The sequence below is a fragment of the Callospermophilus lateralis genome, chromosome 10 (genome assembly GCF_048772815.1).
Source record: "Callospermophilus lateralis isolate mCalLat2 chromosome 10, mCalLat2.hap1, whole genome shotgun sequence".
Classification (NCBI taxonomy): Eukaryota; Metazoa; Chordata; class Mammalia; order Rodentia; family Sciuridae; genus Callospermophilus; species Callospermophilus lateralis.
The window spans coordinates 83,753,648-83,825,736 of record NC_135314.1 but is presented as its reverse complement, the minus strand read 5'-3'; positions in this window follow the sequence as shown (position 1 = coordinate 83,825,736).

The window sequence follows — 72,089 nt, the reverse complement described above, 5'->3', positions numbered from 1 at the left end:
TCTCAATCATCTTGAAGTCGTTTTCACGGACGTTTTCTTTTTCCTGGACTATAACATAAGTTCATTAATATATACATAAAAATATAAAAGAACACTAAAAATATAGCTACTGCATGATAAAGAAATGAATAAAGTCTAATCAAAATAATTTCACTTACCCATCTGAAAAAATGTGAAGCTACTAGAAAAAAAATTTATAAAATACAGCTCAATGAAAAAGAAATATCCAAACACAGCTGGTTAAAAAAAAAAAAAAAAGCAACATAGACAAAAAAGAAGAAGAAAATTGTTTTTTTTTTTTTTCCTTTCTAAACATGCAGACAATTAAAACACCTTTAAAGATGGAAAAGATGGAAAAGGTAGTTGAAAAATGAGTAGGGTCCTTCTTGGACTTCTAGTCTTTATAGTTTAATTTGTTGAGAATTTAAAATTACAGTAATTGCCCTTAAATAACTGACATTATTTGACACTACAACAACAGAGGAGTGGAAATGACTGACAAACACACAAAAGACTTTTGTTATCTTTGTTTGTCTGCCTGAATAAATCTCAACAAGTATTTCAAAGATTTAAATTTATAGCATACTTAATCGCCATTAGATGGCCAATCCTACTGGCTTTCAGCTGAGTTTCACTGACACTCAACATTTTTGGTATCAACTTCTTTAACACATCTAGTTTGTCTCAACAGCTATCTTTAAACTAAATTATTACCTCTACATTAAACATTTTGATAAAATATGTGGAATTAAACAGAATTAACTTGAGTTAAGTAGGGCCCCTTCTTTTTTCTCCCTCTGCACTGAGGAGTGGATTGGTGGAGGAGGGGTATGGGAATGGTGATTTTAAGCAATATCACCGACTGTCTACTCTTCATATAGGATGGCAAGTTAGTTGATATTTGATTTAATGATTTCTTTCTTAGCAAATCAAGTCCACTTAAGGAGCTGATGCCCAAAACCACTTATTCGGACTTAGATGTCAAGCAGAGGTCACCTGAAGAAAATCTGCTGGGCCACATAATTTCGAATTCCTGCAAAGAATTCAGAATCCATCTGACATCCCTGAAAGTTGATTTTTTTCCTTCATTACTTTTATTTAAGTATTTAGTTCTTATTTTCCTCACCTCAAAATACAACTTTCAACTAATGAACGTAAAGTAAGAGCTGCTTCTGGAAGGCTCCATTTTATTTCCTAGTGAAAATAAACATATAAAGCAATTGAATTGAAATAATCCCTTAATTGGCAACACATCTTATATTTTGCTAAGTGTTTTCCCTTGTGTTTATTTAACATTTACCTGGCTTGTGAACATTTAGCTCTCTTTCCTGTTTTAATTTTGTCCTCGGGTTCCATCCATGTTGAAACTGCATGAGGTGGAACCCATTCTATGCATGTTGTGATTTGGTGCTTTCTGATTCATTTAAATAAGAAAATACAGATGATATAAAGGAGAATTTTTTGCTAGGAATATTTATAAGGTAGGAAATGTATTAGGTTTCTTGGAAGTTAGAGGGGTTAGAAAACAAGATGAATGGGGCATAGAAGATTCTGAGCTCAGTAGAATATAGTCCACTTCAGAAGAAAGATTCTCTGTATTTCTTTTATGGATGGACTCCTCTGCCCTTTACTACCATAGGTCCATTATGTTAATGGAATTAAAAGATGCTAGTTTCTTTAGTTATCCGAAAATAAATTTATTGTTTGTACCTGTTACAGAGACTAAGGTCACAAAATCATTAAAATTCTACTTGTCCTTTAGTCTTCTTCTGGTCCCTTCATGAAGACAATGAAGACACACTCTGCTTATCTTGTTTCTAAGGACTTTTTCCTAGAGTTGCTTGCTCCATACTAGCTATTTACACTAGTTGCCAAATTAAACAGCAGAAACTCAGAGTCATTCCTCCAAACAAATAATGGAATTTCCTTCCCTCTGCTCTGGGTGCAGATGAAATGTTCCTGTAGCTTCAGATCTGATGTCGGTACAATGGCACTCCTTCCCTGTCTCCCCTTCCAAACGATAAAACCTGGGAACACCTTTTTCTGAATAGCTAATGAAGATTTCATCCAGTTTTACAGGAAACAAGTCTCTTTTCAAATCTGAAGTCTTTCAACAAGTTCTAAATGTGAAATCACTGAAATTCTTCAGACGATTGCAACCCTATCCCTTGAGATGAGAATCTTCTGAGAATCTTCATCTTCCATGGTGAATTCAAAGACAGAGGCTGGATCTCCTCTCAGAGACCAGGGCAGTTCACCTGGATCCATAGTTACTCTAATATTTGAGTCAGCATTTTGCCCATTGACACAAGGTAGAGATTATTTTAGCAATTTGGGAATGAAATACAATTTGACCTATCAGTTCCCGGGATCCAGTTATTTAATCTCAGTCATACTCCAATGATTCTGATGTCTTCCCTCAGCTTTCAGAAGGGAAACATTGATCCCGGGTACAAGGCCTTCCTGTGAATGTCACTGCTCCTAAGCTGATAGGATCAACAAACTTCCTAAAGCCTTCAGGGGATTGATGTTTTGCAAAGAGTTGTTTAGGAAAACAAGAGAGGCAAACTTCCTAGTCTTTGGGGTAGAAAGGAAGGGTAGGGGGGTGGAATTAGGAAAAAAGAAAGAAAGAAACTGCAGCAAGGGATTATTCTCTTGTTGATTCTGTTCTGACAGGAATGAAGAACATGTTCTTACATTGTTTTTCTCTTTAAAGATTTAGTGGAGGCAAATCTGTGTTCAAATGATGCATAATAGACAGGGAGATATTGGTGGAGGCAATGGCAAACAGATACATCATGTGAGGAATAATAAATTGATCAGATAGATATCAAACTAACCTATACTTGATTTTGAATTCACTTTGGGCAATTATTTGCTTATAACTATAACAGTTAATTTTAATATTAGCGATTGAAGATGTGTAATAGTGATAGACTAGATTTACCACTTCCATTCAGACAGTCTCTGGTAGTAGCATTAATTTGAAAAATGATGTGAAAGTAACTGCTTTTCAGTATTTTTACCTATAAAATCTCCAATCATCTATATTCTGATTACAGGGTTTGGATCCCTTTTTTAGCAATATTTCACTCTGGGTTGAGATTATTTGAGAAAAAACCTTTTACCCAACTGTAACAGATATAATTGAATTACTTTGTCCTTATCAAACTTATGAGAAATAAAATAAACTTTCTTCTATAGCTACTAGTCCAAAGGTTGATCTATAGTCATTAATTATCTTTATGCTATCATAAATTCTTAGGGTAAAAATAGAAGCATCTATTAATCAGTTTGCTTGTTATAAGACCTTCAGTAACTTGATTATTCCTATCTGGTTTAAAACATGTTTTTTAACCACTAAAAAGAAGAAAAAGGCAATTAACACTTTTTTTTTCTTTTTTTTTTTTTTTCCATATTGCAATGCTAGGTGAGTGATAGCTCAAGACTTTTGCACATATTTAGATTAGAAGGGCTCTCATCCATAATAACTCTGAGCAATACAATGTTCTATTTGGAGATATGTTGAAATGTTTTCCAAACCTCCTGTCCACACTGTTCTCTATTGCCACTAAAAAAAAAAAAAAAAAAAAAAAAATTATACTTTTAGAGAATTATGTTAAGGAACGCAACATATCTTTTGTCAGTGAAAACGTTTAACATTCAAGTTAGATTTCCCAAAATATTTTCTGATGAAAATTGAAGAAAAAAACACAAAGAGACACACACACACAAATGAAATATAAATTTAATGAATATTCTGCTGTCACATGCCAGGGAAATAAACATTTTTATTTCTCTTTCTTTTCTCAAGTTTACTTAATAAACGTATAGTTTTCCCCACCTCACTTATGTGGTTTTTTTTTTAATTAATTAATGCTTTTACTTAGGTAGAGGACCACACAAACATCCTTAGCATTTTACGAAGCTGCTCACAGCAACATTAGAGGAAAATCGTAATAGATCTGCAGCTCCTGGATATCTGACTGTTGATCTCAGTCATACACAGAGATTCTCAGTCATACCCAGGAAACAAAAGGTCCAGAACAGTGGGGCTTTCTTTTGAAAGTAGCTGTATGCTGGCTATTAAATGGTAAGGCTGGCTCTATGCAAAGCAATAGTTTTATTTGCTTCTGCAAGAAAACCTCTTGTATTTGTGGTACTCCTACATTGAGAAAGCATTCTGGTGCTTTCTGAGCTAATCATATGCTTCTCAGGGTTTTGTTATGATTTCTCAGTAAACCAAACCACACATAGTGCTTGTGAGGATGTCGCAGAACTGACGGACTCTGTGACCATACATAATAATATCTAAACCCTCTTTAATGTTCTGCTGTAATAATGGAGATGGGAAGTACCACATACTGAAGACCCGCTATGTAAAAGGCACTGTGTCTATTGTAGACACTGCAAATATGTTACAAAAATCACAACACAACCTCATAAATCAAATATCATTATTATGCTTCCCATTTTGCAGATGAAGAAACTGAGGCTCTGGTATAGTCATGTGCCAAAATTTTTAGAATTAAGACATAACACAAATCTGATTAACTTGCCAATCAGTACCTAAAAAGCACAAGCCTCAGTTGGGTGGAACGGCTCTGAAGAGCATATTTGTTCAGGACAGTTCAGCAAACGACTGTAAGCAGAGAATTTTCCAGTTTGAATAAGTCACTTGTTTAAAACATGTGATGATTCCTGACCTTGCTTATAGCACTAATGGAGTGGCTTCCCTGGGTTTCGGCTGCTATACCAGGTGAATGAAGCCACCCCATAGTTTCCTGTGTATCACAGTCTTCTCCCATAGTGGTATTCTTATTTTGATGCTTCTCTAAAAACTGTATTTCAGAATGTGAGCAGGATAAAACTATGCAAACACAAAGATACAAAGGTGCTTTAAGAAGCACACTATTTGTTGAAATGTTAAGAGGTTTTTATTTTTTTGTTTTTGTTTTTGTTTTTTATGGGTAGCAAATATGGCATGTTTTGTTAACTCCTCCAGAAACATTCAAGTGCTGGATTATGAATACATTAAGATTGCACCCAGACAAGCAGATACTTCCTATTTGATTCACCAGCCAATAAAGAAAACACTTTTGTCTTCCACAGAGACAAAATTCTTCTCTGATACAACTCAGGCTAATCATTAGTTTTCTGACTTTAATTTATTTTTCTCTTCCTATTAAAACAAAGTGCAAACAGAATTGGGGAGATGCCATCATCTCCCCCAAAATGCATAATTTGGCATCTTTAAAAAATGGTGCCATAATAATGAAGTAGAGGAAACTGCAGAGTGGTTTTACAAAAGCAGTTTTAATCATTTTATCCCCTTTTTGTTTACCCACAATACCTCTCTGCTCTTTAAAAGATCTTTATAATTATTACCAATGTCATTTAATTGACACAAGTTATTTTTTTTTTAAAAAACAATAATGAGATGGACAAGTTGGCCTCTGACTTTTGGAGAAAGTTATTAATAAGCAATTTCAAGCTAATAGACTGGAAAATAATCTGAGGCCCATTTAACTGACAAATGTCTTCCATCTAAAGATATTATGTACAGCAGATGTTTGGGAGTTGAGAACTCACAGGACTGATTGCTGAAGATATTGCATCCAAATGCAATGTAATAAATAATTCCTAAAGCAGTTCTTATAGTGACACCAGTTCACACTGGCTGGGGGCTTGGTGCAGGTGAAGAAGCACTATGGTTAGCATTTACATTTATTGTCTCATTTAATCTTCACAGTGGTCCTTATGAAGAGATGCTGTTAATGATCCAATTTTACAGTTAGTAAGACTGAGGCTTCCAGAGGTCAGGTCACTTGCTCTGCACAGTGCTACAGTATAAATTGTTAAACTAAAATATAATCCTAAATCTGTTTGAGCCCCAAACCTGTGGGTCTAACCTACAACACAGCCTTGGCCCTTACATTCAGGATGTTCAATCTGAAAACCACTCTTGAGACTGTCATCCAGCCCCTTTCTTTTACAGATGAGGAAACTGTAGTTTCAAAAAACAGCTGTATGATCTTGCCCATCATCCTGGCAACAAATTAGAGAATGAGCAGGCCTAGAACTCAGGTCTCCTGCCTTCGATTCCAGAAAACACCATGTTATCATTTAAGGAAATCAGGAATACTGCAGTTGCAGTTTAACTTGCACATCAGATAAAATACCGAAGAACTAATTCTGTGTTTCTAATTTGCAGCTGCTTCATGGCAGGATCATGCGACACATGATGCGACAGGGACTTAAAACCACACATAAAACATATTAAATGTAGTCAGCAGTGATGAGATTTGGTACCAAATAAGAAGCTTTAATTAATTTTAAATGGTGCTTTTCATAGTGTCAAAAGCTCAGTCCACTGAAGTGGAAAAGGGGGTTGGAATGGCCAGATCCTAGCAACCCGGCTAATCTGGGCCCTTCTGAGCAAGCTCATTTGGAATTCTTACATCAGTGCATCGGTATGCCGAGGTGGGGCTCATGGGGACAAACAAAATAGCAACCCCAACTCCAGCACGACTCAGAATCCCGCATCCCGGGGAGGCCTGAGAGCTCAGCTGTATTAAGGGGCCGTTGGAGTTTCCCTGTTATTTGTCTACTTTTTGAGGATTAGAACTTCCGCTGGGGCTGTGTTCATCTGTGCTGAGAATTTAAACTCACTGCATGCAACAACAGGAACTGTGAGATCTACTAGAAATGTTTAGAAAGAAGGCTGTTTTGACTTTTAAAAGCTTTTAGATGCACAAAGAGCAATAAATTGAGGGGTTTCCGATTTCTTCTGGGAGTCCACATTGGGTAGTGGTTTCTTTTTCTATTTCTTTTCCCTCTTCATGAGCCTTTGTTTTTAAAGTTGTGATCATATAGATATTCATCATGTAGAACCACTGGTGTAGTATCATGTTAGCAAGGCTGAGATATCCATGTGGTTGTGGTTGTTATACACACAGCGCAGGGTGCACACACACACACAGAAGCTCTGGAACCTTCTTTTTCTCTCTATGACATATGAATAGGAACTATCATTAAGGTCTAGAGCTCACAGAACCATAGATTAAGAGCCAGATCGTAAGGACTGCTTGAGGTGTTCTATGTGACCCAGATCCCTGGCTTTTAAGGAAACTGAGGTTCAAAATACCATGAGTAGAATGAGGATGTGACTCCATTTCTCCTAGTCTCTCTCCCTGTATGACACAGAGCATCATCTAGAGATGCATTATATCTTCATAAGAATAATATAAAAATCATAGCTAGGTTCTACTTGGGAATGTGGCATATTTACTATTTTTCATGTAGGAGCCATTCTATACATATATGTTAATTATAATAAAAATTGTGATTAGTTAAGAAAGGTAGCAGTCTTTGGAGTCAACCATCATGAATCAAAAAAATATTTTACTTCTCCCTGTTACCTTATCTTACACAATGCACACTTCGCCACCATAACTATCAGAAAATAATTTTAAATTTATGATGGCCATCCACTTACTAATGAGAGCAATAAACCTTTACTTTTTCAAACTCAGACTTGACTGTTTTGTCCTCCAGGCAAGGAAAGAGTGACACACTCATTTCTTACTCTTAAACTCTGTCCCTGTTGTTCAAACTGGAGTCTAGAGCCAGGAAAGCCCAGTAGCCTGTGTGATTCACTGCTGGTGGGGGAAATGTGCATAGAACAGCTTAGTCAAGCTTCCAGAAGCACCTATCTACCCAGTCTCTGCCCACTGAGAATCAACTAGACACGATCAGGTTTCTGTCACAGGATTTTTAGAAACTTGATATAAACCAAATTGAAAATGTTTAAAAGCAATCTTTCTTGAGGCGTTCCTGAGTTTTTTGTTTGTTTTTTAGTTCCTAGTCCAGATCAAATAAGAGCGAGGAGGTAAGGGAAGGGTGAACAGAATAACAGTTAACACTTTGCATTAAGTTGAAGAATGACCACAACACCTATTTACTAGTATTCATTTTTAACATCTTACTAATGAAAAGTCTCAAATCTACTTTTTATTTGTGATTCCAAGTTTTCGGGGGTCAGGGTGGAGTTAAGATATCTGAAGCATCCTCAGTTGTTTAAGTCATTCCACTGACTCTACATTGAGTATCCAGATGGTTTTCCCACCCCCCCAAAAAGAACTGCCATTCTCTATTTGACTTATTCCTATGCCTCCCTAAACACAGCCCCAAAACGGGGTGATGGCATTAGTGTGGCTAGACTGGATTTTTAAAAGTATCTTTTTGGTCTTACCTACCAATCATTCCATTCAGAAGAAAGAAAAGAAAAGAAAAAAAAAAGGAAGCACACCTACTTGTCTTGTTTAATTAGTAGTTCTTATCACAGAAATATTTTATACAGTATACATTCAGCATCCACTGGGATATCTATATCTATATTCGAATCCATGTATGGAATTTTCAAAAACCAGAATGTTCTTGGCATACATGAAGTATGCAACTACCAAATGTTAAAATAACTGAATCAATAGAATTTATAAATAGATATCTGCTTTGCCCATCTGCACAGCTAAAATGCAAATAATGTACTAATTAAAACTTTGAACAGAAAGAAAAATGAAGTTTAAATACTAATCCGAAAACAATTCTTTGCTGGCACATAGAAATGTACAGTAGGAAACTGACTTCCTCAACTGCACATGACTGAGTGTCAACAGAACAGGTAACAGATACTGTGAATACAGCAAATGGAGGAAGGTCGGGGGTGAGCCTGTGGGGAGAAGCCCCAAAAGGGTTAGTGGAAAAGGAGCAACTTTGTACACTCTTTTAATCATTGCTGAGAAAGGGGCGAAAAACTTTTGTTAGCCTGATATAAGTTCAACAACGAGAGAGTAAAGGTTAAGAATCCTACTTTCATTTCTAGTGTGGAATTAGAAGTTCATTCTCCTATCAATACACAGAGGATTTGCACATGAGAATGGGATTGTATGAGCAAATCCTTCAGGGATCTGGGAGAAAATAAACTCTACCAAGAATATTTGAACTACATTTATATAATAGACTGATCATCAAAAAAGATATAAATATGAAAATGTTGATGTTTCAAGAACAACCTACAAATACATGCATGGACATGCATTTATATACATTCATAAACCATAAACATATTATTATGTATTTGAAATCTATATTATAAATGTGACTACGCACTTGAATCAGTAAGACAACTTGCTCAGAGCTTCAACTCTGTATGCGCGCACGCGAGTGTGTGTGTGAGTGTGTGTGTGTGAGTGTGTGTGTGTCTGTGGTGTTTGGAGGACATGATTACTGCACACACAATTTAATTTAAACAATTTCAATAGTGCTAGGGCAAAACACATTTCATTTTTAATTTTTTTTTATTTTTTTAGATGTTGATGAACCTTTATTTTATTCAATTATTCATATGTGAGGCTGAGAATTGAACCCAGTTCCTCATACATACTAGGCAAGCACTCTGCCACTGAGTTACAACCCCAGCCCTGAATTTTCTTTTTACTTTATTTTTGTACATTTCTTTAGTGCCCGCAGCCATAAAACACACACACACAAAAATATGTTCATTACATCTTTCCTTACTTGAGCTTTTCAACAATAGGTAAAGCATCTCTACTTTTCTTTAAAAAAAAAAAAAAAAAAACAAGAGGCAAATTTTCACATGTTGTGACATAGGATTTTCACATGCAGATTTTACATCCAGCATTTCCTCCTTGTGGGGAAAACGTGCCTTCTTGTCAAAATCAAGATAGGTGAGTCTTATCCTAACGTATGTTCTATGAAAATCTAGCAAAACCCGAAAGCAAGCCTAGTGTTTATTAGATTATTTCAGTTCTTCATAATCTGCTTGCTTCCTCCAATAGCAACTTGTTGATAATAGGAAGTCTTTTGTGAGAAACACCATGAAAAACAATGAAAAGCATCAGATTTAATAAAGTATCTAAGCAAAGTCTTAAAATGACACCCACACTATGAAGGGAAAGCCAAATTTGCTTTTTCTGAGGGGAATTTGTGTTCGTCAGGAAGGGTTCCTGGAGGCTTTGTTTTGAGGCCTTGATGTGTGACCATTGCGCTATAGGCCGCCCTTCACCCTTGCCCTCCTTCTACCACTGCTCTGCCCACCCATACTGACACCGCAGGGGGAAGGGTTTCAGAGCAGAAAGAATCAAAAGCTGAGGGACGGGGGAAAAAAAGTGCTTTTCAGGGTCTGATGTGTGGGAATCAAATGAGAGGCCTAGCTCAAATCCGGTCGCCAGGCAACCAAAGTGATATGCTGAGGGAATATCATTAAAGTTGGATAGTAAGCAGTCTCTCTGAATTAGTAAACCAACCACAGGATCGACCATGCGCCCCAACTCTTACCAGGGAAGCTGCAGTGCAGTTTCTTCAGGGAGGACAAGTGGGGGGCTTTGCTAAGTTAAAGAAGGAAAGGAGAAGGAGAGAGAGGGAGAGAGGGAACACAGCTGATTTGTAGAGTTTTTTCAAAAAAAAAAAAAAAAAAAAAGACAATGGCTGTCCAGACATGGAGTTGGTGGTGAAATATGGTAACTGCCACGGCTGCAGCTGGCTCTCTGACACAAGATTAATAAGTTGCCGTTTCCTAGCCGACCAGAACCTAGTGGGAACTATCCAGTATTTTATCTTGAATTGTGGGTAACAGCCTTACTGCAAGCTGGCCTAGTTTACTGCTCTGTTTTTTCCACATCTCCCAAAGTGCAGCAAACATCTGTGACTCTAATGAGGTCATCATTGAGGGTGTCCAGAGAGCCGGGCCCTGAGAACTGGCCTCACCTCTGCCTGAACACAGAGTACAAGGGCTGTGGGGAAGGAGGACAAATTAAATGGGGGAGCTGGCACTTGGCTGTAAGTTAAGCTCTTAAGAAACTTTTTGCTGTGATTAAAAAAAAAAGAGAGAGAAGGGGAAAGAGAGAGAGAGAGACAGAGACAGAGAGAGACAGAGAGGGAGAGAGAGAGAGAGACAGAGAGGGAGAGGAGATTGAGGTTCAGAAATGACAGTATAACAAAGCAAGAGCAAGCCTACAGAATTAGATTTAGGCCTCACTGATGAATATTATCACTGACACGAACAAGCAAAGCTTATCTGGGCCTTCCTTCTTGAAAGGCTGAATGAAATTGAATTGCCAACTTCTGCGTTTTACCACATTTTGGTGGAAATGACTCAGAGACCTACATAATTTAAAATGAAACCTGGGTAAATTCAACCACAAAGTGTGTGTGTGTGTGTGTGTGTGTGTGTGTGTGTTTCTGACAAGCAATATTTCAAACATTATGCAACATGTCATATCATTGATAAAGTCATTTCATTATAGATACAGAAAATGTTGAATTTCCCCAGATGAGTCTTTTTCTCCCTCCGTTATTCCAACAGAGTCATGTTTTAGGGTTTTTGTTTTGGTTTGTTGTTTTTTTGCTTTTTGTAAATGATATCACTAAACAACATGCAAAGACAACCTGTAACTACATTCAAATCAACGAACTGTAATAATTTTTGTTTAGTCACCTAACGAAAGGATATCAAAGGGATAATTCCACTCACTGCTTGATTTCTTAAAACACCACATTCCAATGGGATGAGAAATATAAGCTTTAAAATAATTTTTTAATGTGGGGGGGGAAATCATTTCTAAAAATTAGCCCTATCATTTAATGTGTCAGTATACCGCCACATGCTGATTGCTTATTGTCCATTTGGGCCACATCTGCTCACAGTTAGCACGAGCAAGTTAGTGGTGTCATCTTTGGTGCTGAAGGAAATGGCTGTGTGGATAGTTGGGGCAGGGTGTCGAGACCATCTTCAAAACTCATCTAGGAACATTATTTATATGTGGTAACTCAGTCGACATGCAGATCTATTTTTCCGGGAGGGCAAATCAAGAAAGCCCAGAATGTCATGTCATGGTATTTTTGAAATTAGTTTGATTTTGGAAAAGAGGGCCTATGGTGATGACATTAAATTTGCAAAGTTTGTATTTTATTATTTTCATGACATTATCATTTTTTTAGACCAGGTCTAACGCAAGAGATACAGATAACTGGCAATAAAGAAGCAAACTTCTTCTTCTTTTTTTTCCAAAAGTCGATAGATATAACCCAGAACTCTCACTTAACTAGACATGCTTGACTAGATATTCCTAGGTGAAGGTGGCCTGGGAAAGAGAAGGCAATAGCAGACGGGCTAGATGGGAGAAAGCGCCAGCCATTTCTATAAGCCCCTTCACTGTGATATCAAGAGGGAAATCAAGTCACGGTCCTAGTCTTAATTTATAAATGACAGACATTATAGATTGGAAATGATTCTGAACATGAGCTTAATGTAGAATGTTCAAGATGAAGTAATGCCAGAGAAATGGTCTAGGATCACCTGCAAGACCCTCAATAAAGACAATTTGACTTTGAAGGAAAAAAAAGATGCAGCTCATCATTCAAAGCCTTGAGCTACAGTTTAATGGAAAAGAGAGTTTTACAAAATAGAAAAACTCTCTGCATGTGAATTGGGGAAAGGAGCATTTGGGGAGCAGACTTCTATCCCATTACACTCTCAGTTTTCAGGAAGGGCTTGCCTAATGCCCATTTCAAGGCTGAGTTTATTTTTTAAATGCAAATGAAGGAAGTGTTGCGTTCAGCTTTGCAAACAGTTTTCAGAAATCCTGTTGGCCTACATTTAGCTGGGAAGTAGCACTCCGTACCCAGTGTAGGGGCTCAAACAATCAAGTAGTTGTTTTCCTCACTCACATTCCTGAGGCAATCTGGTTCCAGCTGAACTCCTTGGGAACAGTCTGGGCTATGTACCCCTGGGGAATCTGCCCCAATTAGCACTGACCCTTGGGGGCCTCCTTGCTGGCCCTAGGTCATTGCCAACCTCTTAAACTCCAGTAAACCAGATTGCTTCAGGTGCCTCTGAGCTTTCCATAGCCCCAAGATGAACTGGACATCCAGGCTCATCAACAGGAATTCAGTCACCCTACAGAGCCCAGACCAAAATGTCCTCCTGGTTCTCTGATCCAGAGGAAAGACATGAGGTGGAACCTTTGCTCTAATCAAGGAACAATAGGAAATATGTCTCAAGAGAGTGCTTATCCAGGCTAAATTCTGAAATGTGTGTAGTCTCTCAGAATTGGGTTTGGCTTTGGGTCTTCTCTCACTAGCTGGGTGGCCTTGGCAAGTCACCAAACCCTACCCAACTTTAATTTCCTCATGTGTAAAATAGAGACAAAGGTATCTGTCCTGCAGTGTATTCATGAAAATCAAATGGTTTAATGTATATATCATGTTCAAGAAAGTGTCTGGCTTATAGAAGGCCCTCAGTAAATGAAAGTTAATTACAAAAACAAAAACCCATCATGTTTGACCAGGGCAATACCACTTCTGAGAAAATTAGGAACTGTGTAATTCTCCAAATCCCTCCATTTTGCTGTGGTTCATGATGAGTTTTTCACCACCTCTTCCTTTCTAAGAAAACAAAGAATCTCCAACTACTTTTTGTACCTCTCTCCTCACAGCACTATAGGGGTGACTAAAGGAATATATGGCATATCTTCAGCCTTGAACAAGCCAGTTCTGCAAGACCAGAACTGGCAGAGCATGGGTCATTTCAAGAGCATCAAATTGTATAAGACGGAACATGTGCAGTGGGAGTTGAAAGAAGGGAGAAATCTGTATGGGCTGTATGGTCAAGTGAAGTGCCAAGCAAGTGTTGGGTTTGGACAGCATTTACTGAGCATCTACTATGATCTTGGCCTTGGCAAGTCACCAAACCCTACCAACTTTAATTTCCTCATGTGTAAAATAGAGACAAAGGTATCTGTCCTGCAGTGTATTCATGAAAATCAAATGGTTTAATGTATATATCATGAGACAGCAACAAATAAGGTGCAGCCTTTGCTCTGAGGAGCTTGGAGGCCGATGGAGAGAGACGCATTGACGTATGATTTAAAAAGGTGCAGTGAATGCTAAGAACGCATTTTGGGAAAGGAAGTATTATAAAGAGCATGAAAGAAAAAGGACATAAATTGGCTTGGAAGGGTGAATTTGCTCAAGATAAATCCTAGGCAGGTGAATCAGCACGAACAAAGGTGTAACTGTTGGCGATACGGAAGATCCTCCTGGTTGTGTGTGTCAGAGACAGGAGAGAGAGAACAAGCTATGTAAGTGGGGAAAAAAAAAGATCTAAAATTAGACCCGAGCTCTAAATAGGAAATATTCTAAGTTATTATCTATATCTTTTTACAGGTATGGCAGTTGAACATACTAACTAAAATGCTGGCATGATCCATGATTCATAGGGTAGGAAGGCAAAGGATTATTGGGTGTTGGCTTCAGTGAGTGACCTGACAAGACAGAGGTCAGTTAAAAGTTTATTCATGTTCAAAGCCACTCCTACTTGTCATAGGAAACTTCACAGGCTGGTGGAATCAACCAGAGTGGGGCTGGAACCAAGGGGGATTTGTGAGTTGGTTTTCTGATCAAGGGCTCTTGTTAACCAGGAAAGTAGAGATTTGGGCCTAAGGTCTCCCAGGAGAATCATCTGGCTAGGTGTTAGGCCTGGGGTGGCATGAAGGGACCATGGGAATTGAGACACAGACAGCATTCTTGGAATTGGCTAAGAGAAAGAAACCAGTAGTATACACAGCTTTGGGATTCTCTGAAAACCCTGAAGTTCCCGTCCAGTTCCCAGTAAGTCCTTTTGGGAGCAAAGCATTAGAAAACCTTAAGAGGTGGAGATAGATCAGGAAGCTACTTCAAGTCTGTGAGGCAGATAAAATATTACCAGTAACTATTACACATGATAAAATTGAGATTTTTGTTAGTTTACTTGATTGAATTTTCATGGTTCCCCAATGGAATTTCTTTCTTTCTTTTCTTTTCTTTTTTTTCTTTTCTTTCTTTTTTTTTTTTTTTTTTGGTACTGGGATTTGAAACTGAACCCAAGGGCATTCAACCATGAAGCCACATCTCCAGCCCGTTTATTTTTTAATTAAGACAGAGTCTCACTAAGTTGCTGAGGACCTTCCTAAATTGCTGAGGCTGGCTTTGAACCCACAATTCTGCCTCAGCCTCCTGAGCCATTGGGATTACAGGTAAGCACCACTGTACCCACCCCATCCATACCCACCCCAGTGTTTCTTAAGGACAGGGACCCATGTTTCATATTTTGGTATGTTTTCCTTTCTCCAGACAACAACCTGATCCAAACACAGTAGCTTACAAAAATTCAGGGAAACCAAAAGATACTTTCAAAAGGTCTGGTGGCAAATCTAGGGCAAGAAACCAGGTTTTCTGCACTCTTAACGGGAACTATTTTTGCAATCCCAGAGTAATTCCCTGAGGTAGTTTGACTGCAGGAATGACTGAAGGCAGGGTTAGCAGTTCTGCTTGGTAGACCCAGGCTCCCTCAGACCCTTTGTGAATGCTGAGCTGAGCAGATCATATGGAAAGTGTGGAATGTGAATACCTGCATCTCTAGGGGGCTGTCGGAATGTGTGGCACTTTCACGGGAGGTACAATCACTAGATTTCTAAAGGTGCAAACTTTGGGCAACCCAGAATCAAAAAGAGGTTATTAAAACTGTTGTGGTGGGAGAGGGGAGAAGGACACAGAGAAATGGCTAGAAGGTAGGAGAACTCACGAAGGAGATGGAAGGAATCCTGCTTTGACGGTTTATTGGTGGTCTGACCTTTCCCCATAGCACTCCACCCCAAAGACAAAGAAGAGCTTTGGACCAGTGGATCATGTCTGACCTCAGACTCCTACCAGATCCTGCCTACCCAGTAAGGTGGGAGCAGGTGGGTACAGGTCATGCATCGCAGTGGCTGCGTGGGCTGTGTGATTTGACTTCTGGGATCTGTTGGCCTCAGTTTCTTCATGTATAAAGTGAAAATTATAATAGTAATAATTTCAAAAATTTGTTCTGAGGATTTATGGATGATGTTTGTAAAGAGTTCAGTACAAATATCTGACACAAAGTAGCATAACAAAAAGAAGAGATTCACACTGATTATTTTCAGGAGCCGGAGAGGTGGGGAAAGACATGGAGCCAGTAACTGGTGGTCCCAAACTCACTGACTATGTTAAACTTTATAATTGGCCACCAGTGCCTCTAGAGATGCTTCCTCATGTCCACATCTGTTCCCCAGGGGCTGGAGGGATCTGGCTTCACTGCAACTAGTACACATCCTTGAAGCAGTGGCAGGTGGAAGGCCCTGGCTACTCAGAGGAACCTGGGAGAGCCACCCATAAAAGCAAGGGCCAGAGGTTGAGGGAGGGAGTGCCTAGAAATTGTCAACATAATCACTTTTTGAAACATACCAAACTAGCTAAAATTGAGAAGAAAAGGAAATGTGGTCATGTCCTCAAATGCAGCCTATCCAGAGCACCAGCCCTGACTGTGACTCAGGACAATATGAGGAGCTGAAATACAAAGGGGACTGTTTTTCTTTCAGACATTCTATTTATCATGTGTATAATGTATAAATGCAAATAAAGCATTAGAAAAATCTGAAAGAAAATAGATCCACAGGGCTGGGGTCATAGCTCAGTGGTAGAGCGCTTGCCTAGCATGTGTGAGACACTGGGTTTGATTCTCAGCTCTGCATATAAATAAATAAAGTAAAGGTCCAAAAATTTTTTAAAAAAGAAAACTGATTAATTTAATAACTCTTCATAACCCAAAGAGTCTGTATTCAAAAGAAAGCATATATTACATGTAATTATTCCAGAAAAAAATTCTGAAACATTAGCATTTTCAGTTTTCCAGTTACCTTGTGATTTTCCCACAGTCACTAAATCAGCAGGGAGATCAGAAGAGACTATATATAATAAAGTATGAGATGGTATTTAATTATACCTGCAAATAACAAAAACAGTCACAATTCATAGATTCTTCAAAAAAAATTTTTTTTAATTTGATTTCTACTTTTAGGAATCTAACTAGACTAAGCAAGTGGACAGAAATTAAGACAGTTAGTTATGTACCAAGATATTTATTTCAAAATTATTCTGATGGCAATAACTGAAATAAAGTTCTATATCCAACAACAGGAGACCTGTTAAATCAGTAAAATAGAATATTATGCAGCTATTAGAAGGGATATGTTAGTGATTTTAACAATATAAGAAAATTGCTCAAGATATAAAAGCAAATAAAAAAGGATATGTAGTTGCGTATGTTTGTGATAACAAATCTATATATGTATGTAGGTATGTGTATGTATGTATGTATGTATCTATCTATCTATCTACATATATATATTTTTTTTTCTTCCAGTCAAATATAAATATAAATATAAGAAAATTATTAAAATGCTTAGCAATGGTTATCTCTACAGTAAGATTATGGGTGATTTTTATTTTTTTCTCTATTATAGTTAAAAAAATCCAATTATTATATCCACATAGTTATACGCAACTATGTGGATATAATAATTTTGTAATTGATTTTACAAACACTATAATTACCCTACACAGTTACAGTTGTTGCAAACCTTATAAAAGGAACTAATTATTTCTGCCCATAACAAATCCTACTTAACTTTATTGTGGAAAGATTTAAAACATGAGTTTTGAACCCTTTTCACTCCCACCCAGATCTTCTCATTCCCAAGCACGGCTCACACTACACCAATTCCTTTTCCTTTTTCATCCACTGGTGAATTTCCATACCCACATACCTACCTTATCCTTTGTCTCTCAAATTAATGAGGGAGAAAAAAAGTAAGATGATAAACAGTCACACTGAGTGAAAAGGTGATGCTGTCTTGAGTAAAATTAGTAAAGAAAAACAAATATATAATGAAACAAATATATGATGACTTTTGCTTTCTAAATTACTCATAAGGTCAGCTTCAGAAGCTACTATAAAACCTTCAAAAGGTGTGAGTTTCCTCCGCTTTCCAGGACCTGTGGGTCTCCCCATCTCTGTCAGTCTCCAGGTTCGCCTCATGTGTTAAACTACTTCCACCCTGAAGAAGCCCAATCAAGAGGTTGTTCTTGAGGACAGGATCAGCACTAGTTTGAGCACAAAATTTAAGGGGCAAGGGGATAAAGGGGGACCCATAACAGATATTCAAGATCAATACTACCTTAATGTTTTAAAAATCAAACTTAATGCAGAAATAAAGTCCAGGATCACCAAATATCAAGATTTGGAATAAGATCAGCACCATCCCATCCACAGGGTAAAAAGAAAAAGATCTCCATTCTTATAAATATGTTTTTATGTATCTTCAATGGTTCTTTTTTCTCACAATGTGAAAGTAGTTTAAAATATTGAAAATTTATGTATTTTCATTCATAATGGAGTTAAATCATGTAAGAATTTGATCATTTCAAGGATTTGGTCATTTCCTTGAAATCCGCCATGATAAAAAGGCCCAGAGCTTTGGGCCAAACATTTAACAAAGTCTAGGAACAGGACTTGGTTTCTCGGAGACAACATTCTACACCTCTGCCCCTCTACCATTCGGTTCACAAGTGTTCACTGAACACCTACTACACGCTACCATAGTGCATGAGGTAGACAAGCACCCGATGTCCTGGGACTCACCTTTTGCAGCCCCCACCTTTTAATTTTTGCTTGCTTGCTTGTTTTGAATAAATGTTGATTTCTCACCAACCTTCTTTTCAAGTTGCTATAAATCTACTTCCCACTCATCTCTTCTGTTCTTTGGGTTACTGATCTGTGCTGCTTGCTCCAACTCTTGGATTTCTCTGTACATCCGGTGATGGTTTATTTTCACATGTGTCTTTCCTTTCATGCTACCTTTGTTTTTACCCATTTCTTGCTTTGATGAGATGTCCACCAAATGTTTTGGAATCACTGACCTGTTGAATGAAAGAATTGGTGGAAGAATCAACAAATGAATGAATGTACCTGCTCCCTGGAGAGGTGGAGGGAGGGAGGAAGTTGGCACCACCATGTTGTTATTGGTACGGCCAATACATGGCTGTATGATTGTGTATGGCCAGTAGTTGAGGTGCCTTCACAAGTGAGAGAGAAGCAATAGGATAAACCCTTCCCAGGTGTGGTGTTTCAGAAAGGACTGGAGCCTGGGGGATCTGAGGTGTGCTGGGCAATCCACTGTTCTTCATTGATGGGGTCTCAGTTTCCTCATCTGTACAGTGAGGAAACTGAATTGTGAAAGGACCTTGCAGCTCTAGACTAGGTTGAATTCACTGCACCTAATGCTGTGATACCAGTCAGCTTCGGTGCCAGTGACCACTCCGTTGGATTCTTTTGTGTTTGGGGTTTTCTTGGAAAAGGAATGCCTCCAACTCTACCATATGAACATGAGTCAGGAGAAGGGGACCCTTGTGGCATTTCTTCTGGATAAGAATTCCAGGATATAGTTGTGTGATTCTAAGATGTTCCTCTGGTCTTCAGTTATTTTGATATTAAAATAAAGAAATCTCAAATAATCACCTTGGGTTTCTTTGAGGACATGTTTTATATGTTCTACTTTGAGAATGTTGGTGCTCATTTAACCCATGCAAGGGACAGCGAATCAAATTCCCGCTTCTTTATTCTAAACAGTAGCTAACATTGGTGGAGTGTTCACCGTTTACACGAAAGTTTTCAATTTGCAATTCTATTTACTCCTCAGGACACTCCGTGGGATGGGAATTTCTTATTATAATTCCCTTTTTATATGTGAGAGAAGTGAGCTGAACCTGAGACAGCCACCTTAGGATGCAGAACTTCTTTTGAGGAGGGAGAGGCATCTGGCACAGCCTGTGTCATTTTGTCTCAGAAATTAGGAAAAAGCTTTCTGCTTTGGAGGATAGGGTAGGAAAAAAAAATCAGTGGTTCCCCCAAACCTGGCCTCACTAGAATTTCTAGGGAGTGACTGAAATTCCGGTTTTGAAAAAAAATTGAGAATTTAAAAACTTTTTTTCTATTACAAATATTTCTCATAAGAAATTTTAATAATCATCTATTCAGTGATATTATGTGTTTGTTTATATGTCTCCAGAGGACAAGAGAGTCGTGACAGTATATTTGTTTCTCCCAATTTTTAGTTGTGTGTGTGTGTGTGTGTGTGTGTGTACGCGCGCAGTTGCCTAGAAATGTCTCAAAAGCTTTTTAGTAAAAATCAAACGTCTAGAAAACCATAATGTACACCCGTAGCTTTCATCAGAGGACTTCCCTCCACACAGAAGTTTCCAATAGTTCTTCATTACTACCAGAAGGAGTATTAATTCCGCAGTCTAACTTGATTACAAATTGTCTGTTTGATCTCAACTGCTCTGGGTTTTCAATGTGAAGCTGTAAAATGAGGTGTTTTGACTAAGTTGTCTTTAAAATAATTATTGGCTCTTAGATTTATAAGTGTTATAAATACGACTACCATGGCATTCAGAGAAATAAACAAACAAGCCTCTTCCTGTGGGAGGTTTCCCCAGAGGACAGCAGTGAGGCAAACTCAGGGAAACAGCACCATTTCTGAGTGTTTCTGGCCCAGCTGAATATGGTTGGGGTGGTCAACATGCAACACGGACACCTCTGATGAGGAAATCTTCTACCAACTTGAACCCTTAAACTCATTAATTAAGAAGAATATAGTGAAAAGAAGGGTAGAAATCAACCATTCGACACGAAACACCCAAATGATAACATGATGTTAAACTGTCCCTAGTCTATCATATTTAAATCTCAGGATTTTTGTTTTATTTAATGTTAAAGGTCTATTTCAATTTTTTGAGTGAATTAATTAATTTCTCTTTCTTTTCCTCCTTTCTTTCCTTCTCCCTTCTTTCCTTCCTTCCTTCCCCGTATTCTTTCTAATTCCATTGGTACCTCTGAAGGAGCGCAAATGACTCTTATTTTAATCTATCCCATCGTATTCATGGAAAGGAGCAAATCAGAGCAATGATCATGTGTTGTGAAATGGATAATAAAGTGGTGATAGATGACTGTTATTGTGATTGTTATGATATTGTCAAACCAAATTCACGTACAATGTGTCCATTCAGAAATCCAGCAACACACAAAAACTATTCCCCCCCCCCTTTTTTTAAAGCTTTGTTTTAAGAAGACACCTTCCTGTCACTGGTACTTATAAGTGAATAAAATGAAATTGATGCCTTGCAGGGGGAAAAAAGGAAAATACTTCTTTACTTTGTATTAAGAATACGTGACATCTTTGCTGTCAGCGATAGTGAAGTGAAATACATACCAAATATGTCTTGACATAACTTGACAGAAATGTATGTCTTCTTTTCTCTCATTTATTTTTGTGATAAGAATATGTGATTTTGCTGCCAAGGAAGCTTGTAATGTTGTAGAGAAATGGAAATGAAATTGTGTTGGGGATGTCCAATTTCACCTGACAGAGCGCCATGAGCCGTAGCACACAGGCAGCCTTGGGAAGTTAACAACAGGCCTCAGCCAGCAAGACCCAGGCGTTGACATTTGTCAAAACAACTTTCCTCCACACATCAAAATGCTCTTTTCTCTTTTGTGTTATTCAGATGTGTTCGTGTAAGTACGTTTTAGCAAACGGTGACTGTAAGAGAATCACTGCCATCCACGTGTGAACGATACCCCGAGAAAAAGCTTCTTTCCTACTGGAGTACAGGCCTATTCTGTTTGGGCTGCTATTAATCTGCAAGGGTCTCTTAAAACATATACCAAAGCTGATGTAACTAGATGTATTCTCTTTGCATTTTGTGGTTTTTTTCTCCCTTAGACAAAAGGAATTGCACGGTTCATTTCTTCTTACTTTCTTTCAAAGATATATATATATATATATGAATGATGTTTGTTGGTGTGAGTTTGGTCTATGCTTGAGTTCATTGCTTTTTATAATCATTATCTTACTCAGAAGAATTCAAATCATTTTGGTGCCACTGGCCCTTAAGAAAGCACTCTATTCTTAATTTCTTACTTCATTGCTATAGAGCAATGGATGTGAGATAAAGTGGCTATTAAGTGCAACTAAATGGCATTTTCTGTGAACTTCCAATTCTGTCTTTTTTTGGGACTCTTTTTAAGGACACACACACAATTTCTAGAACCCTAGCAACAATTTCTACAATAAATGGTGTTTGAAGCAAGAATCCCTTACCTAGGGCAGACAGAAAGAGAATCGGCCCAGCAGTGTAATCATTGCTCTGCTGTTTGAAGGAATATTGAGCTCAGATGCCTCCAGAAAGCCCACCAGGCCCAGAGGCCCTGGACAATGAAAGGGGAAAAATAATAGACGCCATGCTTTATTAAGTATATTTTTTCTCACTTAGGTGCCCATTCCCTGGTCAGACAATTAGTTGAGGCTCTTTCCAGAGAAAGTGTTACCCACCAAGAAAAACTCTTTTAACCTTTCAAAATAACAAATATCTTTAATGACTTTTATCCTCTTTCCATTGACATCACAGATACAATGTGGCCTGTCTTGAAGTCAAGCCCAAATTGAAATCACTGCTGGCAGGGACAGGAAAAATAGAACATTTGACAATAAGAGTGACAGATGAAGCATTGGGGACCTTGAAAGGAAGAATCACTCAAGCTATGACCTGGGACAGAAATACTGTACCTTAGTAAAATACCTGCCCCATCTGTAAGTTAATAGGCAGGTACATTTGCACATGATAATGGGCTAAATCCAACATATGATAGAAGTTGGTATTATTTTCCATGTACATGTTTAAATGAAAAGCCAGACATGCTTTCTAGCAAGAACCTTTTGATTACAGAACAACTGTTCATCATCACACTCCCTGGGGAAAACATTCTTATTTGGTTGTATGTAGGGATAACATTGATTAGAAATATTTCTGAACATGAGACTTCCTACATTTGCCCAATCCTGCAACCAAAGATTATTCAGCACTTAACTTATAAAGGTATGTATGTATGCATATACATATGTGTGTGTTTATGCATTTGTCAATATATGTTCCACAGATAAAGTCAACTTCCTATAATATTCTTCAACCAATTTGCAGGAGAGAGAAACATTACATTTCATGACTTTAAAATCCATTAGCTGCATCCCAACTTCCATTTTATTATTATTTTTCATTTGCTTCATTTCTAAGTGATCACGTGAATTAGGTGGAAAAACTCAGTGGGATCTATCAATTTTCAATGATTTCTATCATTGATTCCCAATTGCCTTTGATCCCTTTGCTGTTCACCTTACATTCCCTAAAACATGATTGGTTTAAGCCTATTCCCTCTGTTGGTTTGGTGATGGGTACTAAGGTCATTTTGGCGTCCGTCACTGCAGTGAAAAATTTCCCCACATGATGGCCATTGTAGGTCCTTTGTAGAGGGTATATTTTACTTGTAGAGCTGAAAAAAAAAAAAAGAACTTAATTTCAATAATTAGCTGTCTGACCTAAGTTTCCCAAGAACTTCTCAGCCTTGACTACTTAGAGGCACTGCTTTCTATTCAAACAATATGAAACATTTTAGGTCATAGGAATGATTAAGTTTTGCATCATCGAAAACTTACCATGTAAGCTTACATTTCCACTGATGTTTGTAACTCGTTGGTTGAGAAGCAAATGTGGGTTTCCTCTCTCTGGATAATAATGGCAGAAAGCAATATGGTTTATTTTGCCTCCGACATAAATTTAAGTCAAATGTGGATGATTCAAGTTGACACAAGGAAAGTCTAGTTGCTTCCCTGGATACATCCGCATCTTAACCCACAAAAGTTTGGGGGCTTTACAAAGCCTGAAACATATTTTAGCATGCCCCCTTTCCCTTCTTTTATAAACCAATTTAATTTTAAAGAAAAATCTAATCCATATGTTTCTGATTAATCTTTACTAAACTCATCAAAATGGTGTTTTGTAAGAGTGACTTGGTGTCCAAGAAGTCTTCTGAGTTTCTCCGTAACAGACCTTCTTAATGCCATTTCTCTTTGAAGCAGCAACTTGTGTTTTGCCAACACTAAAGAAATCCAAACCCCCAAAGGATTGAGATCAGTTTGAAACCTCAGGCCCGAGGGCTCTGTGGGCCTTCACGCTTGGCAAACAGGCTTCTCCCTCTGACTTATAATACCTTATTTTCTTCCCACAAGAACTGCTCCACTTATTGTTTTGCTAAAATATGTGTTTAAAACTATCTTCAGATTTTTTGGTAAAGAAAACTTGTGGTCCACAAACTAAAAGGAGGGCTTAATGTGTAATTTGCTCTTATGCAATTTCATTTGATTGTCCATTTGGATTTTTCTTTAATTACTCTGTTTTCTGACTCTATACATCTTTGTAACTTGGGTTTACCCAAAGATTTACCAGAAAAGGTGACCATAAAGATCCTGCAAGCTAGAAATAAGTGTTGAACGGCCCTTAGCCTCCCTCCCTCAGCTTCTCCGGTAAAGACTTATTTCTTGAGATACTAAGGTAACACCTCACACGATATTTTATATTCTTATTTTGGTTGACAACCAAAAAATTCGAGGCAGAAGATTTTAAATAATATGCTTTATGTCACAAGGTGAACCATAATTCCCAGTCCTAGATGTTTGCTGGGTTTTCAGTGTAGTTCATTTCTATTCATGTGTTTAAAGAAAAACCTAAATAATTTCTTTTTTTTTTTTTTTTTTAATGCAACAGTGAGAAAGAGGAGGAGAAAGAGGGAGAAAGAGAAAACAAAACAGTAGGTACAGCAAGTTAAGAATCCAGACCACTCAGGTCCTTTGTTCTTACTGTCTCCTGGCCATGAAGTGGGAGTGCCCTCTAGTGAAACTTTAAAATCATTGGAAGATACTGGGTGTAGCATGGTTGAGGTCTCCTCTTAAACTTTTGTTTCAGAAATCTGTGGACATTAACAATTCGAGCATGTCTTGAATGAGACTTAAAGAAAAAAAAAAAAGATGCAAAGTACTGTCGTGTAAAATTATTTCTTTCGGAAGCAAACAGAAATGAATATATTGTTGTCAATACCAAAAGGTATATCTTTATCTCTCTATTTGTCATCTATCTATCTACCTATCTATCAAGCCATCCCAAGGATACATAAGTGGTATGTAACTCACACTAGGGCTATGGTTATCTAAATGAAAACTTATATAAAAACATAATTACCTACCTCTCAAGAAGATGGATAGTAAACAAACCACTTTGAAATGTGAAAGGGAAAAAGTAGTACCAATACACACAAGTAAATAAGAACTGAATTACACACTTTTTTTTAATCTATCTTATTCCAGATCTCTTTGTAGAAAGCAGCACATGTTCATTGTGATAAAATCTGCTGTGTTCTGGAAAAGTACACTACCAGGAGCCAGAGTTCTTGGCCTGGACTCACCAGCTGTGCAAGCTTGGATGCAGCAGTCAACCTCTCTGAGCCTCAGGATCCTGGTCAGCAAAATGGGATTTAAGAATCCCAGCCCGGTTACCTCGTAGGGTAGAGTTAGAGGACATAAGTCAAGGAGAAAAGCTTTGAAATACTACCTGCATCAAGTACTATACTGTGCAGGTATTATTTTTCAGACTCTTCTATCTTCTTACTGGGGAGATTTCAAGCTAAGTCCCCTTTCAGGAAGAAGAGAGAAAGAAAGAAGACCCTACTAAAGTCCTCTGGAGTTAGGAATGGATGATGAAACTGCTTTTTTTTTTTTTTTTTTCCATTTGCAAAGGGTCACAGAGAAAGAAACAGGTGGTGCCCGAGGAAAGACGCAGGGTTAGACTTGACCCCAGCGGAGAGGCTCTCCTGTCTCCTGGGCGTGGAGAGGGCCCTGGGCCAGCAAGGCGGCCGGCCGGCTGGGCAGCAGCTGGCGGAGGAGTCAGCGTGTCTTCCTGCGTTTACAGCAGCAAGAGTTTCCGCGAGGCTAATCTCCACCTTACACTCAGAGAGAAACCAACGGCTCCGCTCGGGGCGCAGGGCCTCTGTGCTTCTCGTCCTACCTCTTGATTACCATCCACACCAAACGGTTCCCACTTTCTGTTGTCTTTTTGAAAATGGAAAACATTTAGCCCTGTTTATGTCAGCAGTAATAAACTCGTCATTGGAAAGATCTGGTTTTCCCTTTTAGCAGCAGTTAGTTTAATTTTAGATTTGCACTGTTAAAATTCTTTACTTTCCTCCATAGAAAGCCTGTTTTTAGTGGGACATGGTTTCTCACTAGTTAAGTCTGCATTGAAGAGGGCTTTATGGGTTTATTTTCAAAATCAACTTGCATAGGCACTTTAAAACTATATAGTTCAATTCCAGATCCTTCAGAAAAGAAAAAAAAATTTTTAATTAAATTAAAAACAACACAGTTACCTTCTATGTCCTTATTGCCTAAAATTTTCACATTTATCTTCTGGGTGCATGTCTTCCTTCTTTTGTCCAGAGTGAGAAACTGTTGTTACTTTCTTTACTCAGAGGTACTTCACATTGTCAGACGTGCATAATCAATCTTGTACTTAAACCTTTGTGAGGAAACACAACAGATGGATAATGGGAACATGGTTGCCATTTGGGCTCTGGTCGATTCATGAACTCCACAACCGCGACTCTGGTGGGGCTAATAGTGGAAAACCGTAAAGTTCATCTCTGAGGCTCTCTGACGGGTTCCATGCCTGCTGTTTATGTCTTCCCTCCCCACTTGATCTGAACAGTTGGTGTGGGACACTGGGGGGCGGAGGACACTCAACGGGTCTTCCACTGTGCAGGGGTTTATCTGGAATAAATTACCAGTTCCAGTGGAATGACTGAGGTGTCCATGTCATCAAGCTGCTCTTGGCTACACCCAGAGTTCACTTTGTCTACACTAGGTACTCGTGTATCCGTGGAACACCACAACCGCTCATTGAAACTTTGGGTTCCTTCTGTATTAGAACCCTCCCTGACCTTGACTGAAAACCACAAAGAAACCAAATGCTAACCTCTGTTTGTCTCAAATTTTCCCCTATTAATCCTTGGTCCAAGTCTACATTTCTAGTCAGTCTTTCATTTAAAAACACAATCTCATTCAAAACCTGCCTGGTAACTTTATCACGGGGGTAACTGTTACCTATGATGCAGGGCTGACCTGGGTCCTTGTAGCACTTGACATCATCTTTTGGACGGGTTACAGAGCCTTTTGAGGGAGTTGTTAGAAGCAGGCTCACCCTGCAATGCAGAACCGGTCACAGAAGAAAATTAGTGCATTTATCTGTCAGCATTAGACTAGATTTTCAATCCAGTTCACTAGTCACAGGGTCTGGTTTTCTCTTCCTCTGGGAGATGAAACCGATATGCTGGTAGGTAGTAAAGGTGTCAGTTATAAATTGGACCGTTGGAGCACGCACACACGAAAAATAGACGGGGGAGACTTGAAGGCCATAAATTTAGTTCAAGGCAAAGAATTTCCCTAAAAATAGTCCGGCTTGTTAAAACACTATAGGAAGAATGTATGTCAGGTAACCGTTGGTGATATCAGAACCAGTTCACATTTCTTTTATGGGAACCAGTGTTCGCAATTCTCTCTCCAATGTGCTGTTCATTTTAACTGCTTCAGGGCAAAAAGGATCTTGCTGACTCTGGTGCTGGGTATGTAAATACTGTGACAGGCTCCGTCTTCACTGTTCCACACAGGAGCGAAGTCGCAGCAGATCTGAGTTGCAAACGAAAGGGGCAAGTTTGGCAGCCACCCTCCAGCTTCTGACTATTTTCCACTCATTGTTTACCTACCATTTAACTCAAGGGAACTTCAGTACCAACTTAAAAGGAGCATGTGGCCTTTTCTCAACTCAGTGAGTGACCCTGTCCTAAATTGGTTGTTTCCTATTCCTCATCCTATAAAATGATCCAGGTGGAAACCATGAAAACCCACCTACCGTTAATGACCCGTTACCTAGACACAGCACAAACTTGGGGAGAAGTCAAGATGTTCAGCGTCGGGTGACTCCCAGGATTCCTACCAACAGGGCCCATGTGCCACTCAGTTCAATAAATATTGAATGTCTGTTGACCCTGAGGCACTGCACTGAACTCTGTGGATTTATAGATTAAATCCCTTGATTGAGAGAGTTACTAATATAGATGGAGAGATGATATTCAACCACGCACCATAGAATAAACCAGAGTCAAGCAAGAATTCAATGGGAGCAAACATCAATTGTATACATAGGAAGAAATCAATAAAACACCACAACGACAATACTTTAATTCATTTATTATTTAAGCCTCTGTATATATCACCTACTATATATCAGGTACATAGGAGATTTTTTTTAAAAAATCCTGCCTTCATGGAGCTATCTACTCTCTAGCATGACCGAAATAAATAACTATAATCCATCTTCAAATCTGACCTCTTGTTTTCTTATTATATCATGCCTTCTGACAGAATGGCCTCATCTTTTTCATCTGTGTCCCCACAGGAGCACCTGGCACAGAGCAGAGGCTCAATACATGGCTTTTAAAGGAAGGAAGGAATGTTGAAGTGTGATGTGTGTCATAGTTTTCCAAAGGCTTTGTTTTTCCTGAATGATGGGACAGAATGTTGGAAATGGAGAGGTGGAAAATGACTTGGGTTTCTCATTGGGTGCGTGGTGGATAGAGATGCTATAAGCAGAGACAGAGAGCAGAGGAGAATAAGATGAAGATGCTGAGCTGATTTGGGAGAAGTTGCAGTGGAGGCAGCTGAGATGGAACATTCAGTTGGAAATGTCTAGAAGGCAGTTTAAAGAATTGGTTGAGAGCTCACCAAGAACTGGGGCTAGTTCATCAGTTTGTAGAGAACATGTCAATTATTAAGACTAGTAGGACTTCTATAATCTGAATGCTTGTGCCCCACCCCTCTGAAAAACCTAATGTAGAAATCCTAGCCCAAAGGTGATGGTACAAGAAAATGGGACTTTGAGAGAGGTGATTAGATTGTAAGGGCAGAGCCCTTAGAAATGGAATTATCGCTCATTCACCCCTTCTGCCATATGAAAAAGCGCCACCAGTGAGCCAGGAAATAGGTCTCAACCTGCTTGCATCTTGATCTTGAACTTCCTAGCTCCCAGAACTGTACGAAATAAATGTCAGATGTTTATAAGCCATTCTGTTCATGGCATTTGGTTTCAGTAATCAGAACAGACTAAGACAAGGACTAAATTCAGCCTAATAACATGAACCTTAGAAAATTTGAAATACTATGGAGATTACATATTTGACTAAGGAAATAATCCTTAAACTGAGAATATTTAATGTCTAGTAAAAGGGACGGATATATTCACGCTTAATTCTTTGTAGAAGATGCCAGTGTAATGGGTGGGTGGTGAAGGAAGGGCCAGCACAAAGCTGTGGGATAGGAGAACACTAAACATGGGGACTCTGGGCTCAGATTGTCTGGGCTTATTTCCTGGATTTGTCACTTGTGATCTGTGTGGACTTAGGTAAATTGCTTAATTTCTTTGGATTACTTGTTAAATGCAAAGTAATAATATCTCTTCTTAGGATTCCTTTGAGTATTAAATAAAATAACATGAAAAGCAGTTACTTAGTAGGGATTAAGTGCTCAAATATTACCCTTGGGGGGAGCAACACTGTTGGCTAGTAAGTTTTCAATCCTCCAGCTTCACAGCTCCTCAACTAAAAGTAAGACTCACCTTACACATTATTCAGAGAGACGAAGGATTAGTGACGTCCTGAACTGAAGATGTGAAAATACCACCCATGTCAGAGAAATATTTATCAGTCTTATTTCTCTAAATTGGTTCTGATTTCTGAGTAAAAAAAATAGGGAACAAAAACATCCAGTGTAATTTAAAAGTTGGTGGATGCACAAAATTCCTAAACCACTGGCAATTGAAAAGATGAAAAATAGCACAAGCTGTCTCCATAGCTATGATAGGCGTGTACACACACACATACACACACCCCAAACACCACAAAGTAAATATAAAAGTTAGATCCAGAGTTTTAACGGTAAGAATGTACAATTACCCATAACCTTTGTGCTTTATGTGACTTTCTGCATTGAACTTTGGTTGTCTACCTGTCCTGAACTCATTCCCCTATTATGTGTAAATTTAATGTTTATTAAACAATCCAAATAGAGAAAGAGAGAAAATAGTAAATTTTTTCTTGAAAAGTATTTCTTCTGCTTGGAGGAGCACTGAGAGGTCCTTAGCACAAAGGCATCAAGGACTGCTATGCTTGCGAGGGTATGTGTAGGTGTAAAACAATGAACTTGTCAAATTATCCTCATTTCAATGGAAGCACCGTATTCAGGGAAGGGAAAATACTCGTGTTGGTTATCAAGTACATTCTTCCTTGCTACAGAGAACTTCTATGTATGAGCAAAAGAAATGTAGTTCTGCTCAACCTTTCTGGGAATTCTAGTTCTACCCAAACAGTACTTAAACAACCCCAACTCTCACCAGGCACCATCAAGCCCCAGGGACCCCTTCCTGTTGTGTATGGGCTGACTAGCTAACTGAAGGGACTCTGCCGGGTAACCAAGTCAGCCATCTTGGCCAAACGAGTTTCCAGTGTGGATACAGCTAAGACATGACATCCAAAGAAAATATGTGAAATACAGACATTTTTTGAAGAAAAGGAGAATATGGTTTCTTTGGAGTGAATCAAAAATCTCTGAAAGAGATAAGGAATAATGAACCCTGGGCTTCTGGTAGCATGGAGGAACCCTTGAGACTTAGATTAAGGTGACTTCTGAGGAGAGATTGCTTTGGTTTATTTCATGTAAAGTTTTCATCGGAACAGCCTTCTAAGCCAGGAGATAGAGTTAAGTGAGATGGACAATCTTGGCATGAGAAATTGTGGCTTTCTTTTCCAAAGATTAGTCTACAGTAATCTCTTCCTCTCCCTGATCAAGGCCAAAGTATTAACTTGTTGGAAATTAATCTACAAACTGAACATTTTGCCATGTGCTGGGCTAGATATAACAAAATTAAGTGAGCTTTTCACATCTCATTTCACTAAATAATGGTAATAACCCTAATTGAAAAGAAAATTTGATTAATTTCAGTACCAATTTTTCAAAAAAACATATATATATTGGTTTTGTTTTTTTGTTTTTGCAAATGAGTATTAGGGACATTCTTACTTTTACCTATCCACCAATTTCATTAGATTATGTGGCAAGATTTTCATAAAGGCTCACTTGGAGTTATATAATAGTCAAGATCCTTTGTTTAATACAGCTACCTCTGCCAATAAAGCCATTTGGGATGTTTTAGAAAACTTTCTTCCACTGGATAGTACCAAATGATTGTACCTATGCTTTAATCTAATCTAGTTTATCCAGTTTCACTTACCTATCACCTACCAAATGATTTCTAAGTGATAGCTCTAATACAATTACTTGAAGTACAAGGCAAGGGAAGAATCCAGACTAGCCCACAAGATGCTGAAAAAGTCGTCTCTACAGCATTTGCTGCTGTTCCTCCCAATTCAGAAAGTCAAATTTGGCCTGAAAAATAAGGTACCTAACAGAGTTGCAGAGGTTCTCATTTGGGCGTACCTCTCTTAGTGATGACTCACTGGACTTAATGGGATCTTGTTTGTATATTTATGTATTTTTAAGGAATTGTATTAGATCATTAACTTGCAAGGGCAAAAATTAGTTCCAAGAGATGTTCAGGGTCTAGAACATCTAGACAGTTTTTTTAGTGTGCCCCTACATACAACTTGTTCTTTCATAAATAATTCATGATGATAATGATGATGATGCCGATGAGAGGCTGCTCCTTGGGAAGACCCTGGTATGATACCATAGCTTATATTTTTGGGGTAGAATTTAAAAGCAAAACTACTCGTGAGGAATAAATCCTATTGCAGAATGGGGAGTGTATTTTTCCAAATCATTTCTAATTAAATTCCTACAGGTCCAAGATCATTGGCTTTGGGAGGTCAACAAAAGGATGTTACTTGGCTTCTTCTGATAATGTACTACAGCATAGTACATTAGAAATAATGTACTATTTTTTTGCTCTGAAAACTCTATTATTTTGTTCTTTCCATTTTGTATTTCCTTTACGAATATAAAAGGCACTATTTGGACAGAGAAATATTGAGATTAAGGATCAGTCACGTCACATACCAGCTACGTGCTGGTATGAAGCCATTTACCATTCTGAGACTCAGTTTCCCCACCTGTGAAATGAGGATAGCATCTTATTGTGTACAGCATTCTGTGACTATCTTTCTCTCACTCCTAAACTGAACACAACACAGCTGAACTCTAAATATGAGCGTATTTCCATCTGGAGGACAACACCCAGGGGACCCTTTGCTTTCTTAGAACCAAGACAGCTTCCCATCTAACTGCACTCAACCTGCCCCCGCCCCACACTTTCCTTCAGCATCCAGGACTCCTCTGAGTCTCCTTGCTTCTGCCTGGGATTAAGACTCAGCCCTGAGTTCAGACCAGCACTAATGAGCCCACAAACATCCTCAGAGCGGAACGAAGGAAGACACAGGTGAAACAAATCAAACAGAACAATCAGGGGTGAATTTTCAGCATGGCCCAGCATGGAGATTTCCTGGCAGGATTTCCATTAACGCGAATGGGAGTTGTACCACTAAGTCCCTGCACACTGTGCGGAAAATGTGCCTCTAAGTGCCCCGGCAGCATTATGCCTGATGGAACAAAAACACAAACTACCTAAGCCAGGAGAAGTGCTCCTGGGGCTGAGGTTCCAAGATTCCCTACCGAAGGTGTCTCAAGTCATAACCATCCTGGCTGAGACAAAATGGACCCCCGCTCAGCTCAACACAGTGCGCTGGAACTAGGAGGGCTCTGCACGACCTGATGCCTCTTCTCTCCTTGACACAGACTTTGATTGTGAGTTGATCTGGTGTTCTACACAAATGGCCTGTGTTTGCTAAAATGATTTCCCTCCTGCTCTGATTACCTGAAATTTCAGTAAACCTGAGCATTGCATCAGGCCCACTGGAACCAGAAACTTAGAGGATGATAGGGCATGATTCGTTTTGATGTGGTTTTATGGCCTCTGCAAAGTAAATGTTGCAAAGGACTCTTACCCTGGGATCAAAGAAAATAGTCAAGAAATCACTTAGGCTGCCTGCTTTCACAGAGCAATTTGCTTTCCGTCGCATCCATAGGGCGGTTCTGAAACACAAGTCTGATCACGTCGCTTGCCTCCTCTAAAATCTTCCCTGATTCCTTTCTTTCTCTAAACAAAGTTGAAGGCTCCCCGTAAATTATTTTATCTCATCTTCCACTATGTCTGTCCACGTATTCTTGGCTTCTCGTGTATTTTTTTGTCATCCCTCTAAATGAAGTCACCTTCTGGTTGACCTTCCTCGTACTGATCCTTCTGTCAGAATATTCCCCTCCCAGGGATCCCTGTCCTCTGCCTACTTATCCTTCAAATCCAAGGTGGTATGTATCATCTTCCCCATTAAACGTTTCCCATATTCACTTAACCAGCTACTCCACCATGTGACTTTGGAATCTGTCTGGTAGAACTCATTGAATTCTTCTCTTTGGTGCCATAATTTCTGACACCATTTGTTCTTTACCTTTCTATTTCCTCAACTACATTGCAAGCTCCACAAGAGTTTTCCAAATCCTTATATGTCCCACCATGCCTTGCACATAATAGACTCTTAATATGTACTAATGAATAAAGAATTTAATGAATAAATTCTCACTATTTCTTTCTTCAACACCAAGTTTTCCATTTCCTCTAGACCACCATGAGCTCATGGTCTAGGTGGCCGTGGAACGACAGCAAAGCATCATCCCATTGCAAGCACTGCAAGACGGTTTGTTGTGATCGTGTCTGCACAGGAAGGCCAAGGCTCTAGTCAGGGAAATGTGACATTCAGGACCTTTTCTCTTGAACAGGTGGCTGCCTACAAAGCTGATCTTCAGCTTAGACAATGGAATTCTCTCCTAGAAGTAAACGTCACAGGGGCCAGGCTGGATTATAAATGAGGCAGAGTTCACCTACAACATGAAGCCACCTCAGCCCCCTAAACCCACCACCTGCCTCTTTCTGTCTTGTTTTCTCCCCAGTTTGCAAGATGGTTTACTAGTCCAATAATCTCTGACAACTCACCAAATAATGCTACCCTGGCTTAAATTTTTTCTGGAAAAAGTTAAAGAAAGGAGAGTGACTCCATAGAAAGAGTGCAGTTTAGAAAATGTCATGTCCTTCAATTGGGGCTTTAGCACTTCTTACCTGTGAGAACTAGAAAAAGTTACTTTAACTCTCAGAGTCTTCCTCCTGAGGCACTCTCCTTGAAATTTACAGTTCTTAGTTTCTTTTTCTAGAAAATTAAGTTATTAACTCTTACCTAGCAGGGCTATTTTAAGGGTTAAGAATATTGCATATGAAGTACTTAGACCATACATAGTAGACTCTCAAGCCATTAATAGGCTCTTTGAAAGAGGTTCTTGTAGAAATAGCATATGTTGTTCGAACACTTGTCTGGCTAGTAGTGGAAACTCAAGGCATGATAACAAACAAACCATGGAATGTTCAAGGACTGAAAGCCACTAGCTCTGAGTGTCCTGAAAGTGCCCATGTGGTAGTGTCCATGCAACCCAGGGGTCATGGGATAAGTGGGGTGTTGTGAGTTCCCAGCTCAGCCAAGGGTATTAGCATGGGAATCTGGGTAAGTTGCTAATCTTCTTGCCTCAATTTCCTCCTGCTTAATATGTATCTCGAGATCACCTCCCCTGACAGCGATTTTAATGAGTGGTACAATCAAGCTTCGAGCTGCTTGGCTACAGTGGGGCCATAAAAGCCATAGGTATTAGGATTCGTCTCAAGGCTCCTGTATCTGCCGTGGGACTCAAAGCAGTGGAGCTCCTTCCCTGCCCTCCTTGTAATATTTAGTTTCCTTGCACTGCTTCATCAGAAGAAATGCCGAGTTCTCCATTTCCCTGGCTCACTTTCCCACTGACGAGGGTGATGTTAACATCGGCTCCTGAATCATGGCTAGATCAATATTATAACAGCTGAGAGAGAAGGGTGCTGGCCCTAGAACACAAACACACTTTCTTTTCCAAGAAAGACTGTAGTTCCCTCAGTGTTCGCTTCCCCCTGTTCCCCCTCCATGCCTCCCCCAGCCTCCCCTCCCCTCCTGCCACCAGCGCGACCCAGATCACATTAGAGTCCCAAAGCACAGGGAACAGTTCTCGTCTATCCGTCACCAAGGAGGCAGACGGGACAGGGGGAACAACAAGTCATTTGTCCCTGATGAGGAGGACACTCCTGGGAAACAAACAGATGAGCCACCCCATGAATCTGAGCCATTCTCCGAGGTAAACAGAACTGCATGAGAAACCACCAGCTATCTCCAGCATCGCCCTTACCGCTCACACCGCCCTCTGGCAGCCGGTGGGGGACGTGAAACTGTAGCTTGGACCAATATCTGATTCTGAGAAAGTTAACCCTAGCAAAGGTGATATTCTCCTCGCTCCGTCTCCTGCAGTTGAACAACCATCTATTTCTATGACCTTTTGATAAGTTCTATTCTCATTCAAGAAATGTATTTCTATAGCAAAGTGACAAAGCTAACTTGGAGAGTTTGACCTAGGGTTTGGAAAGGGAGTGCCAACTTTTAAATAACCAAATTAGTGCCTAGTCAAGAGGAAGAACTTTGAAAGGTTTTTAAGGTACTTTTCTTAAAACACACACATGTAACAAAGTAAAACTAAGAAAACAGCAGCCTTCATGAACTCTGACAAGGCAGTTGGAATAAGGACTGGATTCTACAAAAGCGTTCCAGGACACCCAGTGGGGAGTCAGAGTGTATTCCCTGATTCTGTGGTTTGAAACGGTGAATGTTAATAGTGATGATGGCTGAACAATTGGGTTTGCAGGTCAGACAGCCTGCATTGGTGGATATAAAGTCACTCTACATAATGTCACTTTATAACAACATGGTGTCTATGACCGGTAAAAGAAAGTGTCAGAAAGTGAGGGGAGTGGTAGGTGAGGAGTCTTTCAGGAAAGGTAAATCTGACACTTCAAAGGAACATAAAGCCCAATTTCTACATTTGAAAATATGTCTTCTTTTAAAAGAAATATGAAACTCACTTTCAAACTTTGTAGAATTTGACCAACATAAGAAATCTCAAGGGATTATTTTTATCCTATATTTTTCTGGTGCTCATCACTCTTACCAATGAAAATCAAGTGATAAACTTTCTTATATTCAATATGCATCCATGCAAATCCCAAGTGCAGTGGCATGTACCTGTAATCCCAGCTACTCAGGAGGAAAGAGGATTGCAAGTTCGAGGCCAACCTTCCAAATATTGTCTCACATAATCTTCCCTCTTAACTCTCTGATGTAGATATCATATCTCTATTTTATGAGTTAGAAAATTGAGGTTTAGAGAAACTGAGTCACTTTTCCAAGTTCATATAACAGTTTAGTGGTCGAACCATGGTTTGAAACTTAGTGAGACCCTGCCTCAAAATAAAAGCTAAGGGTATAGTGGTAAAGTGCCCCTAGGTTCAATCCCCAGTTACTAACACACACATGCGTGTACACGCACACACAAATCAGTATGTACTTGAGGTACTTACCTAAAAATTATTGATCTACTCCCAAGAGCATAACAAGAACTAGTTCCTTGACACTCCCCTGAAATCAATCAGGAAAGCTTTGAGGTAGAGGACCTGTCCTTTCATATCACCTGTCCCATGAGGGAAAGCAATGAAGGAAAGCTTAGTCAGTCTGAATCCAAAGAACTCAAAACATAGCACATAGGACAACCACCAGAAAAAAATCAGAGATGTCAGCTAGCCACTTCTTATAGGACAATGAGCTTTTCCTCTTAGCTTTCAAAAAGTCATTAACAATTCCATTGTATCTTCCTTCACCTAATCAGATATGAACACCAACAAGACCAGGAAAGATGGAGAGAGAATGAACTAAGAGTTATTAGGTATCTATTTTATGTGAAGCACCAGGCTTTATAGATATCATTTTACTTAATTTGCATAATGTTTTTTTTTTTTTAAGGGACCTGTTATTTTAGGCGAGGAAACTGAAGCACAGGAATGTTAAGTAACTTGTCTCCTTGGGTTTATATGTGCTTAAAATTTTGGAAAAACTCAGAAAGCTAGAAATCCGAAAAGATAACATTTGGGATTTTGGCATTCTCTGATGATCCTTGTAACTAATGATTTGAGTTATTCTGCAGTTTTTCAGAGAATAGAATGTGAGCCTTTCTACAAGCTTTCAAAAATCACATGTTAATATTTCTGAGGAGTAATCACTGGCTTGGTGCAGTTTCCATTTATACAGAACAGGATTCCATGAAGGTCTGAACCCCCCTGCCACAGAACCTGCTTGCTCACTTGCCTTCTGAGGTGGATGCAATGTGAACAGGAGAAAGACTCCAGCTAGCAACTGAACCATCACCCAGGTAAGGTGTATCCTGGGAAGACACTACAGAAAAGATTGAGAGGAACATTGCCCCTGAAGAAGAACAACTTTCAGAGGCCAAAGAAAACAACCCACAGACCAGGAGCTGGGAAAAAGCAGGTTCAAGCCCATTTTGTCCATTAACTTGCTTTGTGCTCTCAGGCAAATTGCTCTACTTCCCTGAGCTTCAGTTTTCACATTGAAGGGAATTTGGGCCCAACATAGAGTACATTGCCAAAGCCCTTCCAATCCAACACATGGTTACTTCTTGAAATGCAATAGCTACGTCCTACTGCAGCTCTTGATGCCACAATGACTTGCAGAAGAACTTCTGAAACTTCAGGGCACAGTGGTATCACCTAGGGACATGTTGAAACTGAGATTGCTGGGTCTCTGCTCCTGAATTTCCAAAACAGTAAGTCTGAAGCAAGGTCCCTGAATTTAAGTCTGTAACCAATTCTTGGCTGATATTGATGCTACTGGTCCAGAGACCTCATTTGAGAAACATTGGTTTAGGACTTGAAGACTTTTCCATGTTCTAAAGGTAAATAGAAACACCTCTTAAGGTCAGTTCACTTTAGCAAGCTACTAATTGCATTTTTAGGATGACCTAACATACTCTAAAACTAGATGATGGAACTGGGGGTGACTTCTCTGATTGGGAAAGAATGAATTTTCCTACACTCTAGAAAGGTATCCTGTACAAGGTGGGCAGCTATCTTTTCCTTGTGTATATTGTTCTGGACCTTTTCTACTAGACATTTTTGAGGCTGTTAATAAACAGACACATTCACAAAAGCCAAGAAGTGGAAACAAACTAGTGTCTGTCAGCTGATGAATGGCTATAGAAATTGCAGTACATATGCACTGTAGTTGACTATTCAATCATAAAAGAAAACAAACTCCTGTCATTTGTGACAACATGGATGGAACTGAAAGTCATTATGCTACATGAAATAAACCAGGCACAGAAAGATGAGTACTGCATGATCTCACTCTATGAGGAATCTAAAAAGATCTCATAAAAGTCGAGGGTAGAATGGAGGCTTCCAGGTGGGACTGGGTTGTTGGGGGGGATGCATAAAGAACAGAAATGGGGAAACATTGACCAATGGGTACTGAATTACAGTTAGATAGGAGCAAGAAGTTCCTGTGTGCTGATGTATAGTAGGATGACTATGGAAAGCGATTATGTACTGTATGTTTTTCAAAAGCCAGAAGAAAGGATTTTAATGTTTTTAATCATAAAGATATTAAGAACTGTAATGCAAAACAAAAAAAAATAATTTAAAAAAGAAAATAAATAAATAAATAATGGCCCATGGATGTAAAAAAAAATCATAAAGAAATGAATTATGTTTGAGATAAATACATCTTCCTTGACTTGTAACATTACACAATGTTCATCTGTATCAAAACATCACATAGCAACCCCATAATTATGTACACTTTTTTATGTTTTTACGTATCAGCTGAACAATTAATTTTTTTAAAAAAATGGCAAAATCATTTTGGTAGAAGTAGGATAGGTGTATTCAGACACTGACCCTGGTCCAACTCTGTAGTTTGATGAGATGTAAGTCAAACCTTTCCAGCTCTAGGCTCTGCTCTACACCAACAACTGACCAGAGACACATTCCTGAAGTCAGTTCAACACAGTGGTATCGGACTGCCTAGATTTCATTCCTTAATACCTAACAACAAATTGATCTTGAACTTCCCATACATCTTCATCTACTCTCATCGGTAGCAAAGAAAGTGACAGCTTCCTGGGGTTGCCATGAGAATTCAATAAGATAACACAGGTCAATTGCTTAGACTATCTGGCACATAGGAAGTACTCAACAAAAGATGAGCTATTAAGCTATTATTTTACTTCTTGCCAGAGAATATAACCTTAAACTCTCCACTCTCCATCTCTTAACAAATATACAAGCATATTCAAGGAAAAATTGGGAATACCTTGATAAAGCGGCTACCAATCTACTTCACCAAATCAAGTCATCACAGAGGACACTTGCTTGGGCCACACTTGGTTTGGGGATATAGGAGTTCTTTGTTGTTTTTACCAAATCCAACTATGATCTTAGCTACATGCCAAGGGATATCAGAAGTGGTTAAATTAAACTCACTAGGAAGGGGGAGAAAACATATTTTCCATTGTACCTTGTCTTCTTTATAAAGACTCACTAAGTGACTATCTCTTATACAACATTTGGTTATTTTACCCTGGGCATTTTGATATGTTTATGTATTGGTTTTGCATTTATTTATTTATTTATTTATTTATTTATTTTTTGGGATCAGTAAGCTGGGGTTAAATCTGTTCCTGCCTCTAGTCCCTTAGAGGTACAGGACAACGTGGCATGTGTTTGCCTTGCTCTGGTTCGGTTTTCATGTCCATGTCTTTGTTCTATCTCAACTTGCCCATCTCTTTATTTTTTTCTTTGGAATTCCATGTATTTTTTTCAGCCTCTTTGAATATATTTTGGGTAGAGTCAGAGTATAGTGAGTAAACAAGTAGATTCAATGATTCAAATAATATGAAGCAACAGAGAATTATCATCTTTTAATAATTTAGTTTTCGGTAAGACAATATCCTTTTAATTTGATTTATAGTTTAACATTTGGGTAGAGCATGTTTTCATTCAATGAATGTTTTAATAATCACTCTTCCTTATCTTTCTGTAAGGAGAGCTTTTGGAAGATTATAGCTTTAAGACACTGGAATACTTAATAAGAAGTCTTCCTAAAGTAGTGCATGTCACAAAGAGAACATAAATCCCAACCAGACTTTGGAAATGAGCATGTGCCTCGGTGGTGTAGGGCCTATGCTTTGCTGACTGGGGCTGGGAGAGAATGAAAGGCCTGGTAGCCTCTGGGCAGAGGGGGGATTTCAGGAAGCCTGTGGGAAACCATTTTTATTAAGTAAAATTACCTTCAGCAACCTGAATGTGACCTTGCCTCCCACCAGCTCATCCCAACCAACCATGGGAAGACAGGTTTTCAAGTCTAGGATTTTGCAACTCAAACTTTCTCAAAGAAAGACCCACCATTATAAATAAGCCAGGTTCAGAAGCCTCATCCCTCTAGACGATGCCCGCGTTTCTCTCTGTGTGGACGTTGCTTCATTCCATGGTATGATTAAACCACCATTAATGAAACAGTAATCCCTCTGGGAATTATGAAGACAAAACATTTTAGTGAGCCTTCAGATTCACACATCCAGCAGAGAGGTATGATCCTGAGGAGTCTTGAGTGTTGGCCATCTGTAAGAACTTGCCCTTGCTGCAGGTCTTCAACGCCCTTCCTCAGGTTCGGTTCCCCACCCAGAGTCAGGCTGTGATGGGTGTGGTTGGCCCCAGCTGGAGGCTGCAGAGGGGCCTCACTGCAAAAGCTCCCTGTCAGGGCCTACCCAGAAAGGCACTTCTTGTTGGGTATTCCAAAATCAAGGAGAACCTCAGCCTCCCCGCACCGGGCAGAGTGCATTTTGTAATTTGTGGTGGGAGGGTCCCCCTGACCTTTCCCATTCTTTCCTGAGTTTCTCATCATTTTGGATCAGCACCTCTTTACAACAGATGACTACATGACATTTTCTTTTCTGTTCAGGAATCCCCACAGTATTGCCCCTCTTTCTCGAAAAAGAGAAAAACAAACTTGGTATTTTTCAGAGAGATAAGTTTAATTATGAATTAAAAAAAAAAAATTCGACTGTTTTCAAAGGGTGTCTATGATCTTAGAATTCTCATGTGCTTTAACCCAGAAAATCTTTTGATTTTCTTAGAATCAAAAGATATGAATTTACAACTTTTGTGTTTTCCCAATAATCTATTTTACTGATGTTAATAGTAGGATAATTCAATACCATGAGCCTCCTGAGAAATGTAATGTGAAGTATATAGCTTCACCCATTTTTTTCTTTTATCAAAGTATTGCTTACAAATAATAAAAGCAGTTCAAATAATTTTTCAAAGTCTGTGTACCCATGTTGTCATCCCAAATCAAGACATAGAACTTTTCCATCACCCCAGAAAGTTCCCTTATGACCCTCCACAGTCAAGGCCCAAAGTCATTCATGTGTGTTTCTGATTTCTGACATCATAAATTAATTTTCAGGTTCTCAAACTTCCAACAAATGAGACCTTATGTCAGATACATTTTGGCGGGGGGAATGACTTCTTTCTTTACGTATGATACTTCAAAGATTTATTCCTAATGATATGTTTATCACACTTAGTTTCTTTTTAATGTGAAGTAGCATACCATTGTATGAATATTTTAGATTTTGTTTATCCATTGTCTCGTTGATAGATATTTGGGGGTGTTTCCAGTTTGGAATAATTGTACATTTGGAGTGAGTGTAGTTAAAACTATTATGAAGTTCTTGTAACAGGACATTTTATGGCCATGTGCTCTCATTTTTCACAGGCACATATAATAATTGGAGTCATTGGCTCTTCTCTGAAATACTGCTAATCTGATCAATAGAACCATCTTCCAGTTTACAGGAAACATGGGAATAGAAGAAAAAGTTAAATCACCACTACAAATCAAGGTGGCATTATACAGAACCACTGACCTGCTTCTTCTCTACGGGTGAGCATGTCATGTGAAGAAAAGATGTGGGGTCAGAGAGAAGGGTGGTGTTGGTTTGAATTGCAAAAAAAAAAAAAAAAAAAATAAGAGTCATAACAGAGAAATGTAACATGTGGCCTTAATTGAATCTTGGTTTCAACAAACCCAGTTATAAAATACATATTGGCCAAATTGAGTATGAATTAGGTTTAGGGCAATATTAGGAAATATGTGTTAATTATATTAGCTGTGATATTGGATTGTTAGATAGAAAGTATTCTTATTAAACACTTAGCATTAAGCATGTTCAGAAGTGAAATACCATGATGTCTGCAATTCACGTTTAAAAACTTCAGCAGAAAAAAAATGAATATAAATCAAATATGGCAAATGTTTAAAAATTTTAAATCTGAGTGGCTGGGTTTCTGGGTGTTAATTATCCAACTTTGTCTTATTTTACTATATGTTTCAAAATCACAATTAAAGTACAAAAAATGATTTTAGATGTGCTAAAGTAATTAAGTTTTTACCCTGTTTTACTCCATAGAAAGTAGGGCCATTCACTATATTTTTTATTCATTCACTATATTTTTCACTCAGTGGATAGCAAAATAGAGAGCCCATGGGGCTGCCATGACTTCTCAAAATAAGTTTGCATTTAATGAATGTCCAATTTATAATATTATCCACATAACTAGCAATTTCTTAGACACGTTCATTATCCAGTAAGTATAGCACATTTGGAAGCAGAGACAGAATGATAGATTCATATTTCAACCCATAAGGCTTTTTTAAAAAGCTGTGGGAACTTAAACCATTAAGAATTTTCAAGCCACCTCTACCTCTCTCTCTATAACAGGTTGCAACAGTACAGAAAGTTTATTTTGCACAAGCAAAAATCTCTGTTCACGATTTTCTAATTATGGGTATCAAACGGAGTTTCACCTTCACCACCCCAGTGATTCATAGCGTTCCTGTCTGCTAAGTTAAACTCTGTTTTGTCTAGCTAAAATGGTTTGGTATTTTGCACAAACAGATCACAACTCCTTTTCTCCCCATTCATAAAGGAAGTCTCTCACTCCCCTCCGAGTGGTATTAATGCAGGTCAGCCCTTCTGCTCCGTAGCCAGCTGGTTTGCCCTCTTTTCCTTAAATGTATTATCACTCTTTCACTGCATTCTGCTATTTTAAATTGGGAGATCCCCATTGTCAAAGACAGTATTATTCTATTCCATCTAGTGCTTTCCTAATGTTTGTTGAAGAAAGACACCAGTGATTCAAATGGTAGAGATAGTCCATATGAAGAACACAGGTTTCAGAGAAACATTTGTTCAGGGACATTTCTTATGGCTCAGAGCTTGTGTGTAGGTCTCTGGTGGGGGTTGCAGGGTATTGAACAGAGAGTGTAGTGGAAAGGAAGGTTTGAGATTCAAAGAACATGAATTATCGTGTAAGCTTTTTCATTAGGGGTTGTAAGAACTTGAACAAGCCATTTCACATTTCTGAGCCTCATTTTCCTCAACTGCTCAATGGGGAGTTTAGAGCAAATGATCTCCAAAATTGTGTAAGTTCTAATATCCAACAACTCAAATAGAAGCAAAAAATACCTGCATTAAAGACTCTTTCAATCCTGTTAGAGATGATAAGACTATAAGTACTACATGAATAACTTATATGACAGGAAAACAAAGCCCTCAATCATTATGAACATATTTGATTTAAAACCATTAAAATTCCTTCCAAAAAAGGGTTGGAGAAAACTATTTTTTTCAAGAGATGTAACATAGTCAATAAAAAAAAAATTCCAAAAAATATAACTTGTTTTTACTGATGAGAAAATAAGGAGGGAGCCCGGATGAAATATAATGAACAGGTTTGTTGGATTTCTCTGAACAACAAAGGTACCTTCACTATTTGGGGAATTTAGTTACCACACAAGACCATTTCAAGTCTAGTGTATTTTTCTGAAGCAAGAGGGATAAAAATGAGATTGACCAAATTCACATTTACATGTACCCTTGTAACTTCGGTCTCTTTCCCTCTGTAGGACTGATTCATCTCTCATCTATTTGTATTCCTAATACTCTCTCATTGTCCTTAATTTTCCCCAATTATTTTTTTTAATTAAAAACAGACACAACAGATTAAGGATGTAAAGTTGAATAGCGCAGTACATTAGTCAAAAGAGACTTTTGAACCAGTGCACAATAGTCCCCCAAGGTGGTTTGTTTTGTCCCCTTTCAGAGCGGGGTTCTCTCTCACTCCACCTTTCCTGTCTTAGTCAGGCTTTGTACCAACCACCTCCCCTCCGCTTGGCCCAGGGAAGGTCAGCTGGAGGTGAAGCCCTAGGGAGGTGATGGGAAAGGGTGCAGCCCCAACAGGGAGGGCCTCCTATGGTATCATTTAGAGGTCATGGTTTTCACCCCAGCAGATTTTCATAGGTTCCTTCATTAAAAATTAAGATTCCACTACACTACAAAACAGATTGGCAGGCTGCTCGAAATTCCTATAAATAATTTATCAGCCCATCCATTCTGATTTCTTCCAAATACTATCTTTGTTATTTTTAGCACAAAAGAAATCATATCTAACTATTGAGCTCAGTGGAGATAGAAGACAAATGCCACCAAGTGTACACTTACCCAAGTTAAGGAAAATCATGTTAATCATCCTCATCTTGTTATATCAATGAATGATAGACAATATATGACTGAATTTAGTGGTAGAAGCCATGTACATTATAGGAACATATCTTTTCAATTAAACAAAGACTACTTTTGAAGTCAAGGCTATACTGGCTAAATAGATGATCCCTGCATTATACAACTTAATTCAATCAACGCAAATTGTGCCCTTCTTTTGGAATATAAAGTAAGTTACTCAAGTTCTTCTCCATAGATCCCTCTCAGTCTAAAAGATATTGCTGAATAAATTGGTTGATTAGAAGCAACTGCGTAGTCCCATGAGAATGATATAAACTATGTAAAAAAAAAAAAAAAAAAAAGTTAGCCCCAGCACAGCTCAGGTAAAAAGAATCTCTAGTTGTCTGGAAACTGAATATCATGAACAACTTTGGTTCCAGGGGAAAAGTGACAGAAGGATACTTTCTCTCCGGCTCTTTCCACCTCCTTTCTTGTTCTTTCCTGAAAAGTTGAGGCTTGAGCTAAGGAGGAGGGAGAGCAATGAGATGGCTCTGGAGCCAGCAAGCATTCATGGTGATCCTAGTGGCAAAGGTGAGTGGCATGGGCAACTGCAGATCACGGAGCTGATCAGTATAGAGTTGATCAGTATGATTAATTATGTAGTAGAAATAACCCATGCCACCCCAGGCCGTGGTCTAGAAGAGGATTGGAGAGGGCTACACTAATTGAAACCTAACATTGTTTGTCTGGCAGAGTAGTGGTAACTCTGCTCTTTCCCTGATTCAGGGTGTCTTGAGGGTAGGTCTCCAGCATACTCTAGAATGCAGCTCCCTGAGCCACCATAAGCGGTCTGCCTGGTCTGAACTCTGACAATATACACCCATGAGACCAGGTCAATCCCTCTGCCCTTACAGTTCACTTTTTCTTCTAACACTGGCCATATGGGTCCTAGGTTACACCAGGGTGACCATAAGCTCCTTCAGGTATGCAGCAAAATCTCGAATCTTTGGCTTCCAGTAGTCTGAACCAGAGAGGAAAGGATACAAAACCACCTCCATTACTTTCTACCAGTGGGTTTACAAAGCAGCCCTGGCTTACACTTATTAGCATTTGTCTTCAGTAATTCAATGAGTTTAATGTTTTCATTATCAATATGGAGCCTCAGCTAGGGAACTGTCTAAATAAGACACAGAGTGACGTACTATGGCTGCTGGAGTCCTTTGAACTCATTCTCTTGGCTTGAGAAGTTTTACCCCACAAAATTCTTCATTGTCCCCTCCTAAGGGATCTCCAACAGCCTTCTCCAGCACCTTCTAGACCATGTCTGAATTTGTCACAGTATGTTCCAGAACCCTTGTTGAAAATGAAATATTTATGCGGTAGCATTCATAAACCAGAGAATTCCTACAAGCATTTTGTACAAGGACAACAATGTTCAGAAAATATACCAAATTGAACATGTTTTGACTATTAATATAAATTCATGTTTTAAACTTCCTGGAACATAACTTTATGAAGGTGCTTCATTTTTCTGTTTGAACTATTTTTAACTCTTATCGGAAAGGATAGAGTAGGTCATTCCGGGAACTGTTGGGAGGAATGGAAAGAGAAAGAGTGCTTATAGGATGTCATAAAGAATGACAAGGAGATAGAAAGAGGTGTCAAACCAGGGCTGCCTTAGAATTACACCACCTACAACTTACTGGCACCAAGACCAACTCCAAAGGTGAAGTGTAGAATTGCTTTACACAGATCTTAATAATAACTAAACTGGCATAGTGCTGACACTTAATGAAATACTAGCACATTCATTATCTCATTTAATTCTCACAATAACCCAGTGAAGTAACTTATTATTCCCTGTTGACAGATGAAAAATTGAGGCTTAGAAATACTAAATGATTCGCCTCATATTTTCCCAAGTAGGAAGAAAAGAAAAGACCCAAATCCAGGGTGTGAATCCCATTCTCCACCCTACAGGCACTGCTTCTATATTTATACATGGACATTCATTCCACTGTCCCTCACCAAGGGTCTACTACTTAGGGACAGTAGTAGACCCTTAGGGAAAGGGTATAAAAAACTGAATAAATACTCTCAGGGATTTTTCTTTTCAATTCAATGTTTCGTTGGGTATTTTTTAAACATAACTCTTTATTTTGAAATAATTACAGATTCATGGGAAATTACAAAAAAAGTAAAGGAACTTTTGATCAAAATACGAAAACAATGCTTATCTATAGGTGCCTACAAAGCAAGGAAGAATGTGTTCATGTGCTATGTTAATTGAGGGACACTGAGAGATTTGGACAGGGGGGTGAAGACATTTGGGTAACCATGCATGGGTTCCTGCAAGAAATGGCATTTGGATGGACCTGGGAGGTGGGAGTGTGATTTCTATAAGCAGATGGAAGGCAGGAGGAAATAGTATTCTGGGACAGACAAAATTCACTTGGGCAAAGATGCAGAGATGGGAAAGTACAGAGCAGGTTTGGGAAAACAGCAAATGTCCAAGGAGGAGAAAAAAAGACTATTTTTAATAAGTGCAAGTTCCAAGCTTTTCTCCACGGTGTGGTGTGTATAAAGGTCGACATGAATCGAGAGAGAAGGACTTAGCCCCTTTTCTTGAGCATCCGCAGGGGTGGGCTCAGAACTCTCAGGGTTAAGAAAGCCACAGCTTTGTGTTTCTCTGGTACAGAAATCCAAAAAGACTTTTTTTTTTTTTTTAAAGAGTGAAGAAGCTTTTCTCAAAGTATCTATTTTAAAAAGTAACACTGTGAGAGTAAGCTGATATTTAGCAAACCAAGTAAAAATGGGTCTCCAAGAAGCTGTTTCTCCATTTACTTATTGTGATAGGCCATATTTTCTCTTTCTCCACATACTTACTTTGCCCCCCAAATGGATTCAATGTTCACGAAAACACAAACAATTCATCAAAATAGTTTAAATTTAAAATAAGAGGATGAAGCTGGGTGTGCTGGTGCACACCTGTAATTCCAGCCACTTGGGAAGCTGAGGTAGGAGGCTTGCAAGTTCAAAGCCAGCCTCGGCCACTTATCGAGCTCCTAAGCAATTTATGGAGAGACCATCTTAAAAAATTAAAATTAAAAAAGGGTTAGGGATGTGGTTCAGTGGTTAAGTGCCTCTGCTTCAGTCCCTGGTACCAATAAATAAATAAGAGAATGGGGCAGTGGCATTTATCACAAGGGAGCTATGTAGATATTATGTGTTCCATTAAAATTCTAAAAGCAGCTGTGGGAGATATCTCCCTTGTCTCAGTAACCACATTTTGGCTCTGTATTTGAGAAGCCAGTTTGCTTTTGCTTTCATGTATATATGAATCTTGTAACTGGCTTGATTTCCCTCTTCGTTGCCTTCCCAAAATGGAGGAGCCAAACTCATGCTCCACTTTTGGAAATACATTAAAGATTTCATGGCTTGAATTTTGTGCATCTACCTCATTTCTGGCTCAGTAGCCATGAAAAACATTTCACCCTCTGATCCACGTAAATTTAAGAACTATAGAAATGATTCTAACTTACTTTTAAGGGTTTTTTCCTTAAGCAAATTTGCAAGAGTGTTTTCAAGCAGGACAAATATAATTTCACTAGGAAAATAGAATTTCGATACTTCCATGATGAAGAGCTATAGATGAGTCAGAAAGTGGCAAATTCATTGTGTTCCCTTTTAGAAAGAATCAATCTTTTTGAATATTCCCCAACAATTTCCCACCCACACCTCCACCCCACCCTCAGCACTCTTCAGATGAGCATCTGGGGGAAGCAAATGTTAATCAAACCAGTCTTTAGAGGCACTTCGCACACAGCATCACTGTCAGGTTGTGTGTCTTTGATAGATTTAATACATATATTTTATGGTGCTGGTTCCACAGAGGGCCAAATCACAATACCTTGCTTGGAGTAGGTACTCAATAAATAATCATTAATTTCATTTAATATACAGGTGTCCACTTACATTTAAGCCCCCAAGGAAAGGATTTTTTATTGCGAACATATTACAAATACTTATTTTTCACTCTGTCATCCTAACCACTGATGTGGCGATAGTTTAACCTTGTTTCACAGCAAGTGAGAGTTTTTTGATTCTATGAATATTAAAGTTTAAGTCCCTCCTTCAGATGCTTCATTTAGATGTAACCACTGCCCTGTATCTGGACTCTTGATAACAAAATATTTGTGGATCTCCCATTAGGGAAAAAGCCAGACTTTCTGGGTTGGTTCACCACCCCCACCTGTTTCAGGGTGTAGAGGAGAGGGAACTGGAACCCACAAAAAACTTTAGCTCAGGCTGCCTCCCTTCACCTGTTCTGCAGGTGGGCCCCAGGTGAACGCCAGACTCCAGACTCGTCCATAGAATCACTCTGCTCCTTTGTTTGATCACCAGTTGTTTTCTCTGCCTGTTTGTTTTTCTGGTTTGGTTTCCTGTCCTGTTCATTAGTCATTTAGTTCTTCCTTGTTTGTTCTGTCTCCTGTGAGTTTCTGCAGGTTACCTCGCTCCTCAGCACCGGAAGGCTAATGTCCTTTGTTCCTCGTATAATCTGCTTTATGGTGGTGGCAGGGAGTTGTTAGACCCCTGTGTACATGTTTGGTGTACAAGGAAGAAGGTTAAAGAGTTACCTGGTAGGGATGATGAGTTTGTAGGAATGGCCAGTTCCTTGGTAAGATCATCCTCCTTGAACCTTTAAGTATCCAGAAGGATTTCTAAAACAAGACATCTGGGGCGTGGAGCACCAACACTCTCAAGTGATAGTGTGTTTGCATTTTGTTTTGTTTTTTAACTTGTGAATGAAGTGTACTTTTTATCAAGTAAATATATACCTGCAGTGTTCAGAAAGTCACTCACAGCAACTATATAGCATACAAAACTGTTCTCTGAAAAACAATTCCTGTAACCAACTACAGAGGAGCGAGGGAGATTTACGTGGTCTCAGCTGACACACGGCATCATCTGTCCCTAGTGAAGATCACATTTAATGTGTGGTCTTAACTGTTCTGGCACAAAAGCTTAGGACGGGATGCTCTTTAAATTTCACTGCCTGCTTTTGAGCTTGTGTTTAGATTTCATTTGAACAGATCGAGGCTGCTCAAATCAGAAAATTGGGCTCACAAAAGAATCTTGATTATTATGGACTGCCACTAATTTGGAATTTTTCATTATTTCGAATTATTTGAATGGACTGAGCTACAATGTACTTTGTATGATCTGAGGAAAAGAGAAAATTCATAATTTTGATCGTGAAATGTGGTAATAAAAGTGCTTAGAGAAACTGTTTTCAAGTTATATGAATAGCATCTCAATCCTTCCTGGTCACAGGGAAATCAGTTGAGAAAAATGCAGCAATCCCTATTCCTGGAGATCCTGGGGTGGTAGGTCCAGGGAAGGAACAGAAGAGCTAGCTTCTCAGCAAAGGCTGCTCAGATGATTCTCACTATCAGACAAGTTTTAGAAACCCTGCTTTAGAAGCATCCACCAAAAATTTACGCAAAAATAACAAATAAATATCCTCTATTGAGAAAACCGATTTCTCCATGTCTCCAGTTTTCTAGTTAAGAAGTATCCAGGGCCTTATTATAATTATTGATTATTCCTGAAAGTGACAATTCTATGTCTGCAGCAAGCTTTTCTGCCCACACCTCAGTGTACAGAAGATTGCCAAGTATGAAGGAGGATTAATAAGCAAGTCTTTTTTATGTAGGTCTTGCTTTTGAGGAGTTCACGATCTAATGATAAGACTGGGTTTATTTATTCAATATTCCCAAAGAATCTTGAATTAAATTTTACTGACTTATTCTATTCATTAAATCAACACATATAGAGCTTCTTCCCAATCAAAAATATCTCCCCTGTCTTCAAGAGGCAAATGTGGAAAAAATCAAGTAAGTTGACAAATGACACTAGAGGCTTGACCTGCTATGACATGCTATGACAGCCTACAGAGAATATTGTGAAAGGATCCCTGACTTATCCAAGGGACGTGTGTGTGTGTGAGTGTGTGTGTGTGTGTGTGTGTGTGTGTGTAAACAGAAGCTACTAAGGTGACAGGGTGTCACAAACAGTATAGCCTGCGCATTGGGTGCCCTCAGGTAGTTGAGTAAGACCAGAGTCACAACTTTTCCTACTTATACAACTTAATCCTAGTGTTTGGGTATTAGCTAATTGGGAAGGGGATCAAAACAAACCAGACTTAATTCATCCAAAAAATTTAAAATGACCTTTACACTCTTGTATGGCAGAATTTAATTCCATATTGAAATTTGCTGTAAATCTGTTGTTTTGAATAACAAAGTACCTCTAATCTAATCAGGTAAAATTTGGGAATGAAAAGGAGGAAGGGAAGAAGAGAGAGTACCCATCTCCAGAACTCAAATTCTTTACTATTTCTATGATTCAAATGTGATATACTAGGAATAACTTGTCCTCATAGTCATGAATAATATTATAAATTTACATTTATGTTAGGGTGTGGTGGTACGCTCCTGTAATTCCAGCTTCTGGGGAGGCTGAGACAGGAGGACCTCAAGTTCAAGGCCAAACTGAATAATTGGGTGAAACCATATCTCAAAATAAGAAGGACTGGAAACATTGCTCAACGCTTACTTAGCATGTGTAAGGCCCTGGGCTTAATCCCCAGTACCTCAAAAAAAAGAAAAAAATCTACTTTTCTGCACCTGTCTATTAGTTGTTGCTAAACAAAGTTGTTTTCTTTTATATTTAGCAATTCTTATGTCAACTTCTTCTGCTAATAAAATTAATATTTGCTTTAAAAGAGTGGACACCCTTTTTCAATTTTTCTCCTTTAAATCATTTATGGTTTTAGTTAGGACAAAAGCAAATGAATAAATATTTAAGTTGGAAATGATTCTAATATAATTTTAATTCATCCCAAAAATTGTTTTAAAAATTCAATTTTATTATAATTATTTTATTGTGTTACAACATACTGAGGTAATATAATTTATTTAAACTGGGGTAAAAGTGTTTATGAGTCAAATTTTCTAACACATTAAGGGTTTGAATTTTCAAATTTGTGATTATTAAGCAAACTTTTAGCTATAAAATATATCTACGGATATCTCCCTAGAGTTGCCCTGTTCTTGTTAGATATACTTAATATGCTATAAATCACCCTTCAAAAATTGTCATCAGATTTCTGGTTTCTCCTGGAAAGCTACTTCTGGAAAGCTGGTAGGAGAATGATTTACTTTTATTTCAATGCCAATTAATCACTGTTGCAGACAACATCATGTTATACAAATCAGAATTCTTGCTGCAATTAATTTCTTTTTTTTTTTAAAGAGAGAGTGAGAGAGGGAGAGAGAGAAATAATTTTAATATTTATTTTTTTTTAGTTATCGGCAGACACAACATCTTTGTTTGTATGTGGTGCTGAGAATTGAACCTGGGCCGCACGCATACCAGGTGAGCACGCTACCACCTGAGCCACATCCCCAGCCCCTGCAATTAATTTCTAACAGAAATATTAGCATTTTAGCACTTGGGTTTTTGTGTGTTTTTTTGTACCAGGAATTGAACTGAGGGTTGCCTAACCACTGAGCCACATCCCCAGCCCTTTTTAATGTTTTATTTAGAGAAAGGGTCTCTCTGGGTTGCTTAGGGCCTCACTAAATTGCTGAGGCTGGCTTTGAACTCACGATCCTCCTGCCTCGGCCTCCCAGACTGCTGGGATTAGAGGCATGTGCCACCCGAACCCGGCTTGGTTCTTTTTAATCAGGGAGTCAATCAAAATTTTATTGAAATACTGTAATCAACAAACAAGATCAATGGATATTTATTGAGTCCACTGACTGTTAAGAAGGCTGTATCTTCAAGGATTGTTCCATTTTGTGCCCACTTAAGCAGTAGAATCAACACACTGTGCAGTTTAGAAGATGTAGAAAATTGACCCTATTTTTAAAATGCAAATAACCTGGTTGGAAAGATGAAGACAACATACATAAAACTATGGAGAAAAATAAGCTGGACGCAGTGTGACTTTTGGGTACTCTGCAGTGGACTATTGCTATTGGTGAGTTATCAAAAATGAGGCTATCAACATGGGGTGAGGCAAAACTCAAAGAGGTGCTTATTTACAGTAGGGAGTCCCTGTGGGCTCCTGAGTAGAGAGTGACACGGTGCAATTGCACTTTATGAAGATTTTTTTTAGGTCTCTACTTCTTCCACTTTTCACTCATTCAAGAGCTAAGTAATAGTATCAATTATGTATCTCGAAAGTTGTCATCTGATCTAACTAATGGACTGTGAAACGGAAAACACAGTCCCAGCTCCTTGCCTTCAAGTAGTACAGGATTTTATATTGTAGGCTCATTTTCAGAGGGCATAGCCAATGGCTCGTGGGATTAAAGTAAAAATAAAATAGGCTTAAGGTGATTTTAGACCTCAGACAGATAAGCTTTAATCTATGAAGATGGCTGCAATTAGCAAGAGTCTCAAAACAAGAAATCTGCTTGTTTCTGTAATCAACTTGTCCTTGAGAAAAGGTAAATAAATGTATAAACTGTGCAGCCAATTCTCCCTAATGCCTGCCCATGGCAGACATTACTAGCCGATGGCTGAGTTCTTTCTTGTTGCATTCTGATTTGCATTCCATCCTTCCAAAAAGCTCTAGGAATTTTCTACCAATTGGTTAGATAAAACTGTTTTTCACCCTGAACTAGCAGGCAGCTTTGCCTAAAATTGTGTGTGTGCGTGTTTTCTTTGTTTTAATGGCCCTGGGGATTGAACCCAGAGTTTACACATGCTAAGCAAGTGCTCTACCACTTTTTTTGATTTTTGTTTTGTTTTGTTTTGAGACAGTCTTGATGAATTTCCCAGGCTGGCCTCAAACTTGCAATCCTCCTGCCTCAGCCTCCCAAGTTCCTAAAATAATGTTAAATATCTCACTCAATTAAGGACACCCATTTATTTCAATATATATTTTTGAAACCACAATATCTTTATGTCCCTCAGTTAATCATTTAACACTAAAGAAAAGAGTTAATTGGTTCTCAAAATTCTCTCGTGCTTATCGAAGAATAATGTATTGAAAGAGTGATTGTTGATTCTTTTGCAGTTCACATTTCAAGTAAACAGACACAAGACATTCAAAAGCACCTCACCAGGAACTCTCTGAAATATACTCTGAATGACAAGGGGATGACAGCAAAGGCCCATCTTCTCCTGACCTTCCTTCCAGGGTCTTTGAGCTGCAATTAGAGAAGCATAACCCACTCTCATGAGCACCAGGGCACTCACTGCTGAAGATGAGAAGACAGCCCAGACCCTACTACTTCTCTCACACTCTTAAATTGCTGATGTAGCTGTCATATCCCTATTTTACGAATTAGGAAATTGAGGTTTGGAGACACTGAGTCACTTTTTCAAGTTCATACAACTATGAAGTGGAGGAACCCTGGTTGGAAACTGTTTTATTCCACCAGCACTGTTCAATGGAATTTTCTATGATGATGGAAATATTATATATCTGTGCTAAGACAACTACTACCAACTACATGAGGGTGTTGACCACCTGAAATGTGGCTAGTGCAACCAAGCAATTGAATTTTAATTTTGTTGAACTTCAATGTAAAGAGCTATTGATGACTACTGGTTACAGTATTGAACAGCACAGTACCAGATGGTGATCTCCCTGAGGGCAGGTGCAATGTATGTTTTGTTGATGGCTGTATCTTCAGTATTTAGCAGAGTCTAGTATAGATTGCACACACAATGCAATAAAAAACTTTAAAATCTGTGCACGTAATTCACATGGAAATCTTGTCCCTAAAGCACCACCTCGTTAGAACTCACTCAGGACCTTCATGCTTGGAGAGTCACCATTATCACTGGGATTAGAGTAAAGATAATGTTATTTATCTACTCAGCATATGAAACAACATTAACCCAAATAAAATCTCATGGATCAGAGGACAAAATTTAATTTTTTCACCTTTCTCAGCAGAATAAAATGAATTTTTACTTGATATAAAGACACCAAATGAATTTCAAGTTATTTGCCAGTTTTCCAAGTGTAGTGGGGAATCATTTCTCTCAGTAAATGATTATAAATATGGTAATTACCCACTATTGGCAACAGAAGGAAGTTAAGATATGGTTTATGTGGATAATTCCAAAAACATCTCTTCAAAAGAGAAAAATGTAGTGCATGATTTTTTTTTTTTTGAGCTGCATGATACTAAAGAGCTAGTTCTTTCCCTTTTTTTGTGAAAATAAACTACACAAATCATTTTGCAAATAGTTTTAATAAAAGATTTGCATTTTAGTAATAAAAATAAGGTTCATATTAATGTGAGATATTTCCGGGGTGTGACTTTTGATGGTTATTTGGTACATGACAGTTCGCAAATGTACTATAAGAAACTCTCAAATTCTTTTTTAATTAGGTGAAAAAAATACCTTTACCTTTGGGCAAGTTTCTAGGAAGTCAGTGATCTATGACTTTCATGAAAGTCACCCAGGGAACTTGTTGAAAATGCAAACTGACAGCTGCCAATCAGAGAGAGTCTGATTCACAAGGTGATGGGAAAGGCTTGGGAATTTGCTTTTAAGAAACCCTTATAATTTTGGTCCATGAACTACACTTTCAGAAATCCTACAAATCCAGAATAACTGTTATGGATTAGGGAAAACAATTATTTGATGGAATGTCTCCTTTCTCAGGAAGCACACAGAAAAGATTCGCTCAGGTCAGGCAAACATTGTAGACAGCCTTGCTATATCAGCTCCATTATTTTTACTCCCACACCACCATTTTGTACTTTGGAGTGGGGGGGTCATTAACCCTTTATTCCTAGTTCTAGAATTAGGAATATTGTTAGTTAGTTCAAGCCCACATCCATTGACAACTTAAACCAAACTGATCCTATCAGAGTGAAATTCCTGACTTTTGTTTGGTTAGAAGAAAGATACACTCTCTTTCTACCCAAATATGAGAAAGAATGTGGTCACAGAAGCTGTTGGCACCCTTCTTTCAAGCATGAGAAAAATAAGGTTTGGAATAAAATTTACTTCGTGAACAAAAGACAGAGCAAAGAGTTAGAAAGTGTTCTTAGGGGCATTGTTGAGCTAGATCAAGCCAAACTTGAAGCCAGCCCTAATCTGTAGATTTCTCGGTTATGCAAGTCAATATATTCTTCCATTCTTTTGAACAGTTTTTCTCTTATTTGGAACATAGCAAGACCTAATTGATACAGGTGCTGTTTCATATTTTATCCACCCATTTTTCTCTCTTAGCTTTGATCTTTGTGTCTTCAACACGTTGTTTCACCCTTCTTTCTCAAAACCCTGTTAAGCATTCTGAAAGAGTCTAGGTTCTCATCACCCCTCCACCTCTACCTTAAAAGTGCTAGCAAACCCCTTAATGTTTTTCTTCACCTGCCACTTTCTCTGCTCACTAGAACTATCATCAGGTATATAAGTAGTTTTAACTCCTTGCTAAAGAGAGCTATTAAAGAACCTTTGAGTGATTTAACGAAGTCCAGAGCTGTATGAAAAACTGCCTTTCCAAAGGTTTGACACATATACTGGCTCTCTGTCAGAACCTCCACACAGTTTTGTTCTTGCTATCCTAGGATTTTAGGTGTACTTCAAAAGCACTGAGATAGTCTTCTCCATTTCCTTCTCTCATGCAATATCTTTTCATATTTTGTCTCATCACATTAGAAAAAGATGCAGATGCAGAGGAAACCATGTAGACATCCAACAGAAGTCACACACCCCTTTGCAAGGGCCCGAGGAGCAGTTGAATAGATGAGTCCACCAAAGAAACCCCCTGGGCTGCCAATCTTCTGTACAAGAAGCAACAATGCTGGGGTTCAGTGCTCTGGAAACTGAAAAGCAGAAAATCCCTTTTTTCTTCCCTTCACTTCAAGAAATGGAAGCAAATGAAATTTAAAAATCAGTAGTAGAAATTAAATCCAGGGTGGGCTGGGGATATAGCTCAGTTAGTGAGTGCTTGCCTCGCATGCACAAGGCCCTGGGTTCAATCCCCAGCACCACAAAAATAAATAAATAAACAAACAAATAAATGGAAGAAATTAAATCCAGGAAATTTGTAAGGCAGAAAGAAAAAAAATCAAATCAAATGGAATTTTAAACAACTTTTCCACCGCTTTGAAAGAACTGTCTCTGAAAACCTCCAATTACTTCATGGGTCTAAGTGGTTTGAAACAATGAAAGTCCATGGAATATTTTCATTAATCTCTTGTTTTCAAAGGAAAGACCATGGAAATCATGTTCATCTAGAGAAATGTTATCACCATACTTACTTGTTTGTCTATTTATTTTGTTGTTGCTGTCTGCTTTATCACTTATATAATGTTAACATTCTTTTAAAATGGGCAGATGGACCTCATTCAAGTTCTGACAGTAACTCTTTGTTATTGGTACAAATGGCTTCAGAGGTATTTAATTACCATTAGTAGTCATCCGTTTGCTCCTAGCTGGTGACATTTGGAATAGTAAGCAGGCAGCATTCTTTGTGTCCAGTGAGTTCATAGAAAGTTAAACCTACTTTTGACAACAGATTCAGGCTTAGCCACCATTAACCCCTCTTCAGTTACTGGATGATGTGTTTGAACAGTATGAATGATTAATGAAGGCTAAATAGTCGGTTTCTATCTTAAAACCTTTATGTTAACTGCTGGAGATCTGAATGACTGGCAAGGTAAGTTTTGCTCAAGCAAGTATCCATGTAACCTGTTGCTTGTACTCCGAAAAAATAATAATAATAATAATCCATCAGCTACTTATTTTTGAGAGATGCAATAAATTAGAAACTCTCATTCTGATGATTTTTCCTTTCGCAGACTAATACCAAGAACCATGATTGTTGCCAGCTTGGCATCAAAAAGTGAACTTGGCTTACATGTGGAAACTAAGTGCATGGTTGCTTTTTCTCAAGGAAACCAAGGTGAAATGTCATCAACTTGTAGCAGCCCATTACAAAGCTCCTGAAAGTAACCTCTGAATTTTGCTGAAGCAAATTCCAGGAATGATCCTAAGAAAAGGTCAACATAGCATCCATTCAGTTGAAAAAGCCACATGTCTGGGAACTTGTTAGAAGTAGGTGATGCAGAAAGATGTTCAGATCATTTACTACTTGATCGATAGGAGGCATTCCCCTAGAGTCGATTTCTCTGGAGACACTGTGCACAAGAGATCAAGGACGAGAGGAGGCAGAGACCAAAAATTCATGCAGAGGATCAAAACCGTGAAGATGACAGCTGGCTGCAAGAAATGGAATCACAAGAGAAAAGGAAGAAGCATCTTAAGAACACAACACAGTGTGTTTATGTGGCCTTGCAGGGGTTTCTTTGGCTAGGCTATAAGTCTTCTATTTAATTTCTGTAATTTTATTGCATTTAAGGCATCAACTATAATATATTTATATTTGCTCACCCAAACAGCCCAGAACTTGAGATGCATACAAGTGACAGAAATACATCTATCCAACAGCCTTTGTAAAAAAGTAAACAGAACTCTTAATATTTCTTCTTTGGTAGTATATAGAGCATATACATCTAACAATTTCCAAATAAAGTGCCTCAGGGTATTTTGCATTAATTGATTGCATGCTAATTTTTATAATGTGCTTTGTTTGTCATTTTTATCAATTATGTGTTGTTATAGCCAAGGCATTTTCTCCCAAAGAGAAGAAAGGAAAGTGAGATCTAAACTAGTGTTTTCCAAAGAGAATTCACAGGCTTACTCATTCATTTAGTGATTCAATGAATGTTTTATTGTGCACTTATTATATGCTCTACAGTGTGTTGGGCATTGGGAATACAGAGATGTTTATTATCCTGCCCTTGCCCATAACAATCTTGCTGTCTATTTGGAAAGACAGACAAATGAAGATAATAACATTAGTTTTGTAGATATTTGTAATGCTTGACATAATTCAGGGCATGCAGACAGTGTCCAAGAACAATACTTTGTAGATATGTGGTCAGTTAGAAAATAGATTTTCAGACCCAGTAGCTCATAAATTCGGATGAAGGTATGATTAGCCTTCAGTGTGGGCTTCTTCGCCCTAGAGTCGATCTGCAGGGAGTGGGACAGCTAATAAGGCAAGCTCCAGAGAAGGAATCTCCTGGGCCAGTCCTCCTAAACCTGCCTCACAGAGCTAAAAGGGATGTCGACATTCTGCCCAGACCTCATCTTGGTTTCCATGGGTCATTCCCAGCCAAAGTTCCCACCCTGCCTGGGGAAGGCAGAGCCAAACTTGTGCACATAGCAGGCTATACAGAGCATTTTCTTTTATTATTATTATTATTATTATTATTATTATTATTATTGATTTTATTATTTTTTTAAATATACAACAGTGGAATGCATTGCAATCCTTATTACAGATATAGAGCACAATTTTTCATATCTCTGTAAATAAAGTATGTTCACGTCAATTATGCCATTATACATGTCCTTTTTTTGGCAATACAATTCTTTTTTTTTTTTTCCTTTTATAGTATTTAATAGCAATGGAAGATTTACATTTTAAACAAAAATTTTGGTTGTAGATAAACACAATACCTTTATTTTTTTTTAATTAATTTTTATTGTAGGTTGTTCAAAACATTACATAGTTCTTGATATATCATATTTCACACTTTGATTCAAGTGGGATATGCGCTCCCATTTTTACCCCATATACAGATTGCAGAATCACATCAGTTGCACAACCATTGATTTACATATTGCCATTCTGGTGTCTGTTGTATTCTGCTGCCTTTCCTATCCTCTACTATCCCCCCTCCCCCCTCCCCTCCCCTCTTCTCTCTCTACCCCCTCTACTGTAATTCATTTCTCCCCCTTATATGGCAATACAATTCTTAATACACCTATATGCCACAATTTTTCATATCTCTGTTGGTATTTCTTGTTTCACACTGCAGTACTGAGCTGAGAAGAGCGGGTGGTCTTTGGTTATCTACCAGGACCATTCAGCCAAAAGGACAAGCCATGTGAGCTGCTGGATGGACTATGTCACTTTTAGGGGTAGGAGTGGTTGAGTGTTAGCACATAGCTCCAGGCCCTTTCCCAGCAGCCACAAAGTGGAAAAGGAGGTAGCAAATGGAGAGAAAGGAATATGACTGGCTGAGCCCAGGAGGTAGCAGGGAGGGCATTATGGGACCCAGAGTGCAAAAAGGCATGCCTATCCCAGCTCACTGATAACCTCTAAGTGGACAATTTGTATGTCTTTTTCTCAACGGTTTCTTTTATTAAGGCTTCACGTGAACTTTTTGGTTTGGGGGATTTTGTTGAGATTCATGGTGCCTGGTCTTCTATGTTGCCCATCAGGACTTTGCGCTCCTGAGCTCAAGCAATCCTCCTGTCTCAGCCTCTCCACTACCTGGATTAGAGGCACCACCAGGCCTTACAACTTGAACTCGAAATAACTTCTCCAGCAGAAACAATCCCGTTAAGATAAAAGGAGGCTGAGATTTGGATACAGTACCACCAACTTCCATTTGGGGCCTGGTTGTTAAAAGGAACAAAGCTCTAACAGGAACCAAAGAGTGCACTGTGATAGAATGGGTCACAGCTCAGAAATCCTGAAAGTCAGGCAAGAACTGAAAGTATGGAAAGAAGAGATTCCCAAGAGGCTGCAAAGGGAGACCTTGAGCTAGGGAGGCTTCTCCAGTGAAGGGAGTAGGCAAAGCCATATTCAGTTCCTGTTTTTATCTCTTGCTAGGTGCACTTTCAGAAAGTTATCCGTCCTTTTCTTGGCCTCAGTTTCCACATCTACAACCTGGGGAAAGGAAGAAAATAACCACCTCCTGGAGTTGTAAGAATTGACTGAGCTAATCCATACCAAGGATGAGCTCCTGCTTGACATTATGCAAATATGATGTAAGTGTTCAAAAAATAAGTTAATGATGTCACTAAACCTCAGAACACTCCTGTGAGGTCAGCACCAGTTCCCCAATGTGTAATAGACATTAAAAGTGAAAACTTTTAATGACTATTAAAAGTGAAAAAGTTCTGGATAAATTACCAAAGGTCACACATTTTTAGGGCAATGGGTCAGTATTTGCACTCACATTGAAAGTCTCTATTCTTTTCCATTAATTCCAGTCTGCACTCCCTGATTTTTTTTTAAGTTGGTTCTCTTGCTTTGTTTATATGTACATATGTTTATATTTGCATATGGTCTTATTTCCCAGAAATTCTGCTGTGGATCTATAATTCTGAGCAACTTTAATACTTCTTTCTTTGCATATGCCCAGAGTGTCTCAGTAGAAGTACCTGGGAGAGCTCATTTTGCTTAAAAGAGTGAGTTGCAGTAACCGGATGTGGTAGGGCACCCCTGTAACCCCAGCAACTAAGGCAGGAGGATCGCAAGTTCAAGGCTAGCTTCAGCAACTTAATGAGGTCCTGTCTCAAAATAATAAACAAATAAATAAACAAATGGGCTAGGGATGTGGCTCAGTGGTTAGGCACTCCTGGGTTCAATCTCAATGCCAAAAAGAAAAAGGAGTTGTAATAACCCGGATAGGTATTGCCAATTCTCAGGGACCCACCACAGTAGTTTTCAAAGAACCAATTCTAAAATAATAGGTAATTTTATTTCCTCTGTTATCTGGTCAATGCCAGTAGACCACAGAATGTGCAGGCAGGAGGGGATGGCAAGGCACGTTTCCTGCTTGGCCAATTTTCACTCCTTTCTGCAGGGTTGGATCCATTCCAAAGGGCTGCTACCTTCTGGGAGGGAATACTAAAGGGCCAAAGGGAATGCATTCATCAGGAGCTACCCAAAACAAAGGCCTCCCTCTACACTAAGTCCGTTAAGCTCCTGGAGGAAAGGTGTCATTACAGGTGAAACGTGCTGTGGGTGCTAAGCCTTTGTCCCAGCACAGTCACTGTAAACACGCTCATCACTTTCCTGTTCCGCTGTCCTTTGCTCTTTTCTTTGAGACACTTGTTCCATCGCATGTTTTGGACAGTTGAAATTTGCCTGATGAACTCTCTCAGGCAAGGATGTTTAATTTCTAATTGCAACTCAGTTTTGCTGAAAAGACACAAATTTGCATCTGGGAAGTGGTTGAAATTACAGAACTAAAAGTCGTCTAAGCAAAAAAAAAAAAAAAAAAAGCATTATTAGGCTGGACCTAGGGAAGTCCTAGGCCAGTGAATTCAGCAGTTCAGTGGTGGCATCATGTATCCAAACACAGTACTTTTCATCCTTTCTCCCTTGTAACATCAGCAGGTCACTTATATTCCTCTTGATTGGAGGTGACAATAGGAACCAAAGGCCAAAGAGTGTCTCTCTTCTTTGGGATCCTTTTATTTAAAACAAGAAGACTCTTCCAAGAAGCATCCAGAGCACACTGCCCCTCAAGTTTGTTTGGCTGGCTTCAGGTCACTGCCCACCTTTAAAGTAGTCACTGGCCAAGAACTCACGGGACTCTCAAAATTCACTCCCTGGTGCTAATAAGAAGCACAGAGTCCACTGAAATGCAAAGCTGCCCAATAGTTCTGTTCTGTGAACAAAGATCATCCTTGACATTGCATTGGAGCCCAACAATGTCCATCATGATACCCAAAGTCATGTTGGTCTGGGTTTGGACTCAGGCTCAACATGTATAAATTTAGTCAATCTCACCTCCTCATATTTCATTGTACTCACATGTAAAATGAGGTCTAAAATACCTACTTCAAGGGTGCATGGTAAATATTAAACAAGATAATGTGTATGAAAGCACCGAACAGCCACTTCCTGCTCCCCTCCACCCGCCTCTTGGAAAGTGCTTAGAGTGCCCGGGCCCATTACACCTAGGGACTTTCTCTTGCCTCCTCATGTCTGCGTGGCCTGCCTCTCATCCTCCTGCCTTTTCTTGTGATTTCTATTTTCCCAACACTCTAACTGATGCTTTTCAGTATGTGATTATTACTTGTTAGTATTCCTACTCTTGGAATAATTGATAAATGTATAGCCTAAAAGGATATTCTCCCCAAGTTCATATCTGTTTGTTGTATTTGACCCTGATAATGTGGTCAATTGGGGATGCTCCAATTAAAGGTAATGAACCGATTTATTTCCTTGTAATTTGCTATGTTTAATAAGTAAGAGCCTTTCCTGCACTTTGTCCAGTGAACATACCCACATATTAATCTTGATCAATTGCCAACAAGCATTTAATGAGTGCCTCTGATGGTATGGTTTATGATGCTCCTTAGCTCTATTTACCATTTGTGGAGAAATGTTGTAAGGAAGAAAAATTCATATATGTTGTTACTAGATGAGATTCCTGCTGCCCTGAGAAATAGACAAGGATGCTGTTTGCATAACAGAACACAAAAAGGGCTAATGAGGATGCATTGGTTCAGATTATTATTAAAAGACACATATACTTTAAAAATTGAAGATTATGTCTAACAGGTATGAGTTGTAATGGCTCCTAGGTAAATACTAGAGAAATATTTATTCTACATTAGAGCTGAGCTGATGGTCTCTTTTTAATGTCAGCCACAGGTTTTAAACAGTCTTTAGATATCCAAAGAGACATACATTCATTCTTAATCAGTCAATCACTATTCAGCACCAGATCATCCTGCGCTAAGTAGAGAAGACAAAGATGAGACAGGTCCTGGCTCTTGAGGGCATCGGTTCCATGAGAGAGAGAAGATGCAAGCAGTCAGCTGTACAATTAGGGACAGTAATATGGAACAGATGGAGAGCTAGAAGTCATTCTGCCACATCTAGCTTCTGTCCAGGCGCATACTGTCAATCTTCTATGGGCCTCATTTGTTAAATGAGTGATTTTTAACTACAGAATGTCTAAAGGTGGTCAAATCCTAAAATTTTGTGGTTCTCAAAGTTTTTCCAAAGTATGGAAAGGGGGAGTAGCCAGCAAAGGCTTGTTGGGTTGTGTTAGATGAGATGGGTTTTGAAGGATGAGGGCAATAGGAATGTATAGAGGGAGTTTGCAAGAGGGAGTCAGGATGCTTTGGGGCAGCAAGTATTAAAAGTAATAAATACTGTCTCTGGGTCACGAGTGTCATTGGCTAGAATGGAGGGTTGTGCTGGACAATTATCTTAGGAAATCATGCTACATGATAAGCACAGAGCATGATAGGAAGCTCACTAGGCTGAGCATGTTAGCCCAGATGTTGTTGGTACATAGGAGGTTTCTACCCTCTTTCTCCTTTTTCACGTTATCCATTTTCTCTTTCTCCACTACCTCTTCCTCTCTCTTTTTCTCATGCTTTCCCTTATGTTCTTCTTCTCAGTACTGTTGTAACAGTGTCTCTAGTTTACAAAGCACTGCTACCTAGAGCGTACTTTGAAATCAGGAAATCATGCATGCCCTCCACAGACATCTCAGAATTTAGACTCTGGTGCTAGAAGACCTGATTAGGGTCCTTGTCTATGCCACTTATCAGCTGTCTGACACTAGACAATTTCCTTGACTGCCTACTCTGGAGTCCCCACATACAAATGAGTATAATGACCACCTCCTAGAGTCCCTGTAGGAACTTAATGGGTACCCATGCAGGGTTCACAGGAGGTCTGATGTGTGTTAACTATTATTCAAAGAGAAGATCTCTTGGGTCATTCTGTCCTGCCTATGTGGGTCATAACTTGCATACTTTTCTAACTTTTTATGTCCAACGTCCACATTATGTGACCCATTCACAACTCTTACTTAAAAGAGTTGGCTCTCCATCTGAGTGAATCATTTTAACTATGTTAACTAAAATTTTGAGAGCATTTTAAAGCCTCTGGAGCAAGGCCATGGCCTAAAGTTAAAGCCATTTTAATTAGTTTCACCTTCTCTGCCCGATGATGTAGAAATCTCTAATTGCAAGGTGGCAGCCTCCTATTGCCTGTCACAGATCTGACTTTACCTGCTACTATTTAAATTTTATGAATCATGCTCCCTCAGTTTGAACTCCGGAAACCTTTGAAGCTATATGAATAATTATCAAGATGCAATTGTCACAGTTTATAAAAGATGTTGTAAAAAGCTTTTTTTTTTCTTTTTTTTTTTTTTATGAACTTCCCCCTCTCCCCTGGTTGTCTCCAATTTGCAGCCATTAGCCTGAATAAAATGTCAGCTATTCCTCCAATGAAGAGGGAATTCGATTCTTAGAATCAAGAAGGTTGACATTTGGTAAGCAAACACTCCCTTCTTCAAGAGGTAGTGGGAGTACGCCATGGCAACCCTTTCTGGGTGCGAACTCACAGGCGTGGTTTCATGTTCTGCCCCATACATTGACTTCAGTGGGAGCTCCTGGCAGGAATGTCAATGAGAAACAGCTGAGTGCAGGGAGACCCCCAGGAGCCCAGCAGGGCTATTCCTCAATGGAAAAGCAAGTACTCAGCAATGAGCTTTCTGTGAATATTGCTTTTGTTTTTAAAGACTGTGCATTTGAATTCATGCCTTTTTTTGGAATACTTCAAATAGAAGTGTCCAAGTGGAGAGAACTCCTGAATTTTCTTTGCTTCTTCAAAATTTCACCAGGGGTCTTGATCTCTCTCTGAGTTTCTGGCTTATTTTCTGATGTGGTATGTTGCTGGAAACATCTGTAATCAGAGCTGCTTCATCTTTCTCAAATTTGGCAATTGAAAAATCTCATCTTCAAATGTATTTTTCTTAACCTAATTCCCCCATAGTACATGCTTGGTAGCCCTTCCATTTTCTATTTTTGGCAGAATAGAGCACAGTCTATTTGCCAGAACAATTTTTTTTTTTTTTTTTCCTTTTTTGAAGACCCAAGTTCTTGCCATTCCAAGGCCAGGGGTCTGTGGATCAAAATGGAAGCAAAAGTTCCATTTGGCATCACTCAGTCAACCTTATCAGCAGAGGCCAGGGATATTTTTCTCTGAAATCAGAGCTTTCATCAAGACCTCAGAGCACAATTTGAATACTTGTAATTGTCATTTGCAACAGCTGTGACCTGGGAACCAGCCCCAGGTAGGCAGAAATAACTGACCCTTTTTCATTCCTCTAAAACCTGCTTCATACTTCCCAGTGTCCCAAGACACTTTCTGATAGTGAATTACATTTGCTGTTCTTGAAATGTTTATGCATAAGTTGTATCTCCCAAATTAGCCCCTAAATTATGTTAGGGCAAGAACTATCTGCACTGTATTCTGTGTCCTGCTGGGTTAGGACTGAATCCTCAGGAAACACTTATTGGATCAACTTGATTCTTTTCACATTCTTTCAATTATGTCAGCCCACATAGGTTCAACTAAGAGCAAAACTAGGAGTGGGAGAAACTTAGCCTGTTGATTTTCTTTATTCTAGAAATCCTGAATGTAGCTGACATGATTCAAGATTAATGGTACACTGGACAGTTCCTTGGAACCCTGACACATTATTGGTAGGTTTTTACTTTGAGATCTTGACCTTCTACTATTAGCAAAGGTTGGATGGTAGCCTAAAATCACTGGAAATATATCCCTTTGGAATAATAAATAAATAACAACCAATCATCCTTGTGATGTCTCTGGATAATTGGTATTTGCCCTGTCTAATTATTCCCATGAAAGGTGAATTGTCTTTCTTAAATTTCTGAAATGTGGCCTGAGGTATCTCAAAGAACAGTAGTTAGCCACTGGTTGATCAACTATGCAGATAAATAAAGCATATTTGACTGTATTTCAGTGAGGCCATACAAGGCACTGTTTATTTTCAATTTTTTTTATTGTATCTTATCTGTTCCTTTCTAAAGAAAATATCAATCTAACTCTTCAGTTTAGACATCCTTACATTGGCCCATTTTATATTATATTGGACATTTTTAATATATAAGCTTTTGAACATAATTAGAATTCACATGTGAATTTTTTTGTACTGAGAAATTTGAAAATTACAGTATATAATTATAATGTACTATAAGAAACTGTGGAGTGGATAACCTTGTTGTACTGAAATGTTTTTGCTGTAAACAAGTCTATCCTTTAATGGAATATTTGTCAGTGCATGTATTTATTCACTGAGGCACTCTCAATGTGCTCAGAAGTTAGGAAATAATTATATTTCCAAACATAATCTTTCTAATCATTCCATTTTGTTTTACTTAAAAATAACCTGGGGGTTTCTAAGACAGGCACGATTATCTTTGATCTCAGCTCTAAGATTTCATCCTTCCAGAACATGATTTTTGGGGAGGAGCATGGGGCGGGGGGAGAGACAAAATAAACTCAGAGGTCAAGTTTTTTTTTTTTTTCTTTTTCTGTAAATCCTCACACTAATTACAAATAAATACTCTAGCAAGGAATTACCTAATTTTAGCCTCTAGCTTTTTAAAGCAAGATAAGCTGGAAAGCTGAATTTGTAGTTAATATGTAACAACTCAGCCATGTAGTTTTAATAGACAGTCATGTTCAGCAGTATGTAGACAGACGAGGCCCAGGTCAATTCTGCAAACTTTTATTGAGCACCTAAACTATGTGAGGACTTTGCTAAGTTTTAGGGACAGCCATGTGAAGATGATTAAGTTCTTACAGAGCATACTGTCGAAAAGGAAAGAAGCAATTCCAACTCAATGAACTCAAGTTATGCCCATGTTGACACAGAACAGAGGAGGAGTGGGGTTGGTGACATTCTTAGGGGACGCTGCTCCCATGAACAGTGCCTGGGCTGAGCCTCGAAGGAGGAGTCGGTATTCTGCAAGGAAGAAAGGAGATAGAAGTAAAGAAAACAAGGAGGACACTCTGGTGGTTTGGGGAATCAGCCAGGTGTTTCTTCAATAAGATCACTTAGATTAGAGTGGGGTGGGGAATCAGGTCAGCCCAGGTCAGGGCTCCAAGGGACCTGTGTGCCCAGTGCAGTAGGAATTTTGCTTTGCTCCAAATAAGAACTAGTTTCTTCCAGGTCCTGATCTTCTAGGAAGGTGCAGCCATGGGGCCAATCCCAAACTAATCCCTTTGATTGGTCCTTGAGAACCCCTTTGTCCTGCTCCCTCTGACACTCAGAATCCTATTCCATCTCATATCGAACATCCTCAGACAGTGGCTGAAACATGAGGCCATTCTTGCCACTGTCCTGTTAAGGAAAGATTCTCAAACACCTGCCACTCTTCAGTTACTTCAGAGACAAATGATAAACGATCAGACCCTGGCCTCAGGGAACCCATGATCAAGTATTCATTCTCCGTCCCATCTCCTCAGGACTCTAAGGGCACTGTGAGGTGGCAGGCAGCCAGGATGGCAAACAAAGCCAGGCTGTGTTGCAGGGAGAAGACTGTCTTCTCAGTCCTCCTTCAATTCCAAATAATATTTGTACATTGTGTCAGGGGCCTTCCCAAACACACTGCCCCTGACTTCCATCTAACCCAAAGAAATACAATTTTCTTAAATATTTATACGTGTTTTTTTTTTTCTTATTAACTTCTTTGGAAGTTTTCAGAATGTTTTAAAAGTTTAAAAAAATATATATTCACATTGGTTCATTTCATACTAAGGCACACTAAGGAAGAATGATTTAGAAAATGTATAATCTTTGGGCAAAAGAAAAACTGCTGTTCCATAGGCAGTAGACGCTACAGAGAAGGGGAAAGTAGCATTGGCATGACGGAGGGGGGATGTGGCTCATAAGGATTGCCACCATCAGCTGGGTGAGGTGGGGCACGCAGGCAATCCCAGCTACTCCGGAGGCTGAGGCTGACAGATTGCAAGTTCAAGATCAGTCTGGGCAATTTAGGGAGACTCTGTCTCAAAGTAGAAAATAAAAAGGGATAGGGATGTAGCTCAGTGGTACAGGGCCCCTGGGTTCAATCCCCAGTAGACAATAGAACAACAACAACAACAAAGGATTTGACACCATTAATAAACAATTACTGAACATCTTCTAGGTGCAGGGTTCTGAGGAAAGGAAGGATTACAGCCATCTGGGCATCTGGCCATCTCCCTAGAGAGGGAAGTGGACCTGAGAGTGGGAGTGTTATAGTTTAGATGTGGTAGTCCCCAAAAGCTCACGTGTGAGACAATGCAAGAAGGTTCAGAGGAGAAATGGTTGGGTTATAAGAGTCTTAAATCATAGAATGTGCAGGGAAATGGATGGCATTACAACAGATTATGCTAAGTGAAGCTAGCCAATCCCTAAAAAACAAATGCCAAATGTTTTCTTTGATATAAGGAGAGTAACTAAGAACAGAGTTGGGAGGAAGAGCATGAGAAGAAGATTAACATTAAACAGGGGTGAGAGGTGGGAGGGAAAAGGAAAGAGAAGGGAAATTGCATGTAAATGGAAGGAGACCCTCAGGGGTATACAAAATTACATACAAGAGGAAGTGAGGGGAAAGGGGGAAAAAAAAGGGGGAGAAATGAATTACAGTAGATGGGGTAGAGAGAGAAGATGGGAGGGGAGGGGATGGGGGATAGTAGAGGATAGGAAAGGCAGCAGAATACAACAGACACTAGTATAGCAATATGTAAAACAGTGGATGTGTAACCGATGTGATGCTGCAGTCTGTATACGGGGTAAAAATGGGAGTTCATAACCCACTTGAATCAAAGTGTGAAATATGAAATGTCAAGAACTATGTAATGTTTTGAACAACCAACAATAAAAATTAAAGAAAAAAAATTAAAAAAATAAACCTGTGACTATTCAAAAAATAAAAAATAAATAAGAGTCTTAACCCAATCAGTGAGTAAATTCCTTGACAGGGATTAATTGCATGGTAATTGAAGTGGTAGGGTGTGGCTGGAGGAGGTGGGAATTGGGGCGTGGCTTTGGGGTATATATTTGTATCAGGTCAGTGGAGACCTCTCTCTCTGCTTTCTGATGCCTATGTGAGCTACTTCCCTCTGCCACACTCTTCCACCCTTCGAGCCCCGAGGAATGGAGCTGGCTCTCTATGGACTAAGACCTCTGAAACCGTGAGCCCTCAGATAAACATTTTCTCTTCTACAGTTGTTCTGGTCGGGTCCTTTTAGTCACAGCAGCAAACAGCGACTAAAACAGGGAGCATGGAAAGTTGGGAGAGAAGCCAAGGTACAGAGTTGGGGGTGACGTGAGCAGACAGATATGACAACAGGGTTTTGCATCTAAAACATGAGAGCAGCAAAGGCAGGCATGGGAGTCATAGGAGGATTAATAAGATATAGGTCGCCCAGAGAACAGGCCCACAGGGAAACACTAAACCTTTCAGGAACTGTCATGGCTGCCCAAGCATTAATCTTCATAGTGGAGAATCTCCTCCTGCCCTGGCAAGAGTTGGGTGCTCTCAACTGCATGCGCCGCTTTGGCTCCTGGCTTCTGTTCCCAGAGGGCAGTTTTCAGGGTGAGGCCTAGGCCTGATGCAGGGCTGCTGAGATCCCTCCTGAAGGTCCCATTTTAGAGAGTGACTTGCCATGACTCAGCCCAGGTTCTACAGATTCATATTAGTTAGGGTGAGAGTGATCACATAATTTATTGCCCAAATTGAGACACCTCTGAAAGGGAAAGAGGGCTCCATTAATAACTGGGCATGGACAATGGATTTAAATGAGGGCTCTCCCAGATTGGGATGCAGAATCAGCCTGTTAACCAGAAGCTCCTCCTAGTTCATGGCCAGGCATGATGCTTGCTGGAATTTCATTATGTTTCCATCAAACATATCTTAATAATTAGAAGTATCGGTGAGGTCTAAGGGAATGATCAGTAACCCTGAGACAGGGAAGCCAAGTTTTGCAACTTGAGAGAACTCTGTATTATTGGTAAAATAATCCAAAATATTATAGACTCAATAACCATCTTTAAGTAAATAAATTACAGGTGCAGAGTACAAGGCACCTGGTGCCCAGGTGAGAAGCAGTTCAACCACAAGTTGGGCTGTGCTCCTTTGCAACTTCTGGCTCCGGGGCTCCTACAGGCACCAGCTCTGTTTCCTTTGACATCTGGAGTCCTCTGTCCTTGGTCTCTGCCAATTGGCAATCACACAGGCCTTTTCTGGATACCTCAATTTCTTTAATCCAGATGATCTCTGCCTCTGTCTTTTGGTGACTCCCCAATACAAAACTCTTGTATACTATTTGACTGAATTAAGTCAGATAATCCTAAATGCTTTCTTCAAATACAATGACTATCTGCCCAGCCATTTTCAACTGACATGATAATCAATGAACAAACTGAACATTTATACAATTTATAGAAGTTATTGAGAAGTGAGAAAAAAAGAGAGAGAGAGAGAGAGATTCTTTTCCTGAGATCAATGATATGTGAAAATGATTGTTTTGGGGGCAGAGTTTAAGTTTATGAATTTAAACTTTACATAGGTGCCCTTTTATTTGCGAGATGACCTAGTGTGTTGGAAAAACCTAGATTTTGGAATCTGAATTGAGTTTGACCTAGCTATGTAACCTTGAAAATGCTTCTGAACTTCTCTGAGCTTCTATTTCCTCATCTATAAATGGACACAATAATCCTCACCTTTCAGAGTTGTTGTAAAACTCAGATAATGCAAACAAAGAATTTGGCACATTATAAGCACTCAAGACACTGTAGCTATTTAATTTATTAAGGATACTAAAAAATTCTGGGGGAAGCGGGGTGACATTTTTTTTCTCTTTATTTTACAAATACCCCCTCTAAAGGTTCTTATAGCAAACTTGACTCCAAGTTACACAATTTAAATTTACGGTGTATCTTCCCTTGCAAAAGTTCACTCAGATGAGCTAGTCACAGGATTAATGAGCCATCCTCACTATGACGTAGGTTGTTATGACCTTCCTCGTGTTGTTACTTGGTGTTATCCAATCGAACAAAAATAAGGAATATTCTTAAGCTCACTCTGCCATGTCACTTCCTGCACAGTGGAACCCATTCAGGGACAAGGCAGGTACAATGAGGACTGTTAGAGAAACAGGGGAATGAAAGGCACACATTGTTTCTCCTTCGTCTACAGCAGCAAATGAATAATGGCGTTTTCTTATGGGTAAGAACAGGTTTGCTTTCAGAGCATTTCTCTGTATTTGCCTTGGATCCAGGATGCATCTGTGAAGACACAGTAAAACCCAAGGATAAAACTCCATCAGCAATAACTCAACACTCAGGTTTTCAGAGACAATTAGGGAACTGTTTGTAATTTGAGCTTCTAAAGCCACTTAGGGAAGTTCACCAAAGTCTGAGAAAAACCTGAGTGTCTTCCTTTGTGGCCAGGCCCCAGTGGGGGAGCCACTCATTCATACTGCCTTCTGTTTGGTCCTTACTTTAGGATCCAGTGTGGGTTCATTGAAAAGGTTCATTGAAAAGGATCCAGGAGAAGGTTGTAGATTATAGCATTAGCATTCACAGAGTAGATGTCCACACAGGCAAAGTGATTTCAAAACAACCCTCTTGACTTCCAAAAGACCTCCTGGATCGCATAGTCGCTCCAAACTCCTAAGCCAGTCAAGGCCTTGCACTTGATAATCAATGATAAAGTTTATCATACATATCCTGACTTGTTATAATTTAAATTATACCAAATTGCATGTCAATATTTAAAGTTAACGTAAGATTTTCACCACCAGCACTTGTTCTCACAATAACCCTAAGCAGTGACAGGTTGGAAAATACTTTTATTATGATTTGATAACATTTTTATTGTTAATGA